Source organism: Lichenostomus cassidix, chromosome 1 (assembly GCF_008360975.1).
Source record: "Lichenostomus cassidix isolate B80296 chromosome 1, HeHo_3.0, whole genome shotgun sequence".
NCBI lineage: Eukaryota > Metazoa > Chordata > Aves > Passeriformes > Meliphagidae > Lichenostomus > Lichenostomus cassidix.
The window spans coordinates 68,945,110-69,017,198 of NC_139479.1; the positions used below are offsets into that span (position 1 = coordinate 68,945,110).

General features: G+C 40.8%; 1 protein-coding gene across 1 annotated transcript; it reads left to right on the forward strand.

Moving 5' to 3' along the window:
- The first annotated feature begins 11,405 nt into the window (after positions 1 to 11,405).
- USP12 (ubiquitin specific peptidase 12) lies at positions 11,406 to 43,634 on the forward strand. The gene is made up of 9 exons (XM_085062492.1): positions 11,406 to 11,693; positions 22,687 to 22,767; positions 28,059 to 28,272; positions 31,039 to 31,265; positions 36,193 to 36,269; positions 36,457 to 36,540; positions 38,913 to 39,110; positions 40,404 to 40,482; positions 41,017 to 43,634. The coding sequence occupies exons 1-9, from the start codon at positions 11,646 to 11,648 to the stop codon at positions 41,116 to 41,118; spliced, it is 1,110 nt and encodes a 369-aa protein (XP_084918618.1). The 5' UTR covers positions 11,406 to 11,645; the 3' UTR covers positions 41,119 to 43,634.
- Positions 43,635 to 72,089: the final 28,455 nt, after the last annotated feature.

Sequence of the window (72,089 nt, forward strand, 5' to 3'; positions counted from 1 at the left end):
TCTCTGTAACCTCTCTTGGGTCCAAACCAGTTAGCCAGGAACAAGCAGCTCCTCATATTGTCACCATCAGCTTCACCATATGTTTACTTGTTTTGGCTAAAGGTGATTTGCTACTCCTACACTGATATAGATGATAACTACAGATAATTCTGCTCCTTTGTCATGGAGGAACTCAGCTGCTGCCAGTAGTAAATCTGCATAATGTGGGGATTTTTGTGGGGATTTTCTTTTGATGATGTACTGAATATAAGTACAGAATAAATATTAAAATATATTTTTACAAATCTGATCTTTCACAATCCAACCTTGAGCCCTTTGCTAGCCCTCTTGAGAGTTATTAACTACAGTTTAAAAGCTGACTGGCCTAATGATTAGGATGTTATTTTCTCTTCCTTTGTGTATGTCTGATCTTATGCGTCATTCTAACTGGAAGAACAATACTTGCCCTTCTTCTGTAATTATTTGCACAGAATATCTCCTTTACACCTTCATTTTACTAAGCTGAATACTCCATGCTCTTGAAGCCTTCACACACTTGGCAGGCTCTGTGCATTTGCTCCCATTTCCATACACCTCTCTTGATTGTCAGTGATCCAATTTCTACACAACAGTCCCAGTTCACTTGCTTACTGTGCACCCATTACTTCTGAGGTACTTTCTGCTGTTACTGAAGATGATCACAGTCCATCAAACGTGAAGCTCTTGGGGTGTAATTTTTTTTTTCCTGGCTGTAAATATTTCAGTGCTCTTAACCTGATAGCTTGGAACTAGGAGACAATTTTTTAATCCAACACTTGTGCAAAATTAGGCCTCTTTTTCAGTGATTTCAGTGGCATAGAGTCAGTTATTATATACCGATGATTTTGCTCAGGCAAAAATGGCAGTATCTTCAAAGTGCTTTTGTTAATAAGGAATAAACAGGACCAAATCAGCTTTTAATCACTTTAAAATAGGACGAAACAAAACAAATATACTCCAGGAAAAACTGCAAACTGGTGAGGGCCAGACTTAGTTGACCTTTTTTTCCTTATCGGATTTCCATACTGTGGCTATATTATACACTATAATTTTAACAGAAGCTCAGCCTATGCCGATCAGGTTTTCAAGACAAGCTTAACTTTGCAGGGCAAAGAGGTTTAGTTTTAAATAGGCCTGAATATGAGCTTTGCTGCTGAAATGTAACACCTGATGTAAAGCATCACAAATAAGAACAGTTTATCAAAATGGCTCGCTGAGTTTGAACTCACTAAACCTCACTGGAACTATATTACAAAACAAATTTTTTGGTGCTAAGTCTCAGATGATTTTACAGGTGATACCTAATTGTTGGGAGCAGCCAAATCACTGGAGGGCAGGGATTCTACTGAGAGGGTCCAAGATGGGCTAGAGAAATGGGCTGACAGAAACTTTGAAGTTTAGGACAGGGAAACACAAAGTCCTGCACTTGGACTGGAATAACTCCGTGCAAGAGGACAGGCTGAGGGCTGGTTGCATGGAATGGGACTTTGCTGAAAAGGACCTGAGGGTCATGGTGGCCAACAGCAATATGCCCTTCAGCAAAGTCAACTACACCTAGGACTGTATTAGCAAGAGGTCAGCCAGCAGGGCAAAGGGATTCTTCCTCTCCATTTGGTGCTTGTGAAACCACACCTGGAGCATGCATCCTGCTCTGGGCTCCTCAGACATGGACATGCTGGAGCAAGCCTGTTGGAGGGCCATCAAGATCACATAGTCATGGGGCTAAAGCACAGGGGCACATGAGAAGCTGAACGAGCTGGGTTTGCTCAAGCGGCAGAGAAGAAAGAAATCTTATATCTTCTGTTGTCTCATGAGAGGGTGCAGAGAAGATGGAGACAGAATCCTTTGAGCTTGCACAGTAGAAGGACAACAGGCAATGCACAGAAGTTTAGAGCATGGGAAAATTCTGACTCAAGATAATGAAAACATTTTTAACATAAAAGTTGTCAAAAAACTCAACCAGGTTGCTCAGACAGATGATGGAATTTATATTCTTGGAGCTATTTAAAACTCAACATGGCCCAGAGCGACCTGATTTAGCTCGACCTGCTTTGACCAGGGGGTTGGACTAAAGACCTCCATAGGTGCCAGAGATTGTAATAAGTCTATGATGATTCCAATTTCTCAACATCAGGTGCTACAGTTTAAAAAGATCTGATGGATGTAATAGCACAAAGTAAAAATATGGGTGGAATCATTCTCTATTCTACAAATACTCTATGGCATTGTATTAGCATATAGGCATCTGAAGTAGCTATTTGCATTTCTCATTAATTGTTCTGATCACAGCCATTAACATAATTGTTTTTAATTACTTATGAAATGGCAAAGAACCTTACTGGAAGGAAAGGGCTATATAAAATATTGCTAGTTTCATTTCAGGTAAAGGAATGTTTTCTACTTAGTGTTAGCTGAATTCCAGTAAGCACCAATTTAATATTATCTTCCAAATATGCCAGATTACATTTGTTTTTCTGTATGAGTACCAAAAGACAAAGTAGGATGTTTACGATTTTAATAGTGCTACAAAATGCTCTTTTTAATAATGCATGAAGTAACCAGAGTTATTGCAAACTCATTGTAACAATCTTTCAGTAAACATTATTGTCTTGACTCTAGTTCTAAATATTTTCTGGATGCCAAAAGAAAATCCTATCCTGCTTTCATAGCATTTTCTTGAAAGAATAGGAAGGAAGAATCACATCCAGAAACTACAGGAGCAAAAAGCACACAGTTATCTGCATTAGAGCACTGCACATGTGTTTATAATTCCACTTATGTATTCTTTCCTAGGCACTTTAGCAGAGTTTGAATCTGTGGTCAAAAAATGTTAGCCTTCACTGAGTGATTTGCTTTCTGCCTCCTTTCCAAAGTGGGAAATGGTCTGTAGCTTCTGCAGTCTTACACATAGCAGTAGTATCTTAAATGATGAACCTGAGACAGAGCCCTTGACATCACAAGGCACAAATGCCTTAAAACAGCTGTATCTTTAAAAAGTACACCTGCTTTTATTTTCACAGTTTTGAATGTTTTCAGTCCTGCCATCGCATTTTTCAGATTTCTAGCTTATTGAGCCATAAACTTGTTATAATAAGGTGAATTTCTCAAGTAATCCCCATCACCTGAACCCAGGAACTGTGGTTGCAAGAGAGCTATCAAATATCACAAGGCTTGCAATAAAATAATGAGAGCTGGCTATGCTCTGACAACCCCTGTCAATGAGACAACAATAGCTGCTCTGAACAAAAACTGCAGCTAGAAAAGAACAAATTAATGGTCAGTCAAGGAGAAGTGAAACAGAGAATTAGCAAAGGGTAAACCTGACCAAACTTTGACCAACTGTGGATAAACTAGACCAGCTTTCCCATCTGTATAATAGGAATCTTAGCAATATATATGGAGCAGGGTTATTGTTAAGGATCAGTTAATTAATATTTTTGAAATGCTGGTGATTCCTTCGTGGAATATGCAAAATAGCAATGTGAGCTAATCAGCATATGGGCTGCTCCAAGGTAGCTGCAATTTATCCAGTGGAGAGAGGCAGGTGAAGGGACAAAACAGGGAAAAAAATTCCCACAGGACGAATGGCAATAAGTGCTGCAGGGAGACAGAAGGAAATGAAATTGCAGGGGAAGTGGAAGGAGGAAATGAGACCATACAGGACAAAGAGATGATGCTTGGATTACTGCAGTATAAAGACACAGGGCACAGACTATATGAAATGAAGCTTTATTAGTTCTGCTGGTCATGCAATAATTTGTAGTTTGTTAGTGGGTTTGTGTATTTTCTTTGTTTTTTCCCCCTTTTTTATTTGTTTGTTTGTTTATTTGGGGGGGTTTATTTAGCTTTGTTTCTGGAAAAAACTAAGTATAACCAGGGAAAAACAAGTGTAACCAGATGGGAGTATTTAACTGACCATCTGCAAGTACAGAGGGGAACTGTGGGTTCTCCAGGGTATAAATCTTGCAAGAGAAGAAATTAAAATCATTCTACTTCTGTACTGCTGACAAAGAGAGCATTGTTTGAGAACTGATTGCAACAAGGACTTGAACAATAGCTTTAGATCAGCGGAAGCACAAAATATTGCTGTGACATATGTTTCAATTAAAACAAAAGTAATTCACCCCCCGTTAGTATCACAAAAGACACAGGCTATCACTTACAGGCTGTAAATGCTCTTTAACAAATTTATTATTTCCACAAAGCAGTTTCCAGTATTTTTTTCTACCTCTCTTTGGATCTTCTTTTCTACTGCATAGTTATCTCCATGCTGGTTTACGTATTCATCCTTAGCTTCCCTTATGTCTTGGTACTGTAGAGAACTGATTAGTGGGGGAGACTGTAATGATACAAACTCTTCACCTGGAGGCTGCCTGTTGTCAGATTGTGCGTCACTGTTGTCATTCCATGACAGCTAATCTTGCTTTTGGGGAACTGCTGCGCAGATCACAAAAATAAGATCTTGCTGACTGCAACAGGAAGTGTTGTTTGGTATTCTGGTAGAGAACACAGAGACTGAGGAAGCATCTTGCACTTCTCACCTCTCATAATGGATTTTCCAAGTTAGCGTTAGACACTGTCACTGACTCCCAAAGTTTCAGACTAAGGAGAAGCTGGATGTACTGAAACAATAGCATCTCTTGTGCCTGGGTCAGAGATCAAAGCCATTAATTTTAAAGAAGTTTCTATTATTGAAAGCATTTCATTACAATATTAAACCTCCCGTTCTTTTTAAATATACTTGTGGTCTTATTTATCCAAAAGATTCTGTTGAGAACAATGTAAAAAAGCACGCAGTTATTGCTTGTGTGCCTAGCCCACATCCTTTTATATCAAGATCACCAAGACCGAAGCTATACACACTTCTCTTGCAGAATACAATAGCATCTTTCAAAAGAGTTACCATTTTATAAATGCACTCTTTTTTCTGCAAATTGTAACTTTATTTTCAGTTAGATTTCCACCTTCTTTTGGGAGTTTAAAGACTCAAACAGTGATAACAGATTAGAAATCTATTGTTGTTTTCAACGCAACTAAATTCTTATATTTTGCATTCTATTGGACATCTCTTTTAACTGATATATATTTTATATTTCTAGAAAATTATATTCAGTTTCGTAGCATAACATTTTTTATTTTCCCTTTTAACTTCTCAGATGCTAGTTATCCTTTGTATAGCAGATAAATTGTTTGCCAGCTATACATACATGGCAAGACGCCCAGTATCAGCTGAGCTGTGAAAATCAAAGTATCAAAATATCTCTATGTGTGAACTCTGCAAGAAACAAATATTACCCTCTGCTTAAAAGGAAAAAACAAAACAAAACAAAACAACCAAAACCACAAACCAACAGAAAACCAACAAAACTCAACACCCTTACCGAAGAAAGCTTTGATCTTCTGAAATGAATGTGAGGAAAAATCATCATGAGCAAATTTTACCCTGTCAGAAAACTCTTGTCTAATTTATTCTGTTAACATATTTGGTCTAATAATGATTATTTCTCACACCTCTTTGAAAAAGATGAGATTTACTGATAAAAAGTGCTAAGAATTAAAATAATATTTATCTATAGTACAATGATACATCATAATTTGTACAGTTTATATCTGTGATATTATCACAGTTTTACTGTGATAATAATTTATTAATGTGTTGCTTATGATTACAACTATGACAGCTTATGTTTTTGAACCTATGAATAAAATGCATTGCTTATTTAACTACTTGCTCAAATCCTCCCATATCTAGGTAGTTTACCACCACCCCTGTCACGGCTCCCAGACAGCATGTACAACTGCTATGAAAATAGTTGTGTTTTCTGAAAATGTACCCTCAACGTAATTTACAAAAATAATTTACTATTACGGATGTTTCAATATCTGTCAGTCAGTACAAGATGGTTTGATAACATTATTTTCCAACTATATTTCCTGTTGTCTCTTCTGTTCCCCAGAAAGATCTAATTTCAATTTTTAATGTGTTAATATTCCAGTTCTGTATAATTTATGCAGAATCAGGTTTCCTTGGAATTGTGAGATACAAGTTGGGATAAATTTCTTTTATGTCTTACTCTCTGTTTCCTCACAGCACAAATCCTGGAACTCCCATGGTCCATAAAGTAAGGTGCATATCCATAGCTAGGCTGGTTAATCCATCATGAGAATGGTGGATGGCCTTCACTGGGGAATGAGTCAATAAAAATACAGATGGTGAATTCAGATGGCTTTCTTGCAAGGACAAAACCGCCTCCCCTCTGCCCCCACTATTACGTCTGGATCCAAATTTAAGAGTTTCTGGAACAAGTGGAGGTATATAGAATCACAGAACCATTTCAGTTGGAAAAGACTCTTAAAATGAAGTCCAAGCATTTAGCCAGCATCACCAAGTCTACACTAACCCATATACAGTCCCTAACAGCCATACACACAAAGCAACCTGCTCTGGCCTCCGATCTGACTCTGCTGTAAGCAGAAGCTTGGACTAGAGACCTCCAGAGGTCTCGTCCAACCTGAATTATCCTATTACAGTATGCTCTTGCAGTCACACTGAACACTAGTCCAACAACAGGTGTGGTATGTGTGCATTCAGGTAATGCAGCAATAGTGCAACCAGCTGGTGCTGTGACTGGTTAGAGGAGGGGTAAATAGACTTGTGGGACCAATTCTGTTGTCAAGGAACATTAATGAAAACCTGACATGTCCCAGATTCAGCAAAACCATCTATAGTTACAGATAGATGATACAGGAACAAACACACCTGTACCATGCCTACTCTTCCATTTCTGAAGCCAACCTACCCACACACCCTAGAGTAAGCTGGGTGCTTGCCAAACCACAAGATTATGAAACAAGGAGAGGCACAGGTTGAGCAGCAGCAGTTTACCATTGTTATATTTTCTCTTTGCTCCTCTGTGTCTTTGTACATTTGGAATGTAAGTTTATTAGAAGATAGAATGGGGTTTTCTCTTAGTGTCTCACATATTGACTGAGAAGGCAAAGTGCTGTGGCCTCTGACTTGTATACTTAGGTGTTGTGGTAGTACAGATGCTATGCAATAACAACAACTACATGCTCTGAGAGACTTTCAGGACAGGGAAATAATTCTATCTGCTCAACCTCTGTAAGAAAAGAATCTACTCTTTAGTGAATCTCTTAGGAGATACTGTATGTGCCATATCTCTTGGCAGCATATTTCAGCCATTAATGTCCTCCACTGTTAAAAAATGTGTGCAATTTACAATTAAAATTTATTTTATTTCAGTTTATAGGTATTTTTCTTGTTATGCCTTTCACTGTACAAGATTAAAGATCACTGTATCCACCTTACAGTCTTCTTTTAGAAAAGCCAAGCAGATTGTGCTCTTTAAGTCTCTGCATGCAAAGAATTATCCACTGACTCAAATAATTTCTCAGCATTCTTTTGACAAGAAACCACAGGCTAGTTCAGTATTACTATAAAAAATTGTTCAATGCCATATCTAAAAGGAAAATGTCTCTTCCTACTTGGCACATCCCTGGTTTCCTGGTTATACAGGCAAGGATTCCATTATTTGTTTATACCATAGCACTAGGCTGGCCCCTGGCCACTGTTGACTCTTAGTTTCTTTTCAGTCACTGCTCTCCACAACAAAGCCCCTCATCTCTACAAACCTGACCTGCTCACTGTATTTTTAAGTAACTCTACTTGAGTATATATTGAAATACACTGTCTGAATGGGATGAATTTACCAAACAATGCAGATCTTACAATAACCCCAGACTGAATTTAATTTCTTATTTATCTACTCTTTCTCTCGTGACAGCATATCAGTTTTGCTTTCTCAGTGCTGGAAATACTAATACCTCTATTTGGTTTTTTTCACTGTTAAGATCCTTGCACTCTCCTGTCAGCGTTCCTGAGTAACTTTACCCTTCAGCACTGCTGTTCAGTGCATCCCATCTACCAGTTTCCTGAATAAACTTGTCTGATCCTCTAAATCCAGGGTTGGTAATCTCCTGTTCTCCTTCCTCAGCCCACACAGGAACCTGTACTCCAGTCCTCAGTCACTGCAGCCCAGGCTTTGTTAACCAAATGATCAATTACTACATACCTAGTTCTTTCTTGTTAGTGAAGAGCAGATCCAGCTGCAAAATACTCCTGGTTGGCTCAGCCATGGTCAAGAAGTTATCCTTCATGCCCTTCAGAAATCCTCTTGATTGCTTGCATCCTGATGTATTATACTTGTAGCAGATATCAGACAGGCTAAAATTACCCCAAAACCCATGGTTTGTGATCAAGAAATTTCCTTATTTCTTATTAAAGTTCTCATCAGCAGTTCTTACTAAAGTTCTCATCAGGCTAGCCAGTTGGCAAAGATACTCTGGTTGCCTTTTGTCAGGTGGATCCTGTCTCTCTCCAGCAATACAAATGTGACTGATATCTTTTGTCAGACCATGTTAGTTACCATGCTGATCTATATGAATTACCGTCATTCAGTTTTCAAAACTCTGCACCCTCAAGCATACACAAACACATGCACAGTCCTGGTCTACCCATTCTATTTTTCCTTAGCTCACCAAATACACCTAATTTTTGAATAATTTTAATTGCCCCAAAGGGCTTGATGAATGACAATTGAGGGATAATTTTCAATTCCATTCCTCATTTCCTCATATTTTACTTCAGCTTAATGGTTGATAGTGTAGAAAATGTTTCTGTATTTCCCCTCATTTTATGTGGTGTGAGTTCAGTTTGCTTATAACCCAGCAACTTGGTTTATACAGCATTGTAGAACAAAATTAGTCTCTCTGTATGTTGCTAATTTAGCATTTTTCTCATATGCTTTGTTTAGTTTCCAGCCACAATTACCCACACCTGTCAGATACAGGCCAGCACAGCCATACATTCTCCATGCTTTTGGAAATGTATTCCAGTACTCCAAAATAACTAACTTTTTGTCTTGGAACTGGAGACAGAAAGAGCATTTCACAACAAATATATTTTACCTTCTTTCTCTAATTTATGGGCAAGAAGAAACTTGTAGGCAATCTCTGACTTTCTGGTTGAGTGCCTTTCAAAATTTCCTGCAGCATTCTCTGGCCTGTATGGTTCCACTTGATGCCACATAATTGGTTCCAAACTGAATTATCTCCCAGATAACGGTATCAGCTTCTGCAACAGTGCAATTGCTTTTCGTGCTTCTCTGCTTCAGGGAGACAGCACACTGCCTTATTTTTCTCATGTCATGTTTTGAAGATTTGGTCTACTCTGGATGATAGAGGAGTATCTGTGGTGGTGGGTCCGATTAATACTGTAAGGAATTGTTTTGGAGATGTTTCTGGCAGTAAATGTATTTCAGTAGATGAACTGCTGGATATCTGAAGGTTTGACACTTCTATTCTGCTAAATACCCATTCTCGCTTTTTTGCTCATAAATGGCCAATCCACTACTTTTGTTTCTATTCTTTCTCATTCCCCTGATGCTGTCCTCCCCCATGGTTTCTGTGGCAACAATTTCAGAATGTAGTCATCCAAGAGATATTCATTTTCTCAGCTACTATACTTTTGAAATATACAATTCTAGATGACAGGTATCATATAAAATGATTTTATATGATATTTCAGGATATTTCAGGTTGCAGTAGGGTTCATTTATAATACTTTCTAAAGTCATATTCTTTATGTTTCAGCTGAAGGAAAATTTACTATTCTAGTAACTTAGTTGCTAAAGAACATTTACTTCTGAAGATTATAGAAATTGTAATAATGATTTAAATAGATATTAAAATATCTTTTTTACAGTGAAAGGATGTATTTATGATCAAGGCCTTATGTGCATTAGCATTGCTCTTAACAATAACGCATCTTGATCTACTAGATTTTTCCTATGTATAAAAAAAGACAGGGTAGCAGATATCTTGGCTAGCTTTGTGCTTCTTTAGTACAGGTATCAACATCTTGAACAAGTCATCCAGATTTCTCTTACAGTCTGCAGACAAACAACATGATTAAGCTCTTTCTCAAGCAGGTCCCTCAAGTACTTGGTACAACTATCCTACACACTAGCTTTATTTTCCTAGATGTTTGATGCTGGGGCATGCAAATCCCAGACTCACAGAAACCAATGAGTTGGTCATCTAGAGACAAGGCATGAAAAAATAGAGAGGAATTAAATGGCACATGCTTTTGCACATTCCCATCTTCCTGGGAGGGACTCTGGAGGGACAACTTTTACAGCTGCCATTCGGATGCAAGAAGTCACTTTGAAGTTATCTTGGCAGGAGTGACTGAGTTGACAGGAGGCAAAAGTTTTCTTAATGCCATTCCCTAATTTTCTTTTATTGTTTAGCTATGAGTTATGTCTATTCACTCTCCTCTCTAAAGGAACTCTCTCCCTGGACGTTGCTCAGTGTTTGCACTAAACCATAAGGCATCAACTCCCCTCACCCCCACCATTCCCCCTGCCAGCACTCACCCAGCACGCACCCATTAGATTTCAACTAATCTCTTTGTAGACTAGAGAAGGAAGAGAAGGTGATCTTGCCCCTCTACACAAGCCTGGTGAGGCCACATCTGGAGTGCTGTGTCCAATTCTGGGCTCCTCAGTACAAGAGAGACGAGGAGCTCCTGGAACAGATCCAGTGGAGGGCAACAAAGAGGATTAAGGGACTGGGGCATCTCTCAGGAGGAAAAGCTGAGGGAGTTAAGCCTGTTCAGCCATGAGAAAAGACAACTTAAAGATGACCTCATCAATGTGTTTAGTATCTAAAGAGGGGGTGCCAAGAAGATGGATCCAGGCTCTTATCTGTGGTGTTGAGCAATAGGACAACAGACAACAGACAGAAACTGATGTACAGAGGTTCCAGCTGAATATGAGGAAGAACATCTTTACTGTATAAGTGACCCTGCACTGCAAAAGGCTGCCCAGAGAGGAGGTGGCGTCTCTCTCACTGCAGATATTCAAGAACGATCTGGATACAATGCTGTGCCATGTGCTGTGCCATGTGCTCCAGGATGGCCCTGCTCGGGCCAGATGACCCACTGTGGTCCCTTCCAGCCTGACCTATCCTTTATTCTGAGGTCAGGAGGTGGTGGAGTCCCCATCCCTGGAGGTGTTTCAAGAGCCGTGTGGATCTGGCGTTGGGTGATGTGGTTTAGGGGTCACAGTGGTGGTGCTTTGTGGATCGCTGGACTTGAAGATCTTAGAGGTCTCGTCCAGCCTTGCCGATTCGATAACTCTGTATAAACCCTCGGGCCACGGCCGAACCCGCCCGCTCCCCGTGCGCCTCCCGCGGCACCGTGCGCGTCCTGCCGAGCCCGGGCAGCGCGGCGGGGCGGGGCGGGAGGCGGGGCGGGCGGCGGGGCGGGAGGAGCCGGGCGCTGACCCGGGCGGAGGCGGGGCCGCGCCGGGCCGGGCGGGGCGGGATCGCTGGAGCCGGCGGGCGCGGGCGGCGGGAGCGGGGCTGCGCGGCGCCGGTGGGAGCTGCCGCGGGGGCCCCGCGCCGGCGGGGGCGGGGGGCTGCCGGCTGCCCCCGCCGCCTGCCTTCCTTCCCTGCCTCCTTCCCTTCCCCTCCTGCTCCCGCCCGGCCCGGCCCGGCTCCGCTCGGCTCGGCGCTGTGATTGGGCGGAAGATGGCGCTGGGCGGATGGAAATCCTAATGACAGTCTCCAAAATCGCCTCCATCTGTACCATGGTGAGCGCGGGGCCGGGGCCGTGCCGGCTGCCCGGGGGTGGCACGGCGGGCGGTGGCGGCGCTGCGGGGGCGGGCTGCGGGGGAGGCCGGGCGGGGGCGCGGGGCGGGAGCGCTGCCGTGGGTGGCGATCGGGAGCCGAGCGGGCTTAATCGGCTTTGGGAGACTCAACCTGCATGCGGGCGCCGAGGGGGTGGGGTCGGGCCGGGCCGGGCCGGGCGGGCGGCGAAGCCGGGTCCCGGCTGCGGACGGGGCTGGGCGCGGGGTGAGCCAGCGCAGCCTTGGCCCAAGTGTGCCGAAAGCGGGGGCAGCGCTCCGGGCATCGCCTCCGGCTCGGGGCTGCCTGTCGCGGGTGTGCGGTGCGTACGGTCGGGTGTCTGGAAGCGCCCTCGTTCTCCCGACACGCTCCGTGGTGTCCCTGCTCTGCCCCCGAGTGCTGCGCTCCTGTGCTGGGGCTGCAGTCACCTTCAGCGGGCGGGTGCGCCCCGGCTCAAGCGGACAAGTGCGGGCATCCCATCCCATCCCATCCCATCCCATCCCATCCCATCCCATCCCATCCCATCATGCCCGGTGGGCTCGGCCGGGCGCGCTCCCTGTGATCTGACTGCTGTGCATCGATCCAGGTCCCCATAGGAAGCTTCTCCCCGTGACTGCTTTTTCATTCCTCTGTTTCTTGATGAGTTAGAGCCACAAGCAGAAGCACGGATGAGATAAGGCTCTCTTGGGTTATTTTAAAGAGGGGTGGGGAGCTCAGTGGATTCCCTGATGGAGGAGTGATGAATTTAAGGAAGCAAATATCCCTTAGTCAGTAGAAGTTACTACTTGTCATGGAAGAGATGTGCTAATGGTTCATAGGAGAAGGTCTTGCATTTGTTCTCTCTTCTACCTATTCCATGGCTGTGTGGAAGTGCTTGTTACCAAATCTGTTTCCACGGGGGAAGGGAAGAGATGATTAAGGGGAAGAATGCACTCTGTCATCTACTCTGTTAATTTGCTGAATTGCCATGATAATGTCTCATAGCATCAAACAGTGGGAAATGCTTACATTTCGTTTTATTGGAAACTGATTTATGGTTTTCATAAATCTTGCTTCAAAGAGGCTTTAATGTCTCAAACAGATATTTCAGAGGTGACCCATGAGAATTTTGAATGTCTGTAAGCCCATAGGATGGGATTGCTCAGGTGGTGTTTGGTCACTGGAGTAATGTTTTTTGTGGCATTGGAGATGACATGTTTTAGTTTGGAGTTGGAAGAGTCTGACTTCTTGAATTTATTAGCTGTATACTGACATCTTTATGTGGCCGGATTTGTAGGACATGTACCATGTGCTTCAGGAGTTTCCATTCTCTGAAGGCAGGTTTTAGCTTGTTGAGGAATCAGTGTGATTGATCCCTGAACTGGGGCAATCTCGTTTTATTGCAATTCTAGCTGACATCTCCTCACCCAGAGCTGGCCGCTGGCCTTGGTGTCAACATAAATTCAGTGCTGGCTTCTTGATTGGGGTCAAGTGTGAGACCTCACTGCAATGCTTCTGGGCAGCATGGAAACCGTAGGTCTGTCTGGACTGGCCAAGCAGATAGTCTAAGATTATTCTGTATGTATGTTTATTAGAAATGATGTTATGTCACTGAAATTTAGGTCAATCCTGAAACAAATTTTTCAACTAAAAATCTTCTTATTACTAACTAAAGTGTCTATATTCATAAAGCTGAAATTCTGATGGAAATTAGATATTATCTGTCCAATCATTATCATGTGCACTGAGGTGGATAAACTCCAGGCATAAGATTTTCCCTGGGCCTTTCAGATCCATGAGCTTTAACAGTACTGTGATATGGAACACCTAGCATAGGATACCAGCTGTAAAAGCTTTTCAACAATTAATATAAACTGTGCTTAAAAGTATATCTGTAAAGATAGTGTGAAGGAGCTCTTGGTATTTAATGTGGACTTGTTCAGAACAGTGTGGTTATGGTGAGGCAGATCTTTTTAATTTTAACAAGAGTCAAATACTCCTGTTTAGGCATATGTTTTGCAAAACTGGAAAGGATTATAATTGCTGAGTAACACTATTTTTTTTCTGGCAGTGCTTCTTTGTGTCAACACACTTTCATAAAGTGCCAGACAACCACCTAAGAATTCTTACAAGTTTTTCTTTCCTTTTTCCATGCCACTTACAAGAACTCTCAGGCTGTTGCTTTTCTTCTTGTGATTATTTAGTACAAGACAAGTAACAGGCAATTTTTGTCAAGAGACAATTTGTGCCTACACAAACCTAACATGAATGTACATTTCTAATCTGTAACAGAGCTATAGTCTAGAACCATATTGAAGAAGCTCTTCCATTGCAGTTCTGCATTTCATGACTTCTTTTTTTTAATCCAAATTCAAGTTTTGCTTCCATTGATCTGTTTATACTTTATGCATCTTACCCTGTTGTTCAAGCCCTGCATATTATAAAGCAGTATATTATGTTTTACAGTACTGGCAGGTTGTGTGAGTACAGTGAAGAGTGATAACCAGTATGTTTAGTTTACACGTGGTACTTTTTGGGGATGATATCCAAGAGGACATCCTATCTATGGGGTTGGTTCCTTTGTGTGCTCCATTAGTTCATTGATCTGTATCCCAGTGTTCATACCAATGTTAACAGAGCTCTTTCTGTAGTAATGTGTCCTAGTGTTGTATTGGCTTTCAGCTTCCTTAAAATTCTTTGCTCTATATCACCATTCCCATGCTTCCTTGTGCTGTACTAAGTCTCAATTACAAGGCTGGAGATTGTGGAAAAGCAATGGAAATACTTTGCCCTTGAGTGGTTTAGCCACTGTTCTTGTTGCAAAATGGATGAGGTTAAAATTGTGTGGTCTGTTTTTTCAAATTACATTTAATGTCTTTACAGTAAAAGTAGAACTTAGTCTTTTACCTTCATCCATGAGTAAAGCTTCAATCAAAGGCTTATCTGACTGAACTGTGTGGGGTTTTTATGCATGGCTGAGGAGGGATAAAGTAACCCAGGCTAACTGCAATGAAGATGTGCCCCACGCTGTACTCACAGATTGCATCTAGTACTTTTGACTTCTGCTTCTGTTGACTAGAATCCAGGAAACACTTGCCAGCAGTTGAAAGGTATCAAGTCTTTGAGTAGCTGAAGCAAAGAGAAGATAGAAATTATATTTGTAGCTTAAAAGCTATGAAAAGCCTCAAAGATGCCAGTTTCAGACATACAGAAGGAAGTTGTAATCATAGTAGTACTTGTTTTCAGTGTTTCTTCTAGAAAGTGGTTGATGAGGTTGGCACAACCTGAAAAAGTGTGATGATATTTAAAAGCAATGCTAATCTAGAAGCTGTAGCATTAGACATGAAAATCTTCTTCATATTTTGGGTATTTGTCTATGTATTCCTTTCTCTATCTGCCAGCTCAGTGTCTTGCATACAGGGTCTGTCACTTAATATCTTCAGTGATGATTTCAGCCTCCCAGGACTGACATCAAATGCATAGTTTGTGGTTAGGTGTTGATTGCATGATGTAACACTGTGTTCTGCATGAGAACCTCTGCTTATCTTATCCAACTTTTTGTTTCGTTTTTGAAAGGATTAAGACATGTGGAGTCACACTGAATGGCTGGCAATATATTGTCCTTTTCCCTCCCATCTCCTCTCTGTCGTGGGTACCCTTTTGCCCATTTCAGTCACATTTCACAGGGGCGAAGACTTTTCGGGGATACTAGAGTTCAAATGAGCATGTGTGGGAAAAGGCATCTTAGAGGAAACAGACCCTGGAAGTGCCCAGCTGAGGGAAGGTTGCAGTGCATCTACTTTGGGTGTCATAGAGAGGCTTTATAAAAACTCTTAGTTGCAGGAAAATTTTCTAGCCAACTGTGAGAGAGATGTACAATTTTGGGCTTTCTTACTGTTTCAGGAATTGTTTGTTTACAATAGGGTTTTCACCTATTGTAAATCTGATTGTGAAATCTGCGCTTAATGTAAATTGATGTTTGCCAGTCTGCAGCCAGCCAGAAATGGCTATGATGTACTCACTGCTGTTCCTTCTAATTGCACTGTCTTCTCTGAGCTACAAATGATAATACTTAAACATTAATTGATGATCAGGTTAACAGCTTCCACAGGAAAGTATACACAAGACCCATGCCTGAAGAAATGATAATTGAGTTACAGCAAGGAAATAAAAGTTATGGGAACACAGCTTCAAAATGAGGAGGTGACAGAAAAAACCAGCAGAGAAGGAAAGGACCAAGGTAGCGCAGAGAAATTCCTTTATCCAGCTGTCTGACTTGCTCATGTAGCACAGTTGGCAAGAAGGAACATGTGCTGTGTCTCAGCCACTGCATTTCACGGTGGCACCGTGACCTGAATCTGCTGTGCTCCGAGGACTCGAGTGTTCAGGCACTTGTTCTGTTGTGGTGGCTCTGTTGCAAGCACAGGAAATTTTGGAGAAGTATTTGTTAGGCAGTTGGGGTAAGAGCTTACACCACAGTGGGGAGGTTCACTCGTCTGTTGGAGTTCTTATCAGGAGTCCAAACATGATAAACATGATGCTAAGATTCAGGCATGATTCTGACATTTGTCATCATCATTTTTGTAGATGTAATATGCTACAATGTGGTAATAAAAGATGAATCTTTATATTTGCTCTTTAAAATACTGAGTTTGTGATGCTGTTTAGTATACTAATTAATTTAGACAAATTTGTTTTCAATTCTCATCAAAAGAGGAATTTGACTCTAATATAAAACAATTGTCAAATTTGAGACACAGAGGAAAAAATTCTCGAAGTTGCATAGTTGTAAAGCAGTATTTATACCATTAGAGAAAATTATTTAGCTGACATATTACTTAGTTGGATAGTTTTATTTATGTAAGTGTTCTATTTTCTCTTTACCCACACATGTGCGTATATTCATCTTGTAAGTTCTAAGCAGAAAGAAACAATGAAATACAAATTTGGACTCCAGTCTTGGCAGCAGAATTTTTAGCTGTGTCAGTGGGAACAACTGATTCCATTACTAGACAACACTTGAATATTTAGATTGGTCAGTTATGTAGTCTTTGTAGTTACATTTTACATTCCTGAAGCAACTAATTTGCATCAAAACTTCTTGGAATGATTCTATAAAAATGTGGCAAAGGGGGCTTTTCTCCTCAAATTTCTTGAGGGAAAAGGTTATATAAAGTCCCTGTGTAAGGGGTAACTTTTGCTTTTGAAGCTTAGGAAGATTGCTAAAGTTAAATGCTTTTAACAAATGATTTATTTCAGTACTATCTATCTGATCTTTCAGTTGACAAAAAAAATCTAGATATTTTTTGTAACATAAAACCAAAAGGTTGTATTAACATAAGTAGACCAGAATAGGAAAACATTTTTACCATCTTTTATAAACTCAAATTCTTTTTATGTTTCCATGAAAATGGGAAGCTATGAAAGCAATACGTTTGCTTTCTGAAACTGGAATCATGTAGGTTAATGAAAGCATGTGAAACACAGCAGAGGATGCAGTTTATCAAAAACATCAATTAAGCGAATGTGTTTTCCTCACTCACCCTGCATTTTGGGTAGTTAGGCAAGTCTAATTTTTCTGGAATATTAACTTGTCTTTGACTTCAGTATTCAAAAGGATACACCATCATACACTTGTCATACACAAGGAAGTATGACTATATCTAGTTGCTGTGAGGGAAAATACATTCTGAATGTTCAGTGGGGCTCAAAAAGATGGGTTTGGTGGACATACCAAAGGCAAGAGAAATTAATTTTATGCTTTGGTGTAATTTTCCTTATCCAGGCAGAGGTGTTTTTACTTCATGCTTGAAAAATCTTTTGTCTTAGCTATGCATGATAAGAATATACAGGGCTATGTCTTAAACTGATTAATTAATAAAATAACGCTATTCGGAAGTATTTAAAAATTATTAACTGAAACTATCCAAATATTTCACGTTTTAATAATTCATGTTACTTTGCAAAGAAATGAGCAAGGATTATGGAATCCTACTCGTATTTCACTGCTGCATCCTGGCTAGAAACAGTATCAAAAGAATTGTGTTTCAGTTTTGGTTGCAATTGAAGCAACAAATATAAACTGATTTAATATAGCTGTTCTCTTTGCTCTTAATCCTGATTCATATGAATATCAGAAAAGTACGAATTCACATCTTCTGATAAAACATAACTGGAAGAGTAGAATTCTGCATTTCTTCTGTAACACAGGATTCCTTCAGTCACAGTGCATTCATTAGTGCACTAGGCTGTGAAATTCTTCACTAGTGGCACAGACAAGGAAGAATATTCTAATCCATAGCAAAAAAACCAAACCAAACCAAAAACAAAAACAAAAAAAATCAAACCAAAAAAGTGAAAGCACTAGTGAGGGCTTCTATACTGAGATTTATTTTTGCAAATTATAAATAATTCCATTAATTTTATCCTTGTTCAGGAACATTGCTATTCCTGATTACTGAGTTTCCCTTTTACTTGTAATGCCTTTCTGTCACTAGGAAGAATAATAGTTCTGTGTTGTGTGGTGGTATTGTTCATTTTCCTATAGCTAAGGTCGTGTTTTAAAAATTTGTCTTACCTATACCTATGCAACATGATTTAGTTACATGAGTCACCTTTAATCAGTGTTGTTCTTTGCTTCTTGGGCAAGCTGGAGAGTGTTGTAGGGAAGGTATGTGAGGGGAGAAATGGATCTTCAGGATGTTGGTGACAAATGTAAATTTTGAGACAAGAAATTTGTTTTAAAGGTGAAATTTTGAGTTTACTCAGGAAATTTACAACTTAGTCAAACTAGAGGATGAAGCAGTTAAACTGTTGAAAAGATGACCCACCAAGCTATCAACTGGTACTTATTCTAGAGAGGGATAGATCAAACCCCCCTATCCCACACCAGTAAGGTGCAAAAGCTTCCAAGCACGTTAGGCTGGTTCTGAATCAAACCTTTGCAAGGGAAATTCTGCCTGCTAGGTTGGGTGATAATGACAAGGTGGGACACTTTAAAACTGCAATTGTTTCCCTGCTTGCTGACATGGTTTTAGGCAGTATTTTTAATATAGGGTGGCATTCCTATTTACCATGCTTCGGTTTGCATTTTGGGAGCGAAATGCAAACCGAAGTGCACAAATTAGATGGCTTTTGAGGAAACTACATCAGACAACACAGTTCAGCTGCAGCTGGTGTTCAGTCACAAAACCAGCCTATAACTAATCTGGCAAAAATGCTGTGAAACCCAAAGTGTGTATGTCACATCCTAAGCACCAACTGATTTGTTTTAGAGATTGGCTCCAGTTATCTTATCCATGTGTCAGCTGTTAGTGTGTCTCAGGAGGGCTAGTTCAACAAGTAACACCTCAACAGTGTGGCCTCTGAGGCTGTGAGAAAAGGCAATAGTAAAAGCAGAAATGGCATTTAATGATACTGTTGTTTTAGCAAGTGAAAAACTAAACAAACAAAAAATGCACCTGCGTTTGTGCATTGTTTTTTTCCACCCTTTCTCACTGAAATATATGGCATCAATGGGGATTTTTTAGTTTATTTCAGAAGTTTGGGAGGATGTATATTTGTAAAGTGTGAAAATCAGGAAAGGATAACTGTACTCAATTCAAAGATAATACACCTTCCTATTCCACTGTGTTTCCTGGCCTTTGATTGACTCGACTGAAATAAAGCCCTCATCTGGTTAATGTTAAATGTGTTGATTTGTAAAAGACTCGAGCTCTTTTAAAAATGAAGTTGAGAAACTTAATTAAGAGAATTATGTAGCAAACACATTCTTAGCCCTTCTTTAAGAAATTGGCCTTTAAGGCAATATTTTATAAATCAAATAGTACAGCTTTTTTCTTTAACTTGATGGGGGACATAAAGCAATAAATGTTCAACTGATTTGAACATGATTTAAAAAAGGTTACATGACTTACCATTTTGAAGGATGAAATCTGCAGTAGTTCATTTTTATAACTAACATTCATTAGGTTTGTGAAGATTATTGTGCAATCATTGATAGTTTAACATTGTTTCCAGGGTAATTTTCAGAAACAAATAAAGAGTTAAACAAATCTTGACTTCATATTGTGTTCTTGTAAACACACCTTAGTTGCTGAACTTTCCACTTTGTAAGGCTGTATTTCAACAACCACAAGAAATTATTGTTCTCCATGCCTGTACTATTATCTCTGTGCTGGAAGGGGATTAATGTAAGGCAGTGCTTGGTTGTATAGCTCTATAGCTTTTACACTGATGCAATGCAAAAACGGGTAAATCCCAGTCCTATTACAATATAATCAGCTTTTTGGACTTCTGCTGTGCCTCTGTTCCTTCTCATTTCTGGGTAATGACCATGTGTGCTTCCCCTCCGAAGGACAAGGGAAATTGGAGGTGGATGTGCTGACCGAACTTAAATATGTTCCTTTCTGTGCCGTGTACAATATCAAAGCCAGGTTGCAGTGTGGGGCTGAACACCTGTTGAATGTGTTATTGAGTGAGCCCCATCAAGAAAGAGAGGTTTATTTGGGGGTTTTCTCTGAGGATCCCAGTTAAGTGGCAGAGGAATAAATTCTCTGCTCCGCAGCACAGCTAGAAGTTTCCCAAGTCTAGTTCCTGAGTCCAGTAAGTCCAGCTTGGCTGATGAAAACAGAGACACTCCCACTTCTGCCTTAAACCTCTGCTGTGCTCGTGTCCAACAGATGATACAGTACCATAATAGCTGGTGGTGCTGCAGTGCTCCCTCCCTGCATCTGTGTTGGCATAATGGAAGAGTCAGCTGGGACTGATAATGTGCATTGTAATCATGACTGGGAAACACTTTGAAGCAAGGGATAGTTAGGTTTTAAGATAGCTTTTTTTAAGATAGCTTTTATGGGTCAGTTGTGAACATGCATTTTAGTGTACTCTACCTGTGTTTTTGCTCTTTGCAACCAATACACTGTGCACAGTATAAATGATTACATTGGAGGGAGAGATAGCATCCTTTATTACAGACAAAAAGAGAGCTGTAAAGGGAAGTCTGAGTAGCTTGAGGGGTTTTATATTGGTGTAAAACATCCGTGCTGGTTTGTACTAATGTTCACAAACAACTCCATTCAAACACAGATGATGCTGTGCTTTGAAATTATGTGAAAGTCTGAGCCTTGAATGGAAGCATCTTTGAAAAATCAGAAAACCATGACGATCCTGTAGTATCTCAGCATGTCTTTCTTATTGCCAAGTCAGATCTTTATTGTGCTAGAAAACTAAATACAGTGTTCAGGTCTGTACAAACAGAAACATCAATGTTTATATCATAATATTTTCCTTTCAAAGATAGAATAAAGCAGCTACTCCACCCTAGCTTCGAAAAGAGAAAGAATTTCCTTGAGCCTGCTCTTGAATTTATTTTTAAAGAAGTAGAGATTTTAACAATAGCATAAAAGGCTCCCACAGTTCCTTCTTTTTGCTAGTTTATTTGTAATACTCACCTTGCCAGAGCTTGTGGGTGCATTTCAACAAGGCTGCAAAATTAAATATTCAGAAGTCACGGAGTGCTTTAATCTTAAATGAGGGTTTATACCCATTTTCCTCACCACTATAATCTCCATTTGAGACCAGCTTCTAAAGTAATAAGCCCTGCAGTTAAATCCCCAGTAAAGGAGAGGCTTTATCATACTGGGTAATTGGAGAGGTTGTGACTGATAAAAGCAGCTGGGGCTGTGCTGTGAATGGAGCAGAGCTGTAGTGTCTCAAGTGTGGAGTTTTGCTATCTTTTGCCCTATTCAAGTTGAAGTTGTTACCTCCTAATGGGCCTTTGAGCATGTGCTTCCAGTTTCAGAACTGCTAAGGTAGTTTGCCTAAAGTTCTGCAGTACCATGGTCATACCATGGCAGATACCACATCATCACTTCATTTTAATGGTATACATTTTGATACAGTTCTAATTTTCATTCTGTTCCACTTCTCCCTCTCTATAATTAATCCGTGCAATCCTGTGTGCTGTTTTTAGTGCAGTCCATGATTTTGATTTAATTTAATTGTTGTAATATCCCATGTAATGGCTATTTGCTAAATCTTTGGTGTAAAGAAAGAACTTGTTGGGATGGAGTTGCACCTGGTTTTAAGGTTCTTTGCTGTATCTTGTGTGCTATTTTAGCTGGAATAGCCATGTGCATTTGTTCATCTCATAGAGGATATAGATAGATAGATATTGGTTTTGTTGTGTGCAAAAAGTTGTATACATTTCCATTTCTCTAAAAGCAATCAGTGTAAGAGCTCCTAGGAAGCTAGGATTTTCTTGTTCTCTGAATTTTCCAGAACAAAGTTTTTCTGTCTCTAAATAAAATAGAAAAGAGCACTTTTCCTTTCGAACCCAGTGTTTACTGGCACCAGTTCAGTCAACAGCCACAGAGTAACCAAAGTTATTTTCTCTGACTTCTTTTTGAGGATCAGACCTAACAGATTTTTTGGGCAAAGGCTGCAGCATTTGTAATGCACACTAGCTGTACAGCATTGTCTTTTGATTTTACAAAGTTCAAGGTATTTAGCAAAGCACTTTGAACAACTTGTATTTTCGGAGTGAGGGGAACAGATCAGTCTCTTTGCTTCCTATGAACAATCTGTATTCTCAACTTTTTCTGGAATGGCTCTACAGTACGAAAATTACACTTGGTAGGAGCTTGCCAGTTAGCCTTGTATGACCTGCTTTGCATCCTGTGTTAGTGCAAGTGTTATTAAAGTAATTCAACTCCGAAAATAATAACTACAGGACATCAAAACAGTGTAATTGCACAAAAATACGTGAAAATTGTATAACTTTGAGATGATTTTGAGCAGAACATATTTGGAAACATCTCTGAGGTAGTTTTTAGTTGTAATCAGGTGTTTTGCAGGGATTTTTTTCTAGACGGTTGGTTGGTTTTGATCGTTCTTCCTTGCAAAAAAACTTTTTTTTCCTCGACTACTTAAATTCACTGTTGCCACACTGATACTTTGCTGCTTTTGATTTTTTTCTAGGGCGCCAATGCCTCAGCTTTGGAGAAAGAGATTGGTCCGGAACAATTTCCAGTCAATGAGCACTACTTTGGTTTGGTTAATGTAAGTTTCAGACCATAACTTCATTGCTTTGAAAGGACATGAATAAGTTGGGTAGATTACAAGACTGTGACTGAGTGAATTCTTAAAATTCTGAAAGATACTGTCCTTGAATATACATTCGATTGAAAGGTGTTTCAGTATTTTGTGTATTTGTTGAAAAATGCGGTTGAATTGTTGAAATTGTCAAAATGGGCTCTCTATTTAATTTTATTTGTTCTAGGATAATTTTTACATCACTTCTGTGTCATTAAATTGTGTAAGTCTTAAAGAAGGCTATTTAAAATATGTAGCTTTTTGTTCATAATATGCCATTAAAATAAAATAAATGCAGTAAAAGAAACCTTGTAAAAGACTATTGATGATATGAAGTGTTTATATCTGCTATTTTTAAGAAAATACAGCCCAAAGGGGAAAGCAGTGGTAAAAAAACCATACTGGATTATTTGAATCAATAATTAGTTTTATGGAATGATTTAAACTTTAATTTCTGATATTACTAATGAAAAGTATATCTTGTTAGAAATTGCATTATAGTGACATGAAATATTAAATTATTCTCTTTATTGGGGCTTCAGAAACTACTTAGTTAAAGCAAGTTGATTTAACAAGAGCTATTGTCTTGTTTTTCTTAATGAAACCAGTTATTTAAATGTTGTCCTGGTACTGCAACGTCTGTGTTATTTCTCTCAAAAGAGGAAATACAGCAGTTTCACTGTTAATGCTTGTCAGTTCTGCAGCTGATCTTAGGCTTTCCATTTTTCCAATAACAGGTTTTCACAAATCTGTTACTCTGTTGACAGATAAACTGTTTTCCTAATTTCTTGTCCAAGTCCAGAGGGGATTTAAGACTTAACAGTGAAATTGTATTGTATGCCTAATCTTGACATTTTACATAGTTTGTTCCCTTAGGAAAAGGTTCAGTGAAGGACAATCTTCCTAATGTAATGAATATCAACAAATTCTGGCTTTTTGTACTCAAGAGGGAGTAGAAATTTGAAGGAATAGCTGTCATTGCCCTCAAACATACTCATAAGAGACAGGCAGCTGTGATAGATCAGAGTGCTTTTAAGTTTGTCTACTATGGAAACTTTGCTTATTTTAGCTTTGAACAGTAAAATTTTAAGGACTGAAATTCTTTGAATTGTAACAAATAATGAAATGGGATCTCATTACATTTATGGCACACTGGTGCTGATTTTCAGGTACAGTGGTTGGCTGGGGAAATTCAGTGACGTTGATGCCTGAATGCTTTTCAGATCTGTTCTGCAGGCTGTGTTTACTAACACATCACATATACACTGTAAGCTTGCAGCATGTAAATCTGCCAGGAAAAGTAAAAGCACCAAACTATGGCCAATGACTAGAAGAATGACAGGGATAATGATAATGAAAAGAAATACTAGATAATTAGTACTACTAGATTGAGAAGCGATAGAAATGACAATTTTTGCCTTCATTGATTTCTCTTATTTTTTGTAGCAATTACAAGAATTGAATAGAAGTGAAGTGAATCTCCTAGAGGTTCATCAGCAATTACTGCTAATCTTTTCTAATTTGTTTATTGATTTTGTTTGTCCTTACTTTGTCCCAAGTAATGGAAAAAAGGGAAATAATGTGGAAGTCAGTAGCTCTCTTCTGACTGTGTCATAGCTAGCCATTTGAGGTGTCTGGAATACAGAAAAGCATTTTAGATAAGGATGACAATCCTGAAATAGAGATCTGTCAGTTTATCCAGAGTTGGCATAGAAGAAGAGGAGGCAGAAACACTGTCTTACCTCTTTTCCAGCTTTGTGGTGGAACCTGGGGATTGTTCAGAGGATGTGCTGATAGAGCAATTTGAGAGGTAAAAGAAGACCTAAGAAAGGGCAATTATGGGAAACATATGGAAGACCAGATGGTTGATGGGAATGGCAAATTCAGCTTAGACTTGAAGGGACAATACCATTCACCAAATCAGCAGGAAATATGTAAGATCTGTGGTAAGATGAAAGCATTAGTAGCATGATATCCCACGCATATGGACAATCAGGAGCATCAGCTTATCATTCTTCTTTCCCTCTTCAGTGCAGTAATGCAAACTATTCAAATCTATGTGCTTCACAAATTAAATCAATCATTTTATCCAGTGAGCATTAAATTAAGATTTTTAATCTCAAAGATCTGCTCTGGAAGCTGTTTAGCAGTTTACCAGATTGTAGAGCAGAAGGCTTGGTTATTCAGTCTCTTGTGATGGATCTTTGTGTTTTGGAGAAATCCCATTCATTGGGATCGTTGGGCTCATTGCAACAACAAAAAGTTGTTAGAGCTGCCAGTGTGTCAGAGCTGGGAGGAGCCCTAGAGCTGCACAAAAACAGAATTCCAACCAGATCCAAGTTCTTGTAAATCCCTTTGTTGAACGCAGTTCAACAACCATGTTTCTTCCCAGTTGTGTGTTCATCAGAGGAGTAAACTGTAAGGCTGTAAACATTCATGGATGTGCAGTGTCTTCGTTGCACAGTGTTTGTGTTTTCCCTACTGTCTCATTTTTGTTAGTACCACATAGGTTTTGGGTGTTGTAACTTTGATTTCAGAATTAAAAAGAATAAAAACAAAAGAGGGTGTGTGTGTGTAAAACACAGAGAATGCAGTATTTTTGTGAAACGAAAAATCTGGTTCCTTAGGATCTAGAACAGAAGAACAGTGTGAACTGATAAAAAGAGAAAATGTGGATTTTTTTACCTCTCCTAGACGTGCACAGTGTAGGATGGTCTTTCTTACATTTTCTGCTGCTGTTCTGAGGCAGACTGGACAAGCATGAAGTTGCCCAGTGCAGGACTTGCTCTCCCAGGTGTTGTGGCTCTGGGGTGGTGCTGGCTGGAGTGGGCAGGAGGAAGGAGTCTCCTGGCAGCAGAGCCCAGAGCTGAGCACCCAGGGTTAGCACAGTGTAGGTGTTGAGGGTGGTGGGAGGATGGGGAGGCTGGGGCAAGGTGTTGGGTGTTTCTCTATGGTGCAGTCAAAGATGGGAACTAAGGCAACAATGTGGTAAGATCAGTGTTTATTCATGTATCAGATTCAGTATTTGCATAGTCTAGAAACCTCCCAACCTTTTCCCACTTGTTGTTTAGTGAAGGTGTCATTTTAATTTTTTTAATGATTGGAAGCATTTATTTTAAAAATATTTTGGGTTTTGAAGTGATAAAGATTGGTGCTTTAAAGATGAAACAAATGGAAACTAATTAAATTTTCTTAAGGAGTTTGTTTTCAAACATTCTTCTATTGCCTGCTGTGATTCTGAATTTGGCTGGAGAAAGCTTTTTATGAACTTAATCTGGTTGCTTTTATTTCATACTCACAGGCATGTAGGTTAACATACATTCATATTAAATTATTCTAAATTCTGTTCAGTGTTCTGAGGTCTTCATATTTTGGTTGTCTCTCACCGCATGGTTGCCATTCTAATTAATTTATCATCAGACTGCTCCTTTTTAAAATTGGAATCTTACGAAATTTCTAATTTGCTTTCTTTTCATCTTCTGACACTTGCTGTGGAAATTTTAGCACTTTTCCAATTTAATTAAATTTTAAGAACTTTCTTAACACTTTAATGTAGTTCTCTTTTTATGGCAGTTTCTAATTATAAACTCATAAATAGTTAGTTTACAATATTAAATGTTTTTACAGAAGCTACTGTGTGACTTCATCAGCTTCCTTTAAGGTAAAAAGCCCCAGTTTACCTCTTAAGTTCATTGACTTGTTTGCCGCAAGAGTTGGCCCAGAGTTGGGCCACAAAGAAGCTAATAGAAGCATTTTTCTAGCTTAAGTAAAGAAAAAAAATGGATGTTAAATTCCTCATTTTTTAATATGGATACCTTAACAACATCTTAGGTTTCTTGCCTTTTTTTAATAGGCTTCTTACTTATTGAGTGTGTCTTGGTTATTTAGAGAGTAGTTCTTCATATTTCATTAGTTTAAAATAGAGGAAAGTAATTAATTTTTAAGTTTTGTAATTAAATTGCATGGGGCTCTTGTTTGTCTTAATTGAGAGAGAGCAAAAAGTAGTTACTTCCCTGTTATGTGAAAGCTTTTACTTCTTTTTCTCTCTTGAAGGAACCTGCTCTTAAAATATCTTGAAAGGCAGTCTTTGCTATATAAGTCTCCCCATCACAATAATAAATTCTCAGAATCTGCTATCTATGTGTGCTACCATCTTTATATATAATGTAAATCTGAACGTAATTTCCACATTTTGCAGAATGTGTGTAGTGGGCACGTGCTTCAATTTGCAGGTTGCATGTCTGCAGCTGATTACTTGCTGGGGACCTTGTAAAGATTTTTTTCCCACACTTTCAGTGTTGGATAATAGCTTTCACTGGAGGAGGGCAGCATAAAATTTGAATGTCAACATAAAATTAGAATGGCTTTATCCACCGAGAGCTCACAACACCTTCACAGCTGAGATGGGGAGGTTTGCAGTGTTGGGGTGAGCTGCAGACAATGCAGTGAGCACAAGGCTCAGGTGCCCAAAGGAGGCTGGGGAAGGGGGACATCTGGAGTGTCCCACTGAGGTGTCCTGGTAAAAGTGGGTTACAGATGCTTTTCTTGCTGCCTCTGCTTTCCCCTTTCAATCCAGTGGCTTGCCTCCTTCAAAATGGGCACATCCAAATTGTGCTCTCTTCTCCTTGCAATCTTGATTTCAAGCTACCAACTGCCATAGCTTTGAATCCTAAGCAAGCTGTGTCACATTGGCATTCAGGAGTTTCCTTAAACCAATCTTGTCACCCTGGAATGAGAACTGGAAATGTAGGAACAAGTTAAAGTAGTTATTTCTGACTTGGATGGCAGCTATTACGATTTGGAGAATCTAATTTCTGAAGTGTCTGAGAAAATCTCCATTTTCAGCTGAATTTTTTCACAGTACAAGGTCATGCTGTGCCTGTTCTTTGCTGCTGTGGCTGATGTGTGGTAGATGGAGAGATATTTTTACTTTGACATATATTGGCAGTTGTAAAATTAGGGGTATTTTTTTAATATTTTGACCCAAATAGATAATTTAATGTTACCAATACGTTAACATTTAAGTGTGAAAAAATTAAATGGTATTGTTCAAATTTACCTAGGTGTTTAATGTGTTTACATACAATGTACTTGGTAATCCTTTGTGCGACATTAATATGTTTTCCTGATCTTAAATTAGGAAGAAGTGACTTGCAGGAAGTTGGTCCCTGCTTATGCACTCTGTTATACTCTGCAATTAATTTTACCTCTGTACAGTAATGCAATGCAGACTAACAGATCTCTCTCTTATTTTGTAGTTTGGGAATACATGCTACTGCAATTCAGTTCTCCAGGCACTTTATTTTTGTCGACCATTTCGAGACAAAGTCTTAGCATACAAGAGTCAGCCAAGAAAAAAAGAGAATCTCCTTACCTGCTTAGCTGATCTCTTCCACAGTATAGCCACCCAGAAGAAAAAAGTTGGAGTAATACCTCCCAAGAAATTTATAACAAGATTACGAAAAGAAAATGGTAACTTTTTTTCTTTTTCTTGTGCAATAATTATAGCAATTATGATTTAATTCTGAAGCTGGCATAGTGGAATACTTATGTATTTGTTATACACAGGAAGTGTTCTTGGTGCTGTAGTATAAGCAAGAGGTGACCCCAGGATAAGGGTGTAACCCTGGAGCTGTTTTGAGAGAGAATCCTTGTATCTCTCTCTTCATGTAGAACTGAAGTGTACTGTCATACTCTCACTGGCTGCCTATGAAATTGCTTGCTAGTTTTGCTTCTCTGTGAGTTTTATATTTGTAATCAAAATATTCTTTGTTTTAAAAAAATATTTTTGAATGGAGGAATCAGTCTCCCAAACTGAGTGTGTGGAAAGACTTGGCTGTAAGAATCTAGCTTAAACCCCCCCACATTTTTAAATTAATTTAGGTTTCATGTAATATGTAACTTGACCTACTTTTTAAAGAAGTAATTAATTTTAAAACCACTAAGTAGTTTTGGCAAGTTGTTTTCTAATTGTTATCCTAAATTTCAAGGGATTTCTGGGGATTTTTCACATTTCTTGTTTCTTATCTGCAGGTCTAATTGGTCAGAATATTTTAGAAAATGATTTGATGTTAAAATGTAAATGAAGCCTTGTAATCTGCCACTCAATTTGGATGCACTTCTATAAAAATGTGACTTTTTCTTTTCCTAAAAAATCACTACTAGATTTAAATAAACTGTAAGAAGTACCATACTTAACACTGCTGCAATAGACTGTCTCTGTAGTAAAAACAGAGAAATAAAAGAAATAAAATATTATAATGACATTCCTAGTTTGACATGGCTCTTCCAGCAAATGCACCCCATGAGCTGTAATGATATTGTTAAAAAAATCTCTTGGGTGCTGTACAATCACTTGCCTGCGCAGAGCAGAAAACTGTCATTCCCTCCTTTGGCACATATACTTGAGTAAGTGTGCTTGTGTGTGATACATTTACAGAAACAGTTCATTATAGCAAGTGCTGAAAATCATTCAGATGGAAAGCAAAAGCAAACCACAGGAGCCATTAAGTTCATTATAGAAACTGTTCTTTGTAATGTGCAATTATGTCATGCCACTAAAATTCTACACAGGGCAAGGCAGTTGGAAAACCTTCAGTGGAGAAGTTCAACCCTTGTTGTCTTTTTGAGTCTCTTTTAATGATAATACTCTCACCTTTTGTACAAGCAAACAGCTAAATTCAGGCTGCAATTACATGGCTACCACAGATGGTATTAAGTGCTTATTTAAAGCTATATAATTTTGTACCTTAAAGAAGAGTTAGTTTAAGAGCCAGGTAGGTGTGCACTACCAATGCAGAGTCTCTTCCAGTCAGTATGAAGACACAGTATTAATGTATTCCAGGTTACAAAGCTGCTGCTCCATCTTTATTTTCAATCTCTTAATACCACATACATGTATTATACATCTCTGAACTGGAGAGGAGCTTTTCACAAGGGCATGTAGTGACAGGACAGCAGGCAATGGCTTTAAACTGAAAGAGGGCAGGTTTAGATTAGAAATTAGGAAGAAATTCTCCACTGTGAGTTTGGTGAGGCACTGAACAGGTTGTCCAGAGAAGTTGTGGATGCTCCATCCCTGGAAGTGTCCAAGGCCTTGTTGGACAGAGCTTTGAATAACCTGATCTCATAGGAAGGTGTCCTGATCCAGAGCAGGGGGGTTAGAACTCAATGATCTTTAAGGTCTTTTCTAACCCAAGCAATTCTATGTTTCTCTGTTGATGACCTTAAAGTTTGATTGGCTGGGAAGCAGCTTTTGGCTTGAAGTCAGCTGAAGGTGTACAGTTACATTTGCATAAAGTTCTTCTAATTGTTAAATGAGCAATCTGTAGCTTTCATTTTGCTGTAGTTAGTGCTAATTACTGACTGGGCGCATAGCCCTGAGAGGTCTGTGAAAAACCTCTGAAGTCTTTTACCTTGAGAGACTTACAGCTCTTGTTCTGCCTTGATTTACTTGGTTAAATAAAGGCCTTGCCTGACCTTAGGGAAACCCTGATACTAATCTAGATCGTTTGGAGAGGTTAAGCTGGGCAATAGGTCAGGCAAGAGTATGAACCATGTAGTTTATTTAATGAACTACTACACTATTTTTGAGACTGGTAAATTCAGTCTAGCCAACTGCAAGGTCTTCAGTCAGACTGAAGATCTGCCTCATAGTACATTCTTGGACTGCAAGCAAATTGAAGTAATTACATGTTAAAAGACTTGTATGGTATCAGTTAGGGATATAGAATGCTTTCTAAATAGGCAGGTAAATTTCCTTGTAGTAGTTCCCAGTCAGAGAGAAAAGAAGAAACTATTACTAAGCCTGTGTTATCCAAGACATGGACCTAAGCTTGGCAGAGATATCACAGCCCCTGTAGGAGATCCAGTGGCATCTGGAGGCTGGGCAGGATGACCTATACCAGTTTAGGTGGCACTCTACATACACCTGTGTTTAGGAAGTTGAATTGTGCCCTGGTTTTCTTGCAGGATGGTTCAGTCTTCTGATAATTCCAATCAGCTGATTTCTGTCAGTGTAAGCTGACTTGCTGTTCCTCCTTCCCACCCCCTATTTTTTTGACTTAGTTTATCAAGTAGGCATTTTGAGTTGGTGTTTTATTGCTATGAATGACTTAGAATGTGAAATAAAGGACTGGGTTGGAAATTTGACTCTCTTAAATCAACTTTTTTGTAGTCTAGCACTAACTGATTAATTAAAATATTGTGTTTCATCAAAAATTTTGTTTCATCTGACAGAACTTTTTGATAACTACATGCAGCAGGATGCACATGAGTTCCTAAACTATCTGCTAAATACAATCGCGGATATCTTGCAAGAGGAGAGGAAACAAGAGAAGCAGAATGGGCGCCTGCCTAATGGCAATGTGGACAGTGAAAACAACAGCCCCCCAGACCCCACCTGGGTGCATGAAATCTTTCAGGGAACATTAACTAATGAAACCAGATGTCTTACCTGTGAAACTGTAAGTCTTCATGTGCTTTGTAGAAACGCTTTCTGAATATTTGCATTTTTTCTTTGTTAGTGAGAACATTCCAGCAGCTGATGCACGAATTCTAGGGAAAGACATTTGGTCAATATTAGGAGAATGCCCAATTGAATTTTTTGTCAGTGTGATCATGATCACCTTCAAAATTCAGATCAGAAAGCTCTAAAGTGATTTAAACAAAATAAAGTCTGCAATTTGAGAGTGTGAGGTTCTTCTCAAATTTAATGTCTTAAGAACTTAATGTCATGCTTAGTGATACATCCCATAAATAAGTGTGATGAATCAGTTTCCATGGATTTCTGGTTTTTAAATTTAAAGCCATTGAAATCAAGATACTGATGGTTGGCTTTTGGCACTGAGGTAGTAGACTGGGATTCTCAAAAAACACACCTTCCTGTTCAGGAGAAGTAGTCCTCTCCTAAATGTCTGTACACAGGAATTCTTCTAATACTACACCCTGAGAAATAACCTCTTTCTCTGAGTACACTATACTAAAATTTTCTTTGAGAAGTTCTACAATAAGAGAGAGAATATGTCTCATAAAAACTTAAAATGGAATTTAGCTTGAGAAGAGTAAAAGCAGCACAATTTGAAAATTGCAGTAATTCTGTCATGGTCTATGCCTCAGAGATGGTAAAAGAGCTAAATGACTGTGGGTTTTGTGTAACTCCTCATACGAATTTTCCTTAATCAGGTAATGCAGATATTTCATCATGACATTGGAAAGGAGGAATTAATCAAATCTGTATATTTCACATGTAATTTTCTCAGTTCTCTAGAAACACCCACCTCTTTTATTTCAAAGAAAAAATCTTCCTAATGTCATATATAATGTAACTGCAGACTATGAGTAATTTAGGTGGTGATTTCTAGCTACCATATTTTCTTTTCTGGCAGATTGCCCCTCCCTAGTAAGTATTTCTTGGCAACTGTCAGTTGCTTCTCTTCTAGTTCTTGAACTGTGGGTTTTTTTTCTTTTCTTGAAACATGAATTTAACTTCAGTCTTTTGGCACAACTGACATCATTACCTTTCCTCACTGTGGCATAATGAATTCCTGCTGTCAGGATTTTGATCTAGGTACCATCCTTAATGCAATTTTAAAACACTGATATGCTCTTTGCCAGCATATTTTATTAGTTATCAGGCCTGTCACAATTTTGAGAATTCTATTAACACTGCTCAGTTTTGGTTTTCTATTAGCTATCACTAACAGAAATATTCAGCTGTTCCTGAACAAGATAATAATCAAAGTAATCTGGAATCTATTTTATCAGTTTGTCTACTTGGTATATCAGCTTGTGTCTAAAACACAGTGACCTGAAAATGAGCAATTAGGAACACATTTGGACACATAAAATAGGTAATATTACTGTGAATAGTGTCTTATTTTCAGCTATATGGAGTATATGTGATTGTTTTAATGTTTATTAGAAGCTGTTGGCATTTAGATTATTTCTGTGTTTAGAAATATAATTTAAAATGTTAGGAGTACTTGGAAATAGCTCATGTTGAAGATTACAAGCAATAGTGGATGAATTACTGCTTCTTAATGACAAGACAATAACCCTAGTGTATATTTTATTTAAATTGGAAATTAATGCATATTTAAATATAAAGCATAACATGTATCTTTGCTCAAAGTGAATGTGATTATCTCCTAACTGGACAAACCTACTCAAAGTTCCTAAAATCAGCAAAATTTTATTCTAATTTTAGTTGTCCTGGTTGTGAAAAAGAGCATCTTTCCAGGATCCAGTGTTTCATGAGCCCATCCAAAAGATAAAAATTGAACTGGCTAAAGATGTATCTTCAGTTTAAATATCAAGAGTGGAATATAAAGAGCATAGATATGATTCTTTAACAAAGATTTGTGTTGTGAATCAAGCTGCATTATTAAATGAATATGTTACAAAAAGGATTGTAAGTTGTCTTAGCATGCTTATAATGTGTCTTTATAATGTTTTACAAAGCTCTTTATAATGCTTTCACCCTTCCTTGACAGAGGCAGAATGATGAAGTGAATGTAAATTTCATGGCTAATTAAGAGAAATTATCTAGAAGTTAGTTGGTTTTAAAGATTTCTCTCAGAGTTTAAGGAAGAATAACAGTAAACCTGAAAACAATGTAATTGGCTTCATTAAGATTGAATTTTAAATAGCTAAATGTGGCCAGAACTTCTACAGAGAAAATAGGAAATTGTCAGAAGCACCATACATATCAATCTCCAGGTGATGGTCTTGCTTTTAGGTCCAAATGACTCTACAAGGCATAAAATTCTTTGACTCAATTCTACTTTGGACTGTGAGAAGGCAGTGAGGAAAATCTCAGTGTTCTCTCTTGCATGAATACTATAGAGCCTTTAACTATGCCTGATTTTCATTTCTCTTTTTTTTTAAACCAAGATAAATCGCACACTTCATTTCAGCTTCTTTTAAAACTACTTTCTGTGTTAGCACACATGGTTGTCTATAGCTGCAAGAGGTCTTTTGCCAGTGAGCAGATTCACATTGCCAGTGAAATTCCCAACTGTAAGAAAGAATGGATTCTGTGAGTGTCAGCCTTCTGAGCTTTCTGTTCTGTGCAGCTTTGGTCATCAGAGTACAGCTGAGCTGTGTGGGTGCAGATTATGTCCTTGACGTGAGAACAGCACAGCATCCTCTTCAGCCAGAACACTGGAACATCCAAATTCCTCTCTATTACTCAGATGTTCCTGTTAGGAGCACTCAGACAGCTTTTTGAGTGCATCAGGACTGGATTCTGCAAGTGATGAGGTTTTCTGATTGTGCCCATCTTTTTTTCATTCTATAGTTGATTGAACTATATAACATTGGTGACTGTATTCTAAGAAACTTGGAGATGTTTATTTGAAACAGAACCTTTACAGAAAAAGGGGGGGGCTGGTAAGACTGGAGAGTGGCTTTTAAAATTTTTCTTTTTTTAACTGTATGAGTTAATGGTAGAAAAATCCATTCAAATACTAAGGATAAAAGAACCTTAAAAATTAAGAAAAGCAGTTTATAAATCACCAGCATAAGTGGAAAGAAATCTACTTGGCTGCTCTTGAAATAAAGCCTTTAATGGTTCCTCATGATCCTAAGTGCACAATGGACTGGCTAACCTGAGAGAGGTTTTATAAGGCCATATTATCACAGAGAATGGAAATTGTCCTTCTGCAAACTTCTGTTTTCGGTACCAATATCTTTTTAACCAAGCACAACACATCCTTTCCCTCTTCTCCATATCCTCTCTGTCCTCACAGCTTCTGTGTGGGATAAAGCTGCCTGTGAAATCTGTATTGTTTCACAGAGTTTACTTTGATTAGAGCAAAAGAGGAAGAATGATGTAATTGCATGTCTGAGCAGCACTGGTCACTAACTCCCTAATTTCAGCTGTCCTAGCTGAAGACTGTAGCAGCAGCAGAGTATTTTCTAGAGTGGATTTTTTTTTCCTGTGCCATTCTTAATCCTCAGTTCCAGTGACTTCCACCAGAGTTCTTAGTGTTATAAACTCAGGTCTGATAATCCCAAGAATGATTTGCAATGGGTTATTCTGAAGAATTGCCCACCCAACTAAACTGTAGTTCATCCCTGAAGATACGAAATGTGCAGCACACTGAAGATGCAGGTGGCTTGTTTTTTCCGCTCTAAACATTTTGGAAGTTTTCCATATATGCTGTGTTATCTCCACAAGTATAAACATTACACTTGAGCATCTGAATGATGCAGTACAAGTGATGTGTACTGACATAGTGGCCTTTTCTTTACATCCACACTTAACTTTTGGAAAGACTAGGTACAGAACAGTGGGAGCTCAGTCCTCTCACATGTATTAACTGCGTTAATTTCAACTTAGTTTCATGAGTTTTTGGATTTGCCCTATGGTACTAATTCTCAAAAATAGTTGTCTTGACCACCTGCTTTTTTCTTTTTTTCTCTCCATGTATGCTGCCCTTAGGAGCTGTGTGCTTCTCAACTCTTGATTATCCAAGAACAACTTTCCACCTTTTTCTTTTATTCTGAGTTGAAAAGAGAACATAAATCTCATGTTTAAAAGATCAACTTACATTATTTCTCCTGTAGCCATTTCACTTTTCCTGCTTTCAGTCAAGAAACTGCAGCCAGGTATCTTTCTAAAAGCATTTCCTTTTGTATCTAGGCAGAGGACATTCTCATGAGTGGCACTGAGTATCGTTAGGTACAGAGAGGAGACACTAGCAGACAAAAGCTAAGGTTGCACACTACTGTTGTCTAAAACTTTGATAACAGAATTGGTTTTCAGGGCAGCTGTGAATTTTTTCATCATTTGTCAGGCTTTGTGGTGGAATTTATTTTCTTCTTCTAGAATGTTCTGTTTTACTTGTTATTCTTGCGTTTTTGTGAGAACTGACTAGTATTCTCCCTCTGTCAGACCCAGGCCCAAGCTCTCATTTGCCAAATTTACTATCTGCTGTTCCTTTAAGAGGATGAATCTAGCCAGGAAGATACTTCAAAATATTTGGGCTATTTATTAGGTACACTGTGACATGCAAATACATAACTTTCAATTCAAGGGAATCAGATGAGAAGAGCAGAAGTGAGAACCCTAAACATAAGAATTACAGTGATTCTGTTCTTCTGAAAAATGTGAGGTGTGGAAAAAAACTTGGCATATAATATTGTTGATCTGAAATCACAGCATGAGTACAACTGGCATTATATGCACCCAGAGACACATACACCCTTCCCTCTTCCTGAGCAAGATCAGAAAATCTAGCAAATCTGTGAAATAGAAAGGCCACTTGCAAAAAATATTTTAAAATGTTACAGGGTAAAAGATGCATTCTGTCAATAGAAAGCGGTACTGAAAAACAAAAGTAGTATAATTTGTTTTCACTATGTTCTGTTGGTTCTTTTTTCATGCAGGTAAGCAGCAAAGATGAAGACTTCTTAGACCTTTCAGTTGATGTGGAGCAGAATACTTCAATCACTCACTGTTTAAGGTAGACGCAAAAAATACGAATTTTTGTAATTTGTCTTTACCTGTTACCCAGGAAGCAGGAAGTGAAACTAAAAGCTGACAGTTCTATCTTAGGTAGATTTAAGTGTACAAAATGATGTTTATATTGTACATTTTTATGGATATTTCCTATAAAAAGCTAGTATTTACAGCTTTCTTTTTTTACTCAGGGGTTTCAGCAACACAGAAACTCTGTGCAGTGAATACAAGTATTACTGTGAAGAATGTCGCAGTAAGCAAGAAGCACATAAAAGGTACATCACACTTGAGGAAGGGAAATAAAAACCATGCATATAATGACAATATTCTGGTGTTTCCTTTAGTGTATGTGTGTCAAGGAGAGAGCACTCTTTCCCCTTAATTTTTGTTTTTCTTCCACTTAAAAGTAATTTGCTTGCATTCCTTGTGCTAGAATTCATTGTGTCTATATCCATGAGTAATGAGAATCCATGTAAAGCATTTTGTGACTCCTTTGTTCATTATTTATTTTACAAATGGGAAAATGAATGGTCTTAAGACCAAAAATGAGTTTAAAAAACAAGTAAAAACAAGCTGTTGGTGACTAATCAAAGATAATTGGCAATGATGAAAAGTCACCGATTGCATGTGACTTTTTAAACTTAGTTTTGTTTTGAAAGTAATTTTTCCAAATGCTGAAAGAATCATTTTGGTAGCACTTTCTGTGACTATTGTTGTTAACTGAGTTTCTGATTTCTTAGAAGAGTTTAATTAGTTGTGCTAAACGGCTTGACTGTGCTCCTGAAAATCAACAGAAGCTTTATAAAGGCCTGAAAATCATTGTGTTTAAAACAATTCTTGTCTGCCTAATAATTCTTCTAGTCTTGTTTATACCTTTGAAAAACCTGTCATTTTGTGTACTGTGTGGCTGTTTTTTATCTGAGAAAGTGTTTGGCTGAAGGAGTGGGAGCTCTGACATGCCCTACTGGTTATACCACTGCTGCTGGTTATTTGGTTCACCATAGATTGCACACGCAGCTTTTGCATCTCTCATCTGCCAAATTTGCCTTCACACATTGCCTAAGCTCACTAATTGGTGTCTGTTAGAGGTTGACAATCCAGGTCTGCCCTGTTGTTTTCCATTGCCTGAGCTCTTTTTCTGTGTGGGAGGTAATGTGATCCCTCACCAGTATAAACTGGGTTGGCATAAACCTGTGCTGGAGGCACTTCTGTATTGGCAAAACACAGCTTTGATTGTTTATATTTTGGGTTTCTCATGGGCCTTAAGTTCAGTTTCACAGCAGTCATATTTTCCTTACATCTTTATGAAACAGTTTATCTGTGATGGGGTATACTCAGCTAGCAAAGATGTTGTACGAATTTCTTAACCATTGAAAGAGCTCCAATTACCAAACTCAGTTACATTATAAGGAGATGACTTAGTTCTGAAAAAAGAAAGAGAGCAGAAATTATAGCCATAATATAATAAAAATGTATCTCTCCATAAAAGTAGTTGCTTCTGTCATCTTTCTGCCCTGCTCCAGCTGTTCATTTCCTAGTTCCCTTGTGGACATTTGAGTCTAGCAGGGTTTCCTACAGGTTGCTATCAGTTCAAGTTTAATGAGAAAAAGGAAAGGAAGGTGGTTTTTCAAGGAATTTGTCTGCAGTCCCCTATCTTTTGAAAAAGGCTTGTCTTTTACAAGTTTCCTGACATTCTGAAAGTATGATCCTAATAGACATGTCTGAAACGTGGGCTGTATTGTGGAGACTTTTGAGCTACCTTCTGGGGCTGAAAGCAATTTGGAAAAACTCAGCACTGTGCTGATCTAAGTCACTTGGCTGTGCCAAGAAGCAGAGCTCTCTGGCTTGGTTGCTCTGTTAGGATGGGCAAATTCATTGCCCAAAGATTTAGAAGTCTGTGTTTGCTGCCAGGCCAGCTGGGGTTGGCTGAGGAGGATTTGTAGGCATTGATGTGAGATCTCAGTACCTCATGCTAGGTAAAGGGCCCAGTGAGCCTTCAGTAAAACTAGATCACATTTTGGCTTTGACTGCTGTAAAACATTGCTGCAACATTTGTACAAAATTATTGTGCCAGAGCACAGCCTTATCTTGTTTGTATAGCAGGAAGTGGGTGGATAACAGAGGGCTATTTGTGTCCCTTGGAAATTTTAAGTGAATGGCTTGGAAATGAATGGCTAGGAAAACTTGGAGTAATACTTCTGTGACAAAATGGTGTAACAAAGCTGATTTTAAAAAGCTTGTTTGACTTGGCTGGTTCACTGAGAAATTCAGCTGGAACAGGACCTCTGAAACAACTCTGTTGCAATACCTACACTGTATATCAATTAGGATCTAGGTTTTGCTTTTGGGAACTCTGGAAAGCTATGGGTGGAGGTACTTAAAAATTGAATTCTATTCATTATGACTGTTCTTATATAGTGTAGCTTATTGTTTAAATACATTTGCAGCTCTCATTTGTTAAAAACACCCCTTTAGTTTAGGAACACAGGACATATTTTCAAACAGCTGATTATTTTGGTTTCTTTCAACATTGCAAAGATTTTTAAAGACTTCAGTAAAATAGGTTTTCTGTTTGTTGATTTCGACTGAACGTTTTGGGTGAATATTGGAAATACTGTTGTTTTTTTGGTTTGTTCTGTTTTTTCAGGATGAAAGTAAAAAAGCTGCCTATGATTCTAGCTCTCCATTTGAAGAGATTTAAATACATGGATCAGCTGCATCGATACACAAAACTCTCTTATAGAGTAGTTTTTCCTTTGGAGCTTCGTTTATTTAACACCTCAGGAGATGCCACCAATCCTGACAGAATGTATGACCTTGTTGCTGTGGTAGTTCATTGTGGAAGGTAATAACTCTGTTTTGTGAGGGATTTTTGTATAAACATAACTGTGTTTAAAAGAGCAACACAAAGCACCCAGTATCATATAAATCAATAGCACTTAAAGTCCTCTTAGAAAGAAAAGTTTCTTAGGAAAAAAAGTGTTGTGGGGAGAAAATACCACTCCTGACAGAACATGTGGTTTTGGTGCTGTGACAAGTCATTGAGAAAAGTGGTAACTGTATTTCACATTACAGATCTTTATATGAACCTAACTATGTTAAAAAAACAACAATCAAAACCAACACAAAATGCACAATATCATATAACAAATAACATTTAAAAATGGATTCTGAGAAAAAAAAGATTCTTTGGAAGGAAAGCATTATAGAAAGATGAATTTATAAAGCATTTTCTTTAGGGTGGGGTTTTTTTCTTGAGGCTTGAGCAACATTTTCTGAAATATACCCATATATGATGAGTTTTGTTGATGACTTTGTTTCATTGCTTTCAAAATAGGACTGTTAGATTTGTATTTGGTTTTGCTATATTCAACAAATGTTCTTGTGGCTTCATGGTTTAAAATCAGGTTGTTCTACAAACTGCTTATTGAGTCAATAAAAGCCCCAGAGTTGAAAATTACAATTTGACATCTAGAATCACAGAATGATTTATGCTTTGAGATCAACTACTTGAAACTCAGAGCAGGGTAGCTTTGACATTAGATTAGGCTGCACTTGTCACAGTTGCATATCTAGGAATGCTGATTTCACTTCCCCTTTGGGCAATTTGTTCCAGTTATTCAGTGTTTTCACAGTAAGTAAAGAGTAGAGTTAAGATAAATAGATATCAGATTGGACAGTTTTGGAAAATAAGCCTTTGTGCCATAGTTTTCTGGGACACTCGTTCTGGATTCTAAGGAAAATTCACTCTGACCATTCTGTCCAATTCTGACCATTTCTGCCTCCTTAATTGAAGTTGCAGTCTCAGGGGCTTCTCCATTCTCAGGGCCATGGCAGGAGATGCCCCCTTATTTCATTGTTTTGGAGATCTGGTGCACAGACATTCCCTTGGGGATGGCAACCTTCCCTCCCTGAAATTATAATTGTTTATTTAGCACAGTAAGTAAGACTGTGTTATGAAGATGATGTAAGTAGAGAATAAAAAACAAAAGAGAAGAAACATCCAAACAGAAATTATAGTGGTAGCCTTTTTAATTACTGTTAAGTATGGCTTTTCTACAAGAAAAAAGCTATTAAATGGAATAGATTTCTACATACATGTGTATTATTGTCTGTGTTTTCTAATTTTATTTTACAGTGGCCCTAACAGAGGACATTATATTGCAATAGTGAAGAGTCATGATTTTTGGTTGCTTTTTGATGATGATATTGTTGAGGTAAGCCCAAGCAGAGCACATGCACCTCCCTTGTGTATATGATTATTTAAAGCAGAATGACTGGTATGTTAATGAAAAGAGGGTTCAGCTCCGTTCTAAATGAACAATAATTGTGTGTGCAGAGCTGTGCCTTACAATTTGACTGTACAATACTTTGAATTGCATTTGGACTAAACAAACACCTTTGTTTATGATCACTGTCTTTCACCATTGTTTAATAAGCTATTAAGTAGCCAGAAGGCAAGTAAAGGTACAGATGAATGGGTTTTTTAGCTTACAACACACAGGAACTTAATGCTTACAACAACACTTAAAAATTTATATATAAAACATTTATAGCTGCTACCATCTGCGCAGGTGACAGCTGAGAGGAAGCTGAAACATAACAAATTTAAAAATTGTTTGGATTTCATTCCTTTATGTAACTATATGAAAGTTAATTTGGTTTGACAATAATTTTTAGAGTGGAATTTAATTTTGTGTGTATATTGCTAAAGATATTCCTACTTTAAATTTCTGTGTTTTTACATACAGAAAATTGATGCACAAGCTATTGAAGAATTCTACGGGTTGACATCAGACATCTCAAAGAACTCTGAGTCTGGTTACATCCTCTTCTATCAGTCTCGGGACTGAGGGGAGCTGTACTGAAGAGAGATTTTTGCATCTCACATCTTCTCTCTCCTGGAGTGGAGCAAGCACTGAAGAGAAGGAAAGCAGGGAGCTCTAGGGGCAATAGCACAGTTTGCACACAACTAGGAAAAGAGTTTGGGATTCCTAAAACTTTTGTATTGTTTTCATTTTGTTTGCTCAGGTATCATACTGACTACACATCTCCACTGCATCCCAAAAGCAAAAAGAGAGATACCAGCCACTCTCGCAGGAGCTTTCCTTTGGGGAATACTATCTCGGTGGTCCTAGTTCAAAGCCCATTGAAGCCTTTCATGGACTTCAGAGGCCTTTGAATCAGGTTCTCACTGTGCTGCCAGATTGGTGCAGTCAGGAGCTTTAGAAATCTGTATTTTATACAGACTGTGTATAAAAGGTAGAAAAGGATTCTCTGTGAAGTTGGTTTCCTGTGCTTAAGTTTGAAAAAATGAGGTTTGGAGGGTTGGTATGTAAGCAAGAAGTTATGTCTGGGCCCAAGACAATTAATTGCCTTCTTGATGGAAATGGTTTAACTGAAGGTGTGAACTGGTGTCAGGGAGGCAAGGATGCTTTGCTTCTCTGAAGAAGCTTACATTATTTATAATGTGTGATCGGGAACAATCAGTCAAGATTATGGCTTTTAATCTCCGTATGGGGAAGGATTTGGTTTGTAATAGTGTATTTTTATTTATAAATTGTTGTAACTTAGGATCTTGTGTATTGTCCTTTATTCTAACAAGTATTGGAAATTTTATATATTAATTTGAATTAAAAATGATTATGTTTAAATGTTAAAGGAGAGCAAATACAAATTATAAAAACAACGCCCACAGTATCTGAAAAAAGTTAATAATGCAGAAGAGAGATTTCCTTCTGGAGGAACTGGTATCTAACTGAGGTACTTTATTTAATTACATTAGAATAGACTTCCCATTAATGGGTGAAAAAATGTGATCAAACTATTATATAGACTTAAATCATAAGAAAATGGTGGTGCAGTGGTGGTATACTGGTCTTTATAGTTCTTTGATAATTTATTAATGGTTCCTGCTCTAAGCAAATTAGAATTATTTGAGTCGAAGCAAACAATTTTAAGAATACTATTTCCCCTCCTAAAAGTGGGTCAGCTTCTGTTAAACATTGAATTATGTCTGAGAAATGAGAAGAAATAGCCTTGGAATTTCATGAGACTGAAGATACCACATTCCTGTAAAAGTAATAATATTTAAGTTCTGAATAGTGGAAATTTCTGAAACTAAGCAGTTTACCTTGCGTTAGGTTTATGAAACAGCATCAAGAATTAAATCTTGACAAAACGCCTGATCTGTAAGAAATGTGAACTTTTTGACATTCTTCACTTAGGAGTACATTGTCTGACAGTAGCTGAATGTAATATCTGGAAGGTCCTGGGATGTGCATTCCAGATTATGGTAATCAGGTCTTGGATGTCCTTGTCACTCCCTCGTCAGCTAGTGATTTTTACATTACTGTAATTTTCTAAGGTTATTTTATTGATACAGTTACAACTTTTAAAAATAATGTCTCCTGTCTGCTGCTATAACTATTTACTTACCTGTATCTTTTAGCTCAGGAAATGACTTCACCTATTCACTCAGTTGAACAAATCTTAACAGGGTCACTAAATAAATTGGGCTATTTAGCATCTGTTATACTGTAACAAATCGCTTTTGTAAGATGCAGAGTTTCTAACGCCTTGGTTTGGCTAGAATTCTTTTATAGAAGATTATGTACCATGATTAAACTACCAGCATTGTAAAGTAAAGCCTAAATATTGCGGGAGATGCAGAAAAATATGATTGGATTTTTCTGAAAGGATTCAAATAATGTTAAAACCTATTTTCGGCTTTCAATAGAAAAAGGGTTAAAGGGGTAAATCAGTTGGATAATGGTGCACATTAGAAGGATGAAGTCCTTTGCATACTAAAGGTACAGCATTGCAAAAGAACTGTCATATTACTTTTGGCTAATGTGTTTGGGGTTTTTTTCTTTGGTTTTTTTTCCTTTGGTTTTCTTTTGTTTTAATATAGTTAAAAGCTGAGGCTAGTTGATAAATGTTTTATATCTTAACAAAATTTAAAACATTTTCGTTGTTTCACTGGTTTTACTCCTGCTATGTATTTTTATAAGATACTGACTTTTATTTTGGATAGGGGTTTTGAGCTAGTATTCCAAATTATATATTTCATTTTTCTTTTAGTGCAGCTGAAATAATTGTAAGTTCTTAATTAAACTGATGTCAGAAACTGCAACATAAAAAAATTAAAAGAGACAGAAATACGAAATATAACTGATTGGTATGTAAAACATTATAGGATTTTTTCTTGACTGTAATACAGTGAGGAGTGTGGGAAAGTTGTCAGTTGTTGTAAATGGTGGACTTTATTTGCTGTGTAACTATGTAAATGTTAATTGGGATTGCAGTCCCTTATTTTGTATATTGGAGCAAAAAACTTCTATTAAATAAAGTATGTTCTCTAAAGATACATACTGTATCCTTTGTGGAGCCCAGTTGGTCAGTCAGCTGCCTTTTGTGCTTTGCAGTGTTTCCAACCAAAAAATCATCTGGAACTTCCTGTATTAAGTCAACAGCCCTGAGCCCTGGGGGAAGAAGTGTGTTTAAATAGGCTGCATTAAATATCTTACTCAATGTTTTGTTAGGGAAATCATAGGCAGCTTGGATAGTGTGCTTCTCTAGGAGTAAGTTTTTGGTAAGTCCTTGGTCTCTGAGGTAGAGGAGAAGGGAGTTTTAAATACTATTCTTCCTGGACTCCTTCCTTAAAAAAAATATATTGTACCTTGCCACAAAATATGCAAGTTACCCAGGGGATTTCTTGGATTGCCACCTTGTGGGAGGGAAAACGGAAAGAAAAATAGGAGTATTTACTGCACTAACATGTGAGAGAGACTGACAAGGAACTGGAGACAGCATCAGAAGAAAAAGGTGCAGCTGGTTACAGTATCTGTGTATGATCTGGGATCCTTTTTCACTTCGAATCCACTCTTCTTTTGTAATGAAAGTAAATAAACTTGAGGTTTTACAAACAGTTCAGACCCTGCCATATTTGTAATTGTGACACTGTATCTGTAGCCTTTCATTGCCTAGAAATGGTGACTTTGACATGTTCAGGTGCATGCATGAGAAGAAAGTCACAAAATCCTTTCATGGTGATGTTTGTGAAGTTTAAAACCTAAAGTGTCTGAAGCTTCCAGTTACTTTCCTAATTCCCTTGCTAAAATGGAAGGAATATTACCTTGTGCTATTTGGTCTGGTGTCTCAGCTATAGGTATAAAATGATCAAGTATAGTCTTATTATTAAGCTCATCCTTGTAGCTAAATGAATGTTCAAATGTGTAATCTTCAGTCTTCGGTTACCAGAATTTATTTAGCTTTTTTTCTTCATACCTTTTCCTATGGGAATTTCCACTTGTCCTTATGAGAAAGATGTTAAATATATGCATTTATGTCATAAACTCCTCCTAACTTCCCTTTTAACCTTTCTAACTCTCTGACTGTTGATTCAAAATTAGCAGTTGTCCTTAGCATAGGAAACCTCCACAGCATGGATTATAAACAAACAGGGATGAATTCTCTTACACACAAAGCTTTATCTACTTATACACACAAAGAGGTGACATCTTTTTTTCTGTTTACCTGCTGACTTTGTTCAATGACAGAATTCAACTTGGTCTGAAAGGTGGAGAGTGGGGGCTTTGAGAAAATGTTGAAAAAGCATCAACAGCTGAGGATGCCAAAAAGGGTTGGGTGGTGGTTGGTTGGTTTGGATTTGTGGGTTTGTTCCTATGTTTTCATTTTGTCATTTGGGGTTTTTTAAAGTTGTCTGAGAGCAGTTCCTTGAAATTGCATTCATAGATGAAACCACCTCTTCAGTTACCTTTAAGAGAAGAAAATATTTCAGTATGTGTTAATTATCAGTGGGCTGCAGTATTACACTGAAGATACTTTTGTGACTTTTCTGAAAGTTTAAACAATACAGACTGTTTGCTTCCAAAGAGTGCCTTTTCTGTGCAAGATTTCCACTTTCACCCCCACATTTGTCTGGGTTGATTTCAAGTTTGTGTCTTAGAAATTCAGGGCTTTTTTCCCTCTTGACAATGCAATATGCACTTTTTATGGTTTTGGTCTTGTAAGGCTTCAAAGTCCTCTAACCTCTCACAGCACAATGTGAGATGTATAATACATTAGTCTCTTTACCCATGAGCCTCCAAGTAGTCAATTATTATTGAATTAATATTCTACATAATCTGTATTCAAGGGTGGTTCACTTTGCAGCAGCTTTGCTGCTGATTGATTGCTACAAATGAGCTGTGCAAGTCAGCTACCATGCAAACAAACACAAGCTTCATCTGTTAAATACAGAGATCCCTGAAATCCATTGTTTCCAGTTTTAATGATAAGAGTGTGGTGAGGCAGAAATGAACTTTCTTTTGTCCTTGTTAAATTATGTTCTTTGGGGAACTCCTATAAGAATGTGTTGGGTATGTAAGGAAGATTGCAGGTATCACTAGTTTTGAAATTAACTGAGTAATGTCTTCCAGTTTTAAAAAAGTACAAATTTTATTCTCTCTTTCCTTCTTTCTTTCTTTTTCTCCAGTGGCTTGTGATTGCTGCATAAGATATTGTAAGGGCTCAGAAGAGAGCAAGGTACTTTGTAGCCAGGTCTTTGTTATGGAACCTGTGTTGGCATCATTAGGGAGCTTTAATTACAGAAGGATCATCGGTCATGTCCTCGATTTGCATTCCACAGGTTATATAATCCAGGAGAGCAAATGCACAGCAGGAATCTCTCTGGAAATAGAGACAAGTAGCTTTAGAATTATTTACTAAAACAACTGATATGAAAGCAGCATTCCCCCAAGACAAAATATATTTAGTGCAGATTTCTGGATTTGGAGAATTTAGGGGCTGCTCAAAACATCCTGCCATTCTAGGCTTTTTCATGCCTTTCTCTGTGTGTTTAATTTGCTGTTTCAATCTATTTGAAATTTCTGTCTGTACACAGGCTGTACAGAGATTTTTAGGTTGATATGATTGTATTAATGAGTGCTCCTTGAGAAACAATTTATGCATATATGTGAGTCACATGGAGTGTAATCTTTTAGTGATCTGCTTTACAAAGATTTTCTGACTCTTCACTGGGACTCATTTGTGTATTTTCTGTAACTGATTTTAGAAAAAAATACTGAAGATCAGAAAATATTTCATCAGCATATTGTATCATGAAGTGATTCAATATCCAGGGATGCCTCTGCTCTCGAGTATCAGCTGAATTTGAGCATCATCACATCATAACACAAGCTGATGTGCATCAGCTGCTTTGAGGTGTGATGGTTACGTTATTTCAACTCTGTTTCACTGAGTGTTGCCTCATTGCAGTGGCTGCTGTGATCAGCTCTTACCAGATGTGCTAACAATATTCATATAACAATATCCTTCCATGCTTGCACATTTATTTGGCTTTCTGCAGGCTCATTATCCCAATGTTTTGTCATATCAGTCTTCTCTGCATCTTCCATGTCAAGGAAGATTGCCAACATGCAGCCTCAGACAATGCTTGGTAAATTACTCAGTTGTATATCAGTAAATGTAAAGTATTTGCACTGAAAATATCTGATGCTTTCTGTTTTCTAAACTGTCATGTCTCTCTGCTGAAAATACTCTTCCATATTTTTTTAAAAAAAGGAATCATGGGATTGAACAAGTGCAACCCTGGTGTACCCTTTTCCTTATCTTTTTAAGGAGACTGTGAAAGCCATGCAGTTTCTCCCTGAGATTGTTACATGATCAGAAACATATTTGAAAAATGAAATCTTTGTTTTACAGAAGATGCCCTTAGATTATTTTTGAGTTTGTTTAGAGTTGCATGTGAAGGCATGGCAGTGTTACATGGGGGTCTGTGAGATGCAAGTTGTGAGAAGACCTGTTAGGAGCTAGATGCCCCAGAGGTCTCACTGTGATTGCTAATCCCAGTGCAGTCTAACAGGACCCACTGTGAATAATGGGAGGAAAACTGCATTCATCAAGAATGTACTTGCTGCATATGCAAGGCTCTGAAACTGACCACAGCTCCTTTTCATTTTTTTTTTTTTTACTAAAAGGGAGACAAACCATTTTAAATGTACAATTTCAATATGTACATGGTATGTATTCATTCTTTTAATTTTTTTTTTAATTCTAGTAACTTTTCTTGAATTGCAGAGAATTAGGGGGAGATGCTAAAGGTTGAGATCAAGAAGTGTGTTCCACATATATATCACAACACTGTGATATTGTATGATTTTTTCACCATACTTGGCACGTAGAAAAATTAATAATTCACCAAAGGAGAAAAGAGACAAAAATTACTGTAGTTCCTAAGCTGCCTTTTGTCTTTATTCATTATGGCATTGTGTGGAAGATAATATATATTTGTGGGTGGGAAAAACTGTTGAAAAATAACTTGGCCATTCAAAAAAGTAGAATGCATGATAATTTTGTGTTTCAGTGAGTAAAGAAAATTTTGAAAAAATATGCAGCAGTAAAATGCTGCTTTTGGACAAATTTGGTAAATTTAAAAAATAATAGCATACTGAAGGCTTGTTAATAAGGATTAGAGTAAGATGAAAAAAGCCCCAGAGCCTGGAAATCTCTAAAAACAGTGCCATCCCACCAGGCTGGCTGATGGGGCAGTCTGTATTACAGCAATTATCAGCCTGCACTGTGAGCCTGTGTGCCCAAAATCTGGCATCTCCTGGAGTTTGTGCTGTACACCAGGCACATTGGCACATGTCAGGAGACAGCTGTGTGTTCAGCTGAAGACTTCCATAAGCAATGTACCTGGGATAATAGTGATGGCACAGCGGTGTTTGTCTCTGACTGCACAAATGCCAACTTCCATTTTGGAATATGAGAAGGAAGAATGTGAGAACGCAGCTGCCAAGTGTCCTCCTCCCTCACAAAAAGATACATCTTGGGTTTATATGAGGATGCTGAGTCCTGAGTAATCCAGTCCCACTTCAGTGTTTTCCATCAAGAAAATGTGTTCCAAACAGCTGCCACAAATCTCAGGAGGGCCCTGGCCTGCCTGGCACTTGCTCTGCTGTATTCTAGTGTTGCAGCCACCTACATGAAGTGCGATAGAAACTCCATCTCATAAAACACTCCTTGCAAAATTAGTGGTAAGCCTGCGTAGAAAGCTGCATAAGCTGGTTGCCTGCTCTTCCTCTTGTGTGCAGCAGGCACAGCAGCTTCAGGGGTTTAGCATATGCTTGGTGGTTTTCACAGTCAAGACATCTTGTTCTAACTTGCTCTGTTGGGTGGTTTTTAACTGAGGGGCATTTTAACATCTGCTCCTGGCGATTATCTCATTAACCATGATCTGACTCCAATTTCCATTCCTGGCTGGGCATGCATAGAAAACATTTCCTGATGTTCTGTGGCTGTGTACCTAAGTAGTAAGAGCAGCAGTGTGTTTTTGTTTAGCTCCCTCAAGGTTTGGGTAAGGTTACAAAAATCCAGTTAATCATTAAATTTAATAGGAGTTAATGTATTTTAAATACTTTTGTTGATGAGGACAACAGATGTGCAAAGGCATAATTCATGTGGAAGCAAGGAGTGATGAAAGTTTGTGGTCTTGAATATCTGAGAGAACAAACCTTTCAAGTGCTCCCTAAGAGCATATGGACCCTCAAAAAGCAGCATCTCTCTCTGAGCATTGTCCTGGATATGCTGATTCAGTGCAGATGACTTACCTTTTCTGATGAAATAAAAAGCAATGAAGCATTTTTCCCATTCTGCAGGCAAGGTATACAGGAAATTAATTTGGAGGATCGAGGTGCTTTTCATTGAAAATTATTTTGTTTTTTTGTGATTAATGATTTACTGGAATCCTTCTTACAGACGATTAAATGTGGTGAATTAAAGTCCTAAGTCTCCTTGTATCAAGGCTGGTTTCCCATTGTTGCTGTCATTTTTTTAATTACAGTAAGGAAGATGTGGAGATTAGAATTCAGCTGTCACATTAGCTTTCCATTTATTTGGCTGATTGCTCTGTTGTGGATGTCTAGATAATTATATGTAAATCACTGACTTCTTGCTAATGGCCAACTTGAAAGATTTTTTCCACAAATCTGTCAGTTCTTGAATGTTTCTCCTGAAGTGTGAGGAGGAATTAAAAAAACATTTTGACATACTCATGCAAAAGTAAGCTGAATGTAGACATACAAATGCAAAAAATGCAGTATCTGAACGTGGATGTTTTCAAACTGCAACTTTTTTATGGGAAATCAGGCTGCACATTTAAAAGCAAAAACTGCTGAAATGTAAATGCCTGAAATTAATCATCTCAATATGATTCAAAATTCTGCTTCTCTTCTGAATATTTTTTCAGTGTCAACAGTAAAAGCCCCTTGAAATGAAAAGGAGCTACATAATCTCTGTGTCTTTGGAAAGGTCATTGCAATGTGGATGCATAATATGGAGTTGGAAGCCTAACTTTTTACACAGAGTTGACAATTTTGGCCTGACTTATTAATAGAAATTTTCAGTAGGTTCACATAAGGTAAAGAATCCATCTCATGGATGGTGATGAAAATCTACAGGACTGCAGGACTGAACATAAACGTTTGCATTATAAAATCCTTGCTTTCGTAAAATCACTGGAGCTAGTGACAGCAAAGGTCAAAGTGTTAGAGGTGTCCTAAGTGTGGCATAGCAGCACAGCATATTCAGACCTGTGTGAGCAAAGGTTTGTGTTTATGGATGATTAACACTATTCATACAGAAACAGTGAAGTTTTCACATGCTACATGTGAAAAAGCAGTTCAATTTTAAAGAGTCTTTTGAAAGCAGTCTTTGCTTCTAACTTCCCTGTGCTCAGTTAATTGGACTATTCTTTCTCCAGAACTTCAGTCTTGTTCAGATACCATTTGGGGCTTGGAGAAAACATTCACAATAAATTTGGGTGCTTTTATAAATTCAAATGAATGAGTTTCAGGCTAAAACTGAGTGAAATATGCAGTCAGAGATAATTAATTCACAGGTCAGTAATATCTGACTTATCCCATATAGAATTTTAAATCTTCAAAACCAAATATATATGCTTCAGAAAATTGTGCTTACTCTGTTTTCCTATACTGTTGATACTAAATATTCAGTGTCACTAGGAGTTTTGCCGATCACTAATGGTGTATTAGGGATTTTTTGCTTTAGAGTGCTGTTGTCAGGAAAAGCACTTGCATTCATAGCTTTTAAAAGCAGGGCTTCAAGAGCAGCTTTCTGAGAAAAGGGAATCTGGTTCTATTCAAACACATTTCTCTTTCCACGTCAAAAACAGAATCCAGCAATTTGCTTGGGCAAACAATGGGACTGCAGAAGGGAGTGTAGAAGGAGTTCCAGCCTGTTGAGCATGCAGTGGACCACCAACCAAGCAGCACTTGTCACAGTAAACACAACAGCCCAGTGCTCTGAGCCCTGTGCTAGCTTCCAGTAGGATACTGGCTCAGATCCACTGTGCTATTCCTGGTCTTGAGAGCAGCAACAGAATGTGTCTCAACTTCCTCAAAGCCCATCCATCTCTCCCTGAGTCTCAATGGACTGCAGATCACCAAACCACCAAGGGTCAGGGTAAATTCCACTAATGGGGTTTGGCCCTTTCTGGAGAGGATCCACTCCCATTGTGTTTGTGCACTTGTGTCTTCAGAGCTGTAACTGGGTAGGAGTTTTTCCAGCAAAGAAAATTTTGTTAGAAATCAATGATTTGTGAGAATTGAAATGTTTTGTGGGAACACAATTCACCTGTTTTTGGTGAAACAACTGCAGAGTGAAGACAGCAATCCATTCACTTGCCTGCCAACTCATCAGATGGGCTTATGGGGAGTCCACGTTTCAGGAGCACTGCAGGGTGATCATGAGGGTTTCAGACAACATAAATTTCTTGAGTCTGCTGTGCTTGTTTCAGTTCTCCACAAAATCATGATAATGTGCAGCCACTAGAGGCTGGATTGAAACTGCCTTCCTCCCACTTCTACCCTTTGCATGCTTGACTTTGGAGCTTTCTGGATTTCAGTGAAGGATAACAGGGAGAAGCAGAGGTGGTTTATTGTGCTGATAATTTATCAGTACATAGAAGGACTGAAAACTTTGGATATGTACAAAAACATGACATTTGAACTAAGAGATAGAATCATTAACTTCTGAAGGCTTTGGTATAAAAAGAAAAATTAATCATGTGAGATAGCAAGGGAGTTTCACAGAGACTTTTGAAGAAAATAGGTGACCTTGGAGTGTTTTGTTTCCCACTTAACCCTCTTTTTTCATGTCTACCCATGACAAGTTTTTGGAATTGTCTTCCAGTGCCATCATCTTGTTTGCTTTTAACTGTGGTCAATTAAAATTGGGTAGTGAAAGACCAGGAGTTACCCCCTTCCCAAATCTGTGTTCAAACAGTGTCTGTGGTCATGCCAGGTTGCTGAGGACTTTCTCCATTTTGGTCTTGAAAATGCCCAAGGCAGAGCTGCTACAGCCTCTCTGGGCAACCTGTGTCACTGCTTGACTATTCTTGCTGAGAAATTTTCTCCTTGCGAGTCTGAACTTCTCTCTCTTCAATTTATGATGATGATCAATCATCCTCCCACTGTGTACCACAGAGACTAGCCTGACTTTCATTTTCCATATTTTAAAATCAAAGACCTATTATTATTATTATTTAATGTGACCCCTTGTGTATCACAGAACTATAAATTCCATCCTGCTGCTCCTGGGGAACACCTCAAAGTGGTAAATGTCTCCTCACTGAAGGTGCCTCTTGCTGGCTTTCTTACAAGGTTACTTACTGCAACTCAGTGCCCTTCTGTTCATCGTCCTTCACAATTTTCACATGACCTCATCTATGGTCAGTTTGAACCAGTGATTTCCTCCCCGCCCATGACTAATCTCTCCTTCCCCATGTTTACCTTCACCTCATTCTCACTGGCTCTCCAAATTTCTTTGTTTGTGTGTCTCATTTTCCATTTTGCCTGCTCCCCACCTCTGAATTCTACCTGCCTCTCAGAGCAGATGTCTGCACCCACATGATTCCTCTTTCTGTTCCTCCCTCTGCCTTCCTCAGCCTCAACTCCCAGCCTAACTCATCCCACCAGCTCCAGTCCTGATCTCCTCTTACTCTCCCTCCCTCCTCCCCTGGGGTGGATCTGAGACTTACCTCCTTTGCACTCACACTGGAAGTTCTTGGCCTCTCCCTGCCTGGGCTCAGCAGCTGGATGCTTCTGCTGCAGATTCAAGCCTAACCTCCATCCCCAACCCCAGCATTTAGTTTGTGACTCATGAGTTCTACCTTTTGAGCACTGCAGATTCACAGGCTCAAGGCAGTCTATGTAACATGGGGTTAACCTTCACCAGAGAGCTGGGAAGTGCTGCTTGCCAGAGGGGACACTACCACTGTTTTCAGCCTGGAAACCCCTGTGCAGTGCTTTCATTGTGCTAAACAAAGCTACACACTTCAGTTCCACAATCTCCTACCTGTCAGAAGTCTGCTCCTCATCTCTCTCTGCACTTCGGCTTGGACAGCCATGTCAGCTTCATTTTCCTAACAAAAGCACAACAGCTTTTTCTTCATCTCCATTTATGAGTAACATGAGGGCTCTGCTTAAGATTTAGTAAACTAAAAGCATTGGAAAGATGACTTCACTCCATGATTTCCTTCCTAAGAAAAATTATCCTTAAAACACCAGGAAAATTATCTGAGGTACTGTGTTGGCTGCTAATAGTACCCTATTTTTTCTTATTTTCTAATTTTAAATTTGCATTGCTTGTATGCATTTATATCTTTCAGCGAGTTACTGTGTTATCCTGAAATTGTAGGGGAACCAGGCTATTCCACCAGTTTATACAGCATAAGTCCAGTGGGGCTGTGTCCCTATATGCTGGGGAAGGTAAATCACAGTAATTATTATCTGTGGAGGCAGGCATTCATTAGTGTTTGCCATAGGATTCCTTATACTCAGCTGTAAACAATGCTTTGCCATTTTGATTTCCTCTCCTGCACAGCAGACAGGTCGGGGTTTCCTGATGCTGTAGTTAAGCCATGGTGGCAGAGCTGGGGCCATGAGGACACCCCAGGGAGATGCAGTGCTCCTGCTGCCCTGCTGTGACCCCAGCCTCAGGACTCAGGATGCAGTTTGCCCACACTGCATCACCTTGAAGCCCAACAGCTGCTGGGGAAGGCAAGGAGGAAATGCTGAGATAAAACAAACTGTGTTACCACAGCTTTCCTGCCCACAGCTGTCTTCCTGCTCCTGGATTTAACAGCAAGCCCAGAACTCCTCAGTTCTGCAGTAACAAATCAAGTTTGCAGGGCTGCTTTCTGCCTAGCCAAGAACACGTGACAGCCCCGAGAAATTCTGGTGTTCTAGGAGTAATGAGTAGCTGCAGGACAAACCCCTGAGAAGTTGTGCTTTTTGCTTCTGATGAGGAGCAAATTGTTAACCATCCATCCTAACAACAGTCTGCTTTGACACACTGGTTTTCCATGAAGAGAGATGGAGTTTTCCAGCCACTTGCTGAGCAGAGGATGCTGATGGGATGCTGCTGCTCCTGCCTTCTGTGGGAACTGATTCTCCAGCTGCTGCTCCAGTGGCTCCCCTGGGACAGCTACACCAACACCTTGGGGCAACACGGCTCCCCAGCACTGCCTTCCCTTTTCCTTGTCGATAGATGAGCTCCTGTCCCCCCAGGGGAGGTGAACAGCTTGGCAGCAACACTAAAACCCTCAGACACAAACTCTGGGGGATGTGTTTTATAAACATAGCACTAATTTTTTACAAAACATAGTGAGGCTGTAATCAGGAGTAATGAGAGGAGCAGCAGTTCCAGCATGATGCTAATTAGGCACTAAAAACCTGAGCACAGTTGTCAGCACCTCTGTCTCCAGTGATAATTCAAAATGTGGTATTCCTCCCCTTCCAATACCCCCTTGATGAATAAATAAAGTGACATTCAGTTATAACCACAAAAAGTTATGGCAAAACCTGTTCACCTCAAGCTATTACACAACCAACAGTCTCTGGCAAAGTCAAGAGGGCTCATTCCAACAATTGAAACAAAAATATATTGCTATCTTTTTAATAAAGAGTTACAGAAAATTGCACTTGTTATTTCCCCACAGCCAATGGCAGTAGTGCCGTTTCCTTGCTTGGCTAGAATCCAGCCCCAGCCTGTGCCATGTGCCTGCCATGGCTTGTTTGGGAGATCAGCTCCCAAGCTGTAATTTATCCCTCCAGCTGGTGTCTGTGCAGTTACTGAAGGGATGTGCTAATTACCTTGTATTAATTCAAGCAGAGACAAGCAAACTGCACTTTCTAATTTGTGGATGGGATGAAGATATTGGACATTGATCCTATCTTTAACAGCCTTTTGTGCACACATCCAAGGCATGATCATCCCACTTTCTCCAGGAGAAGACTGAGGGAAACAGTGTCAAATGCCTTACCAAGGTCCAGGCAGACAGCATGCGCAGCCTGTTACAGCCCTGTAAACTGTGTTTTTGGCAGGCCATGTTGCAAAGGTTGAAGACTGAAATTATTTATTGCTGAGATCTTGGATGAAAGGAAAGTGACTGCCTTGCTTTAGAAAACCCTCACTTTTCTAGGTCACACTCTCACCTTCCCTGTTTCCAAAAGGAAAGCACACACAGAATGCAGGGCTGTGCAGAGGTGTTGGGTGGTGCTGAAGCCACCCAGCACGTGAGGTCTGTCACTGGGGTGCTGCTGATGCTCAGGAGGCTTTTGGTCCTTGGCTGCTGCTGTGCTGGACCTTCCCTGCCAGCCAGTTGCTCCCCAGGGTGACAACTTGCCCAGTTTAATTGAGTCTTCCAGCCTGGGAGAGACCTAACCATGAATGTCAGGAAAGGTTCCATGCTTGATTCACACTGGATCGAAAATCCCTAAATGGAATTTAGGATGAAAACCCTGATAGTTGGCATTCCTGTTCTTGGCAACAGGTTGGATTAGCTGGGACATCCAAGGGGGTGTGGCTGTTTATCATCCTTGCCTGTGGTTCCCTCTGCATTGCCAGGGGCTCAGGACCTCCTCCCCTTGTCACTGCTGCTGCCAGCAATGCCCTGGGGCAGAAGGACATTTCCCAGAGCTTTGAAGGCTGGGAATAGGGGAGGTTTGAGGCTAGAGGTGAAGTTTTTTACTTCTTCACCTGACATTTCCCATAGAAGCAATAATAAAATCCAGATCAGCAGTGGCATAGAGCCTGCAGGAGGTGCTGAACCTGGGAGTCTGATGAAAAAAGTGGATGGGTTGCTTTAGCTTCCGAGAGGAGTGGGTTTGTGCTCTCAGCCCCTGCTGATGTGCTGGGGTTCCAGCTGCTGCCCCAGTGGGCTCCACAGGATCCTCTCCCCACCCTCTGTACCTGGTGACTCCTCCTTGCTGCAGGGCAGCTTTCCTCCTCTGGGAGACCATCGTGTGAAAAAGCTTTCCCCCAGTTTCATGCCTTACCCACAGCCTTCCCCCCATGCTCTTTCTCCAGCAGCTTCTGAACCAAACCCATGCCAGACTCAGGAGTCTCAAAGGTCATCAAGTCTCACCACACTTGACATGTGCTGTTGGATGGGTCAAGGAGAAGACCCAAATAATTGTCTCCACTAGTTGTTATTTCTTTTTAACTTTTCAGAACAGGTTTTCTTGAGGTATTTTCACTCTTGAGGAGTGACAACCATCTCTGAGAGCTGAAGATGGAAAAAAAGCTCCCTGCCAAGTGTTAGCAACTTTGCCCAAATCCCAGTGATGTCTCCTCCACACCACTACCCTCCCAAGCTTCTCAGGTAGTTCAGGTTTTTATATAAGCACTGCCCTTGTACTGAGGGGACTATGTATTCTAGGCTGAATCTCATTCTTTTTCCATCTTACTTTGTATTTTCCATTTAAAAATTATTCTTTTTCCTGTGTCTCTACCAAAACACACATCAGGGCTCATTTTTACTATTTATAGTCCTTCAGTACATTTGAAGTTTCCTTTAGGGGCCCTCAAAGCTCAGCACAGTGAGGCTGGCTGGAGGTGGGGCAGGGTTAAATAATCACAGGATGCCTTAATTCCATGGATGATAGAAAAGTATTAACCCCAGTATCAGTGCTAGGGCCTTAGTTCTGGTCAATGTGCCTTGCAGTGCTTACCTGGTGTGAGGTCCTCTTAGAAATGCCCTAAACTAGGGCATAATTTTGGTGTAAGGAAACACCCCAGGAATTTGCCACTGGCTTGGTGCCCAAGCCCTCTGCTGTGGACAGTGCCCTCGAAATTCAAATGGAATACCTTGGCTAAGAGCAGCCTGCCTGCCTTAGCTCAGCCCTAAGGCAGTGCTGCCCTCCTGCAGCTCTGCACAAAGCTCTGCTGAAGCCACCGAGTTGGGCAGCATTTGCATTTTTCTAGGTGCTCCTCTGAGCCCTTAAATAGCCCTCTCTCCTTTGAGGCTAGACACACGTATTGAAGGCCCACAAATACTTCAGCTGTCATCAAAGGCAAGAAAGAACTTGAGTAGGCAGCAGCTTATTTTTAGAGCTGATGATAAACCCATGGAAAAGGTTTTGTGGTTGTGTTTTGAATATCTTTCCACTTAATAAGAATTATTCACCCACTCTGCCACTGTTTGCTTGTCTGGAGTAGGCTTGGAGTTTCAGTCACAAATGCTCACTCTCCATTTCTGAGGATCCCTCCCAGCACAGTGCTCCAGCCATCCTGGGGACAGTGCTTGTGACAGCCCCTGCAGTGTGTCTGACAGGGCAAGGGAAAGGAAAGTGTCTGTCAGCTCACTGTCATCAGTGTGATCAGAGGGGCACCTGGTGAGTGGAGAGTGGGTAAAGGGGCTCTTCCCCTCTCCCCAAGCTGCTGAGAGTTGCATGCTGCTTGCTGTTTGCTAAACAGACCATCCCCCTCTTCTTCAACTCTGAAAAATAGAACCTGTCCTTCTGGCAAGTGCTTCTAGAAAATCTCCAGGCAGCAAGGTAACAATCTCCATAGCAGAGAGGCACACTGGCATCATGGTGGCTCAGGTCCATGTGGTTAACCTGTCTCTTGGATAATTAATGGATGCTTTTCTGACCTGTAGACCCTACAGATTATTCTATTATTCAAGGTAGTAATACTAGAAAGAAAGTGGGAAGAGGCCTCTGGGCTGTGGTGAGCAGTGGGTGTACATGTATCTCTGATGAGTAGTGGGTATATGGGTGGCACAGCAGCTGCCAGCCGTGTCTTCCCATATTAGTTGAGGGCCTCTCTGAGAATCAGGTTGCACTGAAAATGCTAAAACCTGCTTGCAAGCAGTCCTAACAGTGACACTGAAACTTGAGCAGAGATATGCTTGATATGGAACTAGATGAAAAGTCCTGGGGGTTGGACATGAAGAGGGTCTGCATCTCAAAGTCCCTTGTTCTCTGCAGCATTTTCTGCTGGCTTGCTCAGTGCAGCTTCCTCTCAGATGGCAGGACTTTGGGCTTTAGAATTATTGCCCTGCTCTGTCTATGCTGCCATGCAGTATATTTTATTCCAGTGGGGGACAAGAGACAAAAAGGGAGAGAGATGCTGGAAGTCTGCATTTCAAGTGCCTCAGTCACTTACCAGACCTTTCAGTGAATTATTCTCACCTCACATGAAACATTCTCATTTCCAGTATATAATGTGAGAGATGTAATTAAAGAATGAGAGACCTGGCAGTGCAGCAATGAATGCCTGCAGGAGGGCAGGAGGTGCAGCCACAGAAGCCCTGAGGAGCTCAGTGCTGGGCAGCTGGGGACAGCCATGGGTGGATTTGTTTGGCTTCTCCCCCATGGCTCTGCAGAGGCCCAGCTGCCCAGGATTCAGTAGCCAAGCTCTCATCTGGACAGGAATGTTCACATCCCCAGCAGACAGGGCAGTGCTAATGAGCCCTTCCAGAGGGTCAACCAGAATTTCCCCAAAGACACAGCCAGACCCAGCCAAGGTTACCTAATGCAGCACATTTATTTTAAGGCACAGACAAGTAAAAGATTCAGTAAGACCTACAGGAAGGTCTCCAAAATGCTTTTTTTTTTCTCAATCCAAGTCTGTAGGAAGCAAAGATGTTACATTGCAACACTCACACTGTGCTGTTTAATTTAGTAGGTCAGGTTGAGCACAAATGTAATTTCATTTGATTTAGTAGGTCAGGTTGAGCACAAATGTAATTTTGTCTGTCCCTCCTCTGCCTGCTGTCCTCAGATATAGGCCAACTTCCTTTTAGATACAGCCTAATAGTAAAAGATCTGATTTCCAAAGGCCCAACCTAGCTGTGCCACCTGCTGCCTCCAGCAAAGTTCAGGAGCTCCTGGGTGTGTGAAGAATCTGAGCTCCAGCACATCACACACACAGCCTTTTCCCTGCAGATCTGCAAGAGCCCAAAATCAGATATGATGTGAGATCCCTAGAGAGCAAAGGTCCATCCAGGTCAGTGACTGGTTCAGGGTTGTCCTTTATTCTCCTCTTCTTGCTGTGCCACACTAGAGCGTATGAAGGCTGAAGGAGTGCTCATCTGTGTGCTGCTGCTTGGAAGGGGAGTGGGAAGGGAAGGAGCAGCCAGCTCTGCTGGTGTGGGTGCTGTGAGAGGCAACTGTGGGCCTCTGGGGTTATTTCTAGTGGGGATTGCAGAATAACTTGGAGGAACAGCATGCAAGCACTAGGGCCTGTCTGCTCAGCCCAGGTACTTGCTGGGTTGCCTTAGTCACCTCGCTTGTGTCTTCTCCAAGAAAGGCTCTTGCTGTTGGGAGCTAGGAAAGCCCTTCTTCTTGGGGAAATAAACTGCAACTGGCAAGAGGAAAGAGAGAAGAGGTGCCTTAAAATGACACATCACAGGTGGAATATCCCTCTACATCCAGAGGAGCAGCACAGCAGTGGGAAGACAGGAAGTCTTTATGCTATCTCTCTCCAGCACCCTTCAGCACCCCCACCTCTCTAGGGGAATGACTTCAGCAGGACTGACTCAGAGAACTGTGTGTTTGCTTCTTTCAAGTCTGGAGATAAACATGAAGGGTTTTGTGAAACACTCTGATGTTGCCCACAAGGGGGTACAGGACAGCACAGCAAGACAACAATTCTTGCTACACAGATTTGCTGGTGGATCAGGGTTGGAGATTTTGCAGGGTGCCAGAGGGGTACAAAAACATCCATGCCATGATCTTCTAGGAGGATGAGAGCTCTGGCAAGCCAGACACAGCTTCTGGACAGGAGGAAGCCTCTTGCTGCAAGACTCTTGCCAAGAAGCCATGCTTACCCCTCTCCATCTGACTAGCAACATGCTCCTGTCTGCCTCCCTTTCAGAGAAACACAGGATATTCTGAGGTGGAAGGGAGCCACAAGGATCATCAAGTCCAAATGTAAAGTGAATGGCCCATACAGGGATCAAACTTGCAACCTTGGCATTATTAGCACCATGCTCCAATCAACTGGGCTCATCTTGGGGTCTTTCCTCCCACCAGCACCTGTGGGGTCCTGACCTGCTTGTTGGGATGGCATTAGTGCAGCTATAAATACAATAGCATGATTATTTATTTCAATTAACCTCTTTTCTGATTAGAGCAATCGAGCCAGCAGTCACAAAACTCATAGAAAGGGGCTTCAACATATATTTCAATGGCTAATGCTGCCACCTGAGTCACAGGAACCTGGGATCCAAGTGCTCAGATGCCTGGGCTTCTCCTTTCTTGGTCCTGTGTCCCTGGCAGATGCTTTCTGCCACCCAGCTGAGTCAGCATGCCAGTGCCATCAGCACTGGGACAGCTATGAAGAAAACCTGTTTTCAGTAGTATCACTGTTTTCTTGTGCAATCTGTGGTGTTCAGGATAGCACCCACTCAGCTCCTGGGCTGCAAATGCCAGTGAAAGTACACAGGATCCTAGAATGGGTTGGTTGGAAGCTCACTTAGTCCATGACAGGCTACAGACAAGATATACCTTTCACTAGACCATATTGCTCAAAGCCATATCCAGCCTGGCCATGAACACTTCCAGGGATGGAGCATCCACAGCTTCACTGGGCAACCTGAACCTGTGCTTCCCCACCCTCACAGTAAAGAATTTCTTCCTAATATCTAATCTAAACCTCTCATCTTCCAGTTTAAAGCCCATTCCCCTTGTCCTGTCACCACAGGCCCTGGTAAAACATTACATCCCCCTTGCCCACTGCTGTATGTGGTATGTGGGTGTGGGGCTGTGGTCCCTCTTGTGCACACACCAAAATCAGTCCCTGTCTGCAGTTTAGGTGGGCAAGGACCAGGAGGTGGCTGGGAGTTGTGGCAGCTCCTGCCTGTACTCCCCTGTGGGCGCAGGATGGCTGCTGGGGTGTCAGGAATATGTCTTGTGCCTACAGACGTGGTGAGAACCTGCAATCTTGTTGCTTTTATCCTCAACAAATTCTATGTAGGTGGAACCAATTATATATAATGTACTTCAGCTTCCTAAATGCAAAGCATAGGAGGCTAAACTGTGCCCCAGACTGACGTCAGGAGTATTTCAAGTGTATAGCTGAAGGCAATATCCCTTTGATATCTGTCTATTAGTATCTGTTTTGCTGACGTCATGGGCAGCTTTTTCTTCCATTCATCTGTTTAGAGGGCTGTTTTTAACTGTGTTTTAAATGATGATTTTCACCAGCAGAATGAAAGAGAATTAGCAAAGACCAGGATGGGTGTGCATGTAGCTGTTGCAAGAAAATGGTGCCACAGAAAATGGTGCCATAGAAAATGTTCCCTTGAGCTTCCTGGGTTCAGAAATCTGCTCAGAGTCATGTTCTCTGGAGGAGCAAAGCACATCACACACAAGCCAGTGGACTTTAGACTGTGCACGTGTTTCTCAGCTCTTGGGGTCCAGGTAATGGCTTTATTTTCATAAGCACATCTATTCAGTAAGAAATGGTTTCTCAGTAGCTTTGGAAATCCAAGAGCTGGCTTGAAGCTGTGCTGACAAATTAATTTCTGTTGAGACAGCAGTCATGCAGTAGGGAGGAAGGAGGATGGGGAATGAATGGCCTTCAGGGCACAAGGGCTGGCATTTCCAGGGGCTGTTGGTAGGGCTCTTCATCCCACACCACCTTCTCCCTCATCTCCTCAGGGAAGGGAAAACCATACATTAGGTTTCCCAGAGCCACCCTTATGGTCAAGCTGCAGCTTCCCTTCACCCCACTGATCAGCCCACATAGAAAAGGTAAGGGATGATGCACAAGGACTCAGAGAATGCAGCCCCCACAGGTAAACAGATAAAAGACTTCCTGCAGGTAAACAGACTTGAGAAGGGTGTGAGAGGCAGACTTTCCATAACTCCCAGACCATAAGCAGACAGAGAGGAGTCCCTGGGATTGCATGACAGGCTATTGGAAGATTGGCACTTCTCGTTCATATGGAAAATACTAGTAATTTATACAAGGACAGAGATTTATTTATGAGATGCTGAGCTTATTTAGCACACTCAGTAACCAGCCATCTCCTTTACACCAATCAAGGTTTTCCAACAGTTCAGGCTGCTCCCAGTGCCTGTATTTTTAACTGCTACTGATCTTTTCATTGCATGGGGGGAAAGATGGTGAAAAAGAAGAAGAAGGTTTATCTGTCTTCAGAAATGGCCACATTTTCAGTAGCCACTGACAACCTTTACATTTGATCTGATAACAGAGCATTTGTAGTAATGCTTCACACTGTCCACAGTGGTATAAGCAGTAGCTTTATATAAGCTGCTGCTTCAGAAAACTCATATCTAGTAACTAATAAAGTGTAATTAGTAATCTGGGCCTTTAGTGATGTTATTTTAAACAGATTGTTCTCTGTGGATGGTAACAGTCAGTCTGTTCTCTGTATCATTTCCTTGAAAGCTCTTACAAGTACCTCTGCCCTCCTGGTAAGGGCACTGCTCAGGGAGTTGGGAAATGAAGAGACAACCTGAGCACAGAAGCAATTAGTTGAAAGTACATCTTGTCCCTTAAAAAATCTTGTCCTATTAAAGAGCTCTCAGCCCACCACACTCAGGACTGAAAGAAAACACCCTGAGAGGTCATTTGGGAAAAAATTGTTATGCAAAAACAACATGTACCAAACCCACTCAAGGTAAAGGACATTCAGACTCCTGAGAAAGTCAGCAGCCATCATCCTGAGGGCTGTCTATTCTAGCAGCTCTTGGCAGCTCAGGTTTCTCCTGTGCCTCTCAATCATTTTCAGTATTCCACAGCCACCATGGACTGCCATACTGACTGCCCATCTCGATATTGAGGAAGCTGGAAGAAGTGCTCACTGGGCCACTTTCATAGAATCATAAGACACAGAATGCTTTAGGTTAGAAGGGACCTTTAAAGAACATTCAGTTCCAAGCCCCCTGCCATGAGCAGGGACATCTTCTATGATTCTATGATTCTATTCCACCCCACCAGCACAGTTTTTGCCAGATCTCCAGCACTGCTTGCCTCTGAATTCAGCCAATTCACCCATCCTCCTGCCCAGTCCCCAGGGCTGTCCTCTAATCCCTGCCTGCAGCCCTTCCTGGTGCTGGGACAGTTCACTCCTGCAGCAGCAGCAGTTGAGAGAGTCATGCTGGCTCAGAGACCAAGCCCAGCTGTGTGGGATGGAGACTGGAGCTGTCAGTGGATGTTGGGAGATGCTGTGCATAGGGAAGTGACTGAACATAGCTGGCTCAGAAAAGCCAGAAAATGAAGGAGATGGGGACAAGAGCAAACTAAAGTCTAGAAGCTGACCAAAGCTGCACAGGGTTCAAATGCATCATGAGAACTCCAAACATCAGCCAGCAGCCTTGGGGATGCAAACATTTCTCCAGAGGCAGGTCCTCTGAAGCCACTAATGCTCAAAACTGTTGTAGTTCCCCTTATTTCATGCTTGCTAGTGGAGTGCAGAAATTTTGTCTCAATCTGTTCCAAGTCTACCTGAATCTCATACCTACCCTGGAAAAGTCAGCACAGAGTTAAAGCTGATAAATTTAAACACAAAAGAACCTCCTCAGTTGCAACAAATGTCTACACAGTGGGGAAAGTCCTTAAGCCTTGCCTAAATGGACTATCCTGAGCTGGGAAGCATCTCTCCATAAATGAGCAGGAGGGAGATAAGTAAACTGCACTGATACAGATGGAGCAATGCCACTCTGCCCTGTCTCCTTGGTGAAGTCACTGTCTGTGCTGCGTTTGGAGAAACATCCAGACATAGCTTGCATGGGGTTTATTTTCTTTCTATTGTTTCTTTCTCAGTCACGGCCAGAAAATGCAGCTCATCCGACTGATAAGAGCCTCCACAAAGCACACCATGTTTGGTGTTAAATGCAGGAACATCACTCCCTCAGCCTCTCTTCAGTCATCATTACACATGAAAGCAGGCACAGGATAAAGCAGTGATGAGCAAGGCAGCAGAAAGATCAGTGCAGCAGGGATGCTGTGACAGGGACTGTGGCCTGGGAACCTTGTTAGTCAGAGAGACAGTCATGCTGGGAAAATGTGCTTTTTTGGTGACTTAATAAAACATTGTTTAATTGTTAGGGGTTTGAATTTAAATAATTGTATGACTGATTCATTGCTAGTGGATATCAAGGAAAGGGAACATGATGGCACTAGCTCATCTAGCAGACTGGTAGCTATCACTTCAAAATATGCTCCATGTAGTGCCTCCTGTAGATTAGCCTTTCATTTATGCCATCCCTGTGATTTTGGTGGCTTTTCAGTTTTGCCAAGTAGGCCCCATTTGAATGGAGTTTTCTCATGTGGGTAGCCTGCCTTGAGATCCTTGTCAGTAGCAGGATTGTGGTGTTTCAGCTGTTTTTGGGAACCAAATTAGGTGGAAATGTTTTGCAGATCACTGTTTTATACATCACAGGACGTAACAGTAGAAGCTCTGGTCTCAAAACACCACCACAAGACATCAATGCTTTTGAAATTTATCAGCCTCTGCTTTCTCAGGTCTCATATGTTCCCCAGAGACTTCTCCAAATCCAGCTTCCCTGCAGATGCTTTATGCCAGCTCTGGTCCTGCTGGCACACCCCTGTGCAGTGACCATCCCACACACTGGCCATCTCTAGGGGACAATGACCCACTGCTTCCTCCACAGGGCAAAGTCAGAGCAGGACTTTTTCAGCAATGCTTTATCTCAGCTCCTGGGTGCCTCTGGACCAGAGGCCAGAAAGCCTCCCAGCCCTCTGCTTTTGATGCTTCTCCCATTGGCACAGAGAAGCAAGGAGGGAAAGGAAGTGTCTTTGTTTGAATGCCAAACAGCAATAAGTTCATTCAAGGATAAAAGGTATGGGAGGAGCAGCAGGGCCCGAGGAGACAGACAGACTGGAGACAGCAGGGCCAGGAGGGGTCACACCAGCTCGGAGGGGACAAGCAGATGAAGAACAGCCTGTAACCAGCACAGCACACTCCTTTCTTGAAACCTGGAACAGGACCCAGCACTGGCAGTTCTCCACATTCCTGTGCAACCAGCAACATCTCTGCCATCAGCTGGTGGAGATGGTGTGGGGTCAGCAGTCAGGACACACAGGCCCTGCCACATGGGCATCACTGTGGGTCCTGCAGCAGCTCGTTGGCCACAGAGCCTTGCAGTCAGCTGCACACACCCAAGGAAAGCTTGTGTGAGGCCCCTGGGCTTCAACAGAAGGAATTACTGCTCATACATGCTCTAGAAAGGGAAGGAAGGGAGAGAGGAGGGAGTGGGCTGCACACACCACTGTCCAACAAGCCCTGTGCAATGACGGAGTAGACATTGCTGGGAACACTGAGAGCACCTGGTGAAATGCCACCACCAATGCCACCTCCTCTCCATTCCTCAGAGAAAAGGAACAATCTTTTCTTGTTTCATTCCTCATTTGAGTAACCCCATGCTTTAATCAGCAAATCTGGGTGGCTCCAGGAGCAGAGTCCCACAGCACGTCTCCTCCTGTTGCGGCTGGCAAGCTCCTCATCCTTTCTGCAAGTCATTCAAGTCATCAGCTTGGGCCTGCTTGTCCAGGAAGAGTCTGTCCCAGGCTCTCACTTCTCACATCACCCTTCAAATTCTAATTCCTCAATTAATCAATTTGAAGTCCACTTATTCTCAGGCTTTTCAAAGTTTCGAAAGTACATCATGTACTATGGTAAGGGCAATCTCTATGCTAATAGGCAAGTCTCCAAAGAAGTACTAACCTGACAGTCAGAGTAGGATTGATTTCTTTGATTGCACGTTCTCCTATTGGCTGCATTTGTAACACTGAATGTTTTTAGAGATATTGCTGTATGTCAGCTAGAGTTATTGCACCAGACTGAACTTAAACAGCAGCAGTCTATTGCCAATATTGAAAGTCCACACTGAGAGGTATGAACCTATTATTTTTTGTTCTTGTTTTGCTTAAATTTTAGCCCAAATAATCTCAAAGAGGACAAGAAATGCTTTTGTGAGCTTAAACTGTGTATCTGCAGAGCTTTCTGGAAGATGGATTAGATAGTGAATTTGTTTTATTTGCCGTATAAAATGTAACTAAATAAAGCTATAAGAATGTTCACTAAGAATAATTCAGCACTGGCAGAAAGACAGACTATAACATCTATGCTCTCTCTCTTCAACAAGGTTTTACAATTTTAAAGGAAAAGCCTCCCAGTCACTGAGAATGAACATGGTGTGCTCAAGCACTCCCCAGTGCAGTTGTGTTGGTCAAATTTTGCACCAGTGCAGCCTAGATGGGTGCATGAGGACCTGTGTCCCAGGGAGAAGAGCATCTCAGCCCTTACAGACTATACAGCTTCCCCAGCACTTTGCTTTGCTAAAGAAGTATCACAGAGCATAAAGCTTTTTGGAGGGGAAGAGGAGGTATAAACTACCAACTGCAGCCACTCGCTTCCCCTCTGTGCCCTAGGAAATCCCTGTTCAACAATTCCAGCTCTTGCCCTTCCTGCAGCTTTCCTATGCCCACCTAGCCTTGGCAACAGCCCATGATTTTGGGAAACACTTTATGCCCTCTTCTTTTGGTCACATTTTCTTAATTCCTTCTTTTTCCTGTCTTCCTCACTCTTCTCCCTTCTGGCGAATTGTACCCATGATGTCCTGGACATGCCGTCCATTCCACAGCACCTTGGCTGGTCTGGCTGTCCTTCAAGCAGGGGATGTCCCCAGTCAACTCCCATCCAACAAGTGGGGGTCCCCAAGAAGTCCTGTACACCCTCCCTAGCAGCTGAGGCTTTGCATTATCCCTGGATAAGGGCGATGCGGAGCTGCCGCGCCTCTGCTGGGAGCGCGGTGTCCGCCCGGCCTGGGGGGCTCGCTCGGTGTCGCAGCGCCACCTCGTGGGACAGCGCGGCTCCTGCTGCTGCCCGCTGTCACCTGCCGGTGTCACCTCCCGGTCACCTGGGCTCCTCCCGGTCCGCGGAACACGGCCGAACCCAGCCGGCCACGCTTTGGGGGTGCCGTGGCTTAACCTCCGGAGGGCGACCAAGCCCTGCATAGCTGCTTGCTCAATCCTCCCTGGATGTGCAAAATCCTGTCCCCATTGCCGACCAAGCAGCTCCTAACCTCTCCTGCCCCTCAAGCCTGAAAAGGGTTGGGAATCTTGAAAAACCTTGGAAGGCAATGTCTTGGCTTGCAAAACATGCACAATGATTGCTTCGGTGGAGGATTAGCACGGAATTAGCAATAATGTACCTAAAAGGTGTTAACAAAGTTCCCACCACAGAGAAATTGGCTTAAATCACACCCTGCACAATCCCGGAGAAAGCTTCTTGGAGAGCAGTAAGGTTTCCACCCCTTCTGCTTCCCGTCTTGCTGTCAGTATGCAGCACATTTGTGCTCAGAGGTAGATTAAAGTCACCGCTGGCAGAGCTGTTGCAGATCTGCTCTCTTCTTTATATCAGGGATGCAGCTTACTGCACCTCACCACCTCCCGTTTCCATTCAGAACAAGCATTCATTTTCCTTGAGGTTTTGTACAACTTCAGCTGTACATCCCATAGGAAGTCAGGCTGATCAAATGGAAGGACAAGCTCAGGGCATGGGGAAGGGCTCACAAATTCTGGATTCTAAGCTTGTCCTGCCACACCTGTACATCACCCCCATTTTTGTCTGCAGTCTAATGAGCTCCCAGGAAAAACAACTTTAGGCTATGCAGAGGCATGGTCTGCAGCTCTACAGGTGAGACCTAAACATTTTGTGGAGATCTGTGCTTGTGGGCTCTTCTTTAAGCAGCAGAAGTGTGATCCGCGGGTGGCCAGTGCATGCCACACCTCTGTCGTCAGCATGTCCTGCCTGCTGCACACACAAATGTGGCACTGGAAAAGTTATGAGCTTTTTATTGTCACTTGTGGAGTGAGATATTGAACCATCGAAGTGCTTATTCATTTCTGGTTATCTGATTGTCGTAATGTTTCTAAACTGCCAGTTGAAGGTAAGAGATAAACTACAGCCAGCCTCAGACTGAGAGGCGCCTTTGACGTAGCCAGGTTTTTTCACCGAGGGATGATATATTATTTATTGACTCACACAGGGTCACCTGGAAATACTTCATGCCAGGAATCAAAAGGGAAGAGTAAATACTGAAATCAAAGGCTGTCAGGACCTCCTTTTGCAAGTGGCATGTGTCTTCTCTGCTTGTGTGGCCGTGGTGGACCCAGACTCGTGGCTGGTGGCTCTGATTCTTGGAAGGAAGGGAAACTCCTGTGCCTTCTGTCATTCCAAGAAGAAAAAATGCAGCACAGAGAAAAACAGGCAGCTGTTTATTTCTCAAAGAATTCTCTTTCCCCATTTTCATAACCTTCCTCTTTTAACTCCACCTTAGAGGTGCAAACTACTTGAAAGAGTGAAATGCAGGGATCAGCTCAGGGATGGTGGGGAGATGCAGCATTACTGCCAAAGGAAATCCAGCAGGAGAGAATGTTGCTGTTCTGTAGATTTCCCAGGCTTGCTCCCTAAAAACTAATCCAAATCCATCCCATGAAACAGCATTTGCATTGTAAAATGAAAAAGAAAAAGGCTTTCCCGAGGCTCAGGGGAGGGGTGTATGCACAGAGCATTCAGAGATAACAATTTTCTGAACAAATCTTTGATGTTAGCCTTTCAGCACATCATTTCAATGGGAGGCAGGAGAGACATCCATCTGGTAAAGGAAATTTACCTCTTCCATTTCTGCATGCAGTTTTGCTGTTGCTATGGTCACATATTGTCATAATTGTCTTTTATTAAGGAGAATCTCCTTTAAGGACTTTTCTACCCAGTGCATCCTGCCAGCTCTCTGGTTCATGAATGTCTGTTTACCTATTTAGCCTGCCCAATGATGGCATTTTTAAAGCCTCAGGGTATTTGGTTTCCAAGCACTGATAGAATTAATAGAGAAGTTCCCAGCACGATCATGATTCCCTGAAGTCAAAATCAAGTTGAAAGAAGTGGGGTCAGACTTTTTATATCCCTTTCTGGGAAAAAAAAAAGTGAAGATTCTAGCTTTTTATCAATCAGAGATCAAAAATAGTTGGCTGAAGTAGATTAATTAGTGTAATTTGTCTGCTTGGATAGAATGGCTTGTCTGCCTTCTGATAGAAGTTTGTCTCACCTGTTTTTCAAGGGCCTGCAATTAACCTACTATGATACACACGTGGATTCTACAATTTCCCCAGAGCCATCAGTGCTCTGGGAAAAGGTTTCTTCTTTTCAAAAGCAAGTTGTTCTGCAGCAAAGCCTCGCTGTGCGCCAGGCTGGGTGTGAGCAGTGAGGCCAGGACCCTCTGCACAGGAGCCACTGGAGTCTGTGACATCTCCATCCCTGTCCCTTGGTCCAGTGTTGCACCACCCTCAGTTAAGAATTTCTGCCTTATATCTGGCCTGAATCTCCCTCTTTTAGTTTAAAACCATTACTCCTTGTCCTATAAAAGACCCCATGGGGTGATATCTAATCAGAGTAGACCCATAATGGGATTCTCTTCACATGCCCTCCCAGATGGGAAGTTATTGTTGGTAACTATTTATTGCCTTCTTTGGTTTGAGCACGCAGAGGTTGAGCTGGCAATGTCCCCTCCATGTTAAGTGTAAAATGTTGGCTGAGTTCAGTCTGACCTGGCAGCGAGACAGAGCTTTCAAAGAAAATTGTGTCTGTATAAATGTCATGGAAGTGGATATGGCCAGACAGAGACAAAGACCCTTTTGGGTAACTTTTCTGAGCAAACAGCTGTAGCTGAGCTCGAAGCTTGTCAGACACCAAGGAACCTGCACAAGTGAGAGCTCTTGTGAGCCCTCCAGACAACAGCAGAGCTGGAGCCAGGCTTTATTGCCATTGATGCTGTCACAAGTCAGGTCTGTAGGCAAGCAGGCTGTGGGAGGCACAGGGCTGAGTGCAGCTCCTGAAGCAGCTCCAAATCTGCCTCACCACCACTTTGCTTCCTGTGCCAGGCTAACTGCAGCTCAGTCAGGGTGAAAAGCAGCACACTGTCCAGAGGAGCAGAAAGCAGTGAGTGCCACCCTGCAGCAAGGCAATGATGCTGGTGGCTCTGCTGGACAGGACATGTGTGCTGCTGGGTGGTCAGTAGTGCAAACAATAGCAAATCCTAGGGAAGCAAACCTTGCTCCATAGCTGTGTCTTGCTGATCCTGAGGTGTACATAGGATGCCCAAGTGAAGGAATGAGAGCTGTTCTACAGGCCAGGCTGTGTCCTATAGTACCCCTGAAGGGCTGTTATACCCCTTCAAACAGAAGGTCTGGGCTCTGTCCAGCTCAGTACCTCTGTGCCCACCACAGTCCAGCCACGCTGAGGCACCTTGTCATGCTGGGGAACCAGCTGCATCCAGGGCCTCCCTAAACTGCATTGCCATGGCAGTCTGTGCTCTGGCCTCATCCCTCTTGGTCACCCAAGCATGCAGCAGGTGTCACCTCCTTCTTAGGTCTCTCATCCTCCTGCCCAGTTCCCCGTGGTGCAGTCAGCCTCCATGGTCCCAGACAAGCTGTAGCTGCTGTTACAAGCCCCACTTTTTGTTTTTTAGTCACAAGCCCCATCCTTGCTTTTGCTACTCTGGTTTGCCAGTTTGCTGTGCTGCTGCTGTGGGAGCTGTGCTGATGTTGCTTGGGCACTACAGCAATTACATCTGATCACTTGTGTTAAACAGTGGGACTGTAGAGCCAGGACCAGGGGCCAGACTGCAGTGGCTTTAATGATTGGGTGTTTTGTGCTCAGACGTTGGTGTGGGGATAAAATATGAAATTGTTGCTGACATTTTAGTGGTCTTGTAAGGAGTTGTTCACTTTCAGGGGAAATGGGAAAGAAGGAAAGAAGGAAAAACAGGTGAACAAGTGGCAAAGATGAAATGGCATAGTCAGAAACTCACCCTTTGTTTTCCTGGGGTGAGGAAGTGGAAGAGCAGGTTGATGGGTTTGCATTCCTACTCCCGATCCTCAGCATCCCTGAGTTCAAGGAGCACTGCCAGACCCTTGGCAGCAGAGCAGCTCCAAGAGTGCATCTCAGTCCCCTGCTCAAATGTGTGATTATTTGCAATTAGCTGGGTGTAAATCCAGCAGCTGGAGTATGATGGGAGTTACCTGAGCCAGTCCTTGAGCAGCTCTCGAAGTATTTGGAAGAGCACTGCTAGTCATTAAACCAGGATGGAACAAGGACAATGGTGAGGTTGTAGGAGCAACTGTACCAAACTGGCCCAGCATGCTGTCCCCAGGAGATGGCTGAAGAGACAAGGAGGCTGCTTAGTCCTGTTGAAGTTGTGTTGATGCCCATCTCTACTGGAGAAAACCAACAGAAGTGGCTCAAGGGAAAATAGAAGCACCAAGCAAGTATACTGAGAAATTTCCAACGAATCTGTTTTATCACACAGTTATCTATGGCCTGGGGACCTAAGACACCTCAGTGGATTTCACCTCCTTGAGGATGTCCAAAACATATGCGGACCCATGCACATTTCCCTTACATCCATAAAGTCCTCTCACAGAGAACATCACAGATTTAAACACTGTGCAACTCCATAATTCTGCACTGTATGAAAAAGAAATGTCATTTTGTTTTCCTTGAAATTGCAGCCTGCTGGTTTTTTGTGAGTGGGTCCCACATTAGAAAAGGCTGATGGGTGGTTCCTTCTTCTTACATTACAATGTATGTTGTAATTTATAACCTACTAGCATAACTTCCTGTCTTTTGGGGGGCTAAAGAGTTCTCTCTACCTGTTTTTTTCCACACACAGAAGCCTTTTTGTACCTTTGTTCACCTTTGTCAGCTTTCTCCGTATCTTTCCAGCCATAAAGTAATATGCCTTGTCGCCTGTCAATAGCACTGTGCAAATGCTAAGTAAGGCCAACATGTGCCAATCATTAAGCCCAAGGGAAATTTTTGGAGGCATATGTACCCCACTGAGGTGGATTCAGAGCAAACAGACACAGTGGGCACCAGAGTGTGGAAGGTGGAAAATCTGCAGCACTAGAGACTGAGCAAATTCTCATGCCTACAGAGCCACAACATTGTCAAATAGCTGATAACAAATGCAAAATTCTCTGTACAGAACAAAGGAGAATGCCTGCTGAATCCCTGGAGGGAGATGTCTTAAACATGGAAGGAGTTGGACATATCCTTAGAGCAACAAACCACAGTTCTGGGTCACCCTTGAACCAAGCAATGGACACAGCCTGAGTCAGAGAGCTAAGCCACTCTGCAGTATCCAGGTGTGTGAGAGAAAATGCAAAGAATCTGTGCTGGCAAGTACAGGTCAATGCATCATTTAAGTGTTTGGTTATACAAGGAAAAGTCTCCAGGTATGTGGGGTCTGGTCTCACTGTTCATATAATGTGGCAGCCTGGATCCTAACATCAGATCCCCCTGGATTCTTAGCACAGTTCTTGGAACAGTGACCTTCTTCTTTAATGTCTGCCACTGAAACATACAGCTATAAAAACTGACACAAATCATAGCCCCTTTTTACCCTCCTAGAGCTAGAGGTGACATCTGCTGCTC

Excerpts from the sequence above, each read along its gene's own strand:
- USP12 (XM_085062492.1), top strand. The coding sequence starts at position 11,646 with ATGGAAATCCTAATGACAGTCTCCAAAATCGCCTCCATCTGTACCATG. Across the intron at positions 22,768-28,058 it reads ACTACTTTGGTTTGGTTAAT|TTTGGGAATACATGCTACTG; the intron begins GTAAGTTTCAGA and ends CTTATTTTGTAG. Across the intron at positions 36,270-36,456 it reads TCAATCACTCACTGTTTAAG|GGGTTTCAGCAACACAGAAA; the intron begins GTAGACGCAAAA and ends TTTTTTACTCAG.